The sequence below is a fragment of the Hemitrygon akajei genome, unplaced genomic scaffold (genome assembly GCF_048418815.1).
Source record: "Hemitrygon akajei unplaced genomic scaffold, sHemAka1.3 Scf000123, whole genome shotgun sequence".
NCBI classification, from domain to species: Eukaryota; Metazoa; Chordata; class Chondrichthyes; order Myliobatiformes; family Dasyatidae; genus Hemitrygon; species Hemitrygon akajei.
The window spans coordinates 1,472,593-1,544,681 of record NW_027332009.1 but is presented as its reverse complement, the minus strand read 5'-3'; the positions used below and the strand labels follow the sequence as shown (position 1 = coordinate 1,544,681).

The 72,089-nt window shown below is 45.7% G+C and overlaps 1 protein-coding gene across 1 annotated transcript; it reads right to left on the bottom strand.

The window, feature by feature from the left end:
* Positions 1-33,830: 33,830 nt before the first annotated feature.
* On the bottom strand, positions 33,831-55,580 carry LOC140723657 (zinc-binding protein A33-like). The gene is made up of 7 exons (XM_073038224.1): positions 55,550-55,580; positions 53,519-53,718; positions 52,731-52,826; positions 52,081-52,314; positions 50,400-50,422; positions 50,194-50,312; positions 33,831-34,381 (listed from the first exon to the last, which is right to left on the bottom strand). The coding sequence occupies exons 1-7, from the start codon at positions 55,578-55,580 to the stop codon at positions 33,831-33,833; spliced, it is 1,254 nt and encodes a 417-aa protein (XP_072894325.1).
* Positions 55,581-72,089: the final 16,509 nt, after the last annotated feature.

Sequence of the window (72,089 nt, the reverse complement as noted above, 5' to 3'; positions counted from 1 at the left end):
GGATTTGCGGTGGGGTTCCACTCGGATATCGGTGTTCTGACCGATTTGTGGTGTCTGCGTTTTTGGAGTTGTGACGAATCTCAAAGTTGTTTCGTTTATAGATACTTTAATAGAAGATGCAGTTATGAACTTTGTTCTTGCTATGTTTAAGGTGGACACAGAGATTTTGTTGGAATAATTCTTGTTTGGGATAATCGAATTCGCATGTGGGTGTTTCAGTCATTTCGGGATGTGGATAGATATGGACGTGCATACGGATTTGGAGGTGCGCACGGAATTCGGGTTCCTCACAGTTGTGGGGTCTCTGCAGATTTGGAATGTGACCAATCTCAAATTGCTTTCATTGATAGACACATTAATCGTACTTTTAAACTTTGATCTCAGCTCGTAAATTTTTATGGTTCAGTTTGTGAACTGTTTGAAATTATTCTTACTTTACGATAATCTGATGTGCATGTGGGGTTGTCAGCGGGTTTGGGGTGCTCCCTTATTTGTCGATGTGCGTACACCTGGAGACGGACATTGATTTGGGGATACGCAGAGCTTCAGTGGTGGGTTGTCAGATATGGTGGTGGGCACAAGGGTTGGTGATGTGCACAGTATCAGGGGTGCGTTGTCGAACGTGGGGTCTACGCGGAATTGGGTTTAACACAGATTTGCTTGACTCGGCGTATAAAGATTTGCAGAAGAACGTTAGGCTGCGTGTGGATTTTTAATGCCGAGGCAGACATTTTCTGAAATGTTTGAAAAGATTCTTGCTCAGGGACCATCTAACGTGCATGTGGGTGTGGCACCGTGATTGGGGATAATCTGAGGTGAATGTCGGGATGTCTGTTAGTTTGAACGTGTACGCGGATTTGCGTTCCACAAGGATTTTGACCCTGTGAGGGTTTGTGGATTTGCTGATTTATCAGCGCATCGGCGAATACGGGTGCGTACGGATTTCGAGGTGTCGGTGCATTGTGCGCGGGGAGGGAGAGTGACAAACCTCAAGGAAGTTTCTTTTATAGAAACTTTAATGATAATTGCACCTTGAATGTTGAAAATTGTTCTTGCTATCATTGAAATGTGAGCCAGTTATATTGTGAACTGCTTGAAATATATCTTGCTCTGGGATAATTTAACGAGCATGTGGGAGTGTCAGCAGGCCAAGGGCAGAGGCACACTTGAGGATGAAAGGCCAAATACCACAGGGCATGTGTTCAGGTGAAAGCGGGAATTAGTCCACTAATGAGACTAATGGACTTCCTCATTAGTCCAAAATAACACTGTCCTTCTTTGCAATGTTTATTTCTTTTGTGATTTGGCCTAATTTTGTATATATTTCCTAACTACTGCTGTAAAAAAAAACAAATTATATAATAGAACAATGTTAAACCTAACTCTAATGTTTAAGGGAGACGTGCGTTACATGTTTATTGTTTCCATACACACAATGGTGGGTGTCTGGAATGAATGACTGGGGTGGTTGTGGAGGCAGATGCAATAGAGTCTGTTAGATATCTCATGAAAGTGAGGAGAATAGAGGGATGTGGACCTTGAGTAGTCAGAAGGAATTTTTTAAAGGGATGAAATGCCCAGTTCATTTGTTTCTGAACAACACAGTCAGCAGCAGGGCCAGTTCCCCTGTTGTAGTGTTCCGTGTTGGTGAGACCACAGCCGGAGGACTGTGTGCTTCTCTGGTCGCCCACCTCAGGAGGGATGTGATTAACCTGGGAAGCCGCTGTACTGTTCCGTGTTGGTGAGACCACAGCCGGAGGAATGTGTGCATCTCTGGTCGCCCACCTCAGGAGGGATGTGATTAACCTGGGAAGCCGCTGTACTGTTCCGTGTTGGTGAGACCACAGCCGGAGGACTGTGTGCATCTCTGGTCGCTCGCCTCAGGAGGGATGTGATTAACCTGGGAAGCCGCTGTACTGTTCCGTGTTGGTGAGACCACAGCCGGAGGACTGTGTGCATCTCTGGTCGCCCACCTCAGGAGGGATGTGATTAACCTGGGAAGCCGCTGTACTGTTCCGTGTTGGTGAGACCACAGCCGGAGGACTGTGTGCATCTCTGGTCGCTCGCCTCAGGAGGGATGTGATTAACCTGGAAAGCCGCTGTACTGTTCCGTGTTGGTGAGACCACAGCCGGAGGACTGTGTGCATCTCTGGTCGCCCACCTCAGGAGGGATGTGATTAACCTGGAAAGCCGCTGTACTGTTCCGTGTTGGTGAGGCCAGAGCCGGAGGACTGTGTGCATCTCTGGTCGCTCGTCTCAGGAGGGATGTGATTAACCTGGAAAGCGGCTGTACTGTTCCGTGTTGGTGAGACCACAGCCGGAGGACTGTGTGCATCTCTGGTCGCTCGCCTCAGGAGGGATGTGATTAACCTGGAAAGCCGCTGTACTGTTCCGTGTTGGTGAGACCACAGCCGGAGGACTGTGTGCATCTCTGGTCGCTTGCCTCAGGAGGGATGTGATTAACCTGTAAAGCCGATGTACTGTTCCGTGTTGGTGAGACCACAGCCGGAGGACTGTGTGCATCTCTGGCCGCCCACCTCAGGAGGGATGTGATTAACCTGGAAAGCCGCTGTACTGTTCCGTGTTGGTGAGGCCACAGCCGGAGGACTGTGAGCATCTCTGGTCGCTCGTCTCAGGAGGGATGTGATTAACCAGGAAAGCGGCTGTACTGCTCCGTGTTGGTGAGACCACAGCCGGAGGATTGTGAGCATCTCTGGTCGCCCGCCTCAGGAGGGGTGTGATTAACCTGGAAAACTGCAGTCAGGATTCACGGCTTTTGTAGCCGGGACTGGAGAACTGGAGTCAGAAGGAGACTGGATAATTGCTGTGCACTGATCCCAAACCTGAGGGTGATCCAACACTGATTCTGACCTCCCCCTCCACAGGCTCCACTGTCACGATGCGATTGTAGGTTGGTGCAAAGGGTGACACGTGACACAAATTGTTTGTAACTGAAGCTGTTGTCCGTAACTCAGAAACACGCGATTCGCATCGGAAATACAACTCCCGTTGCTCACCGTACGAGATGGACTCACCTTCACTATGAACTACAACTCTTGTCACCGCGCTCAGTTGGCGGCAGCTGACGAACATTCGGGGCCGCTGGGCCTTATGGAAGTTGTAGTCCAAATGCTTCGACTCCTCACTCGATCACAGATTCAAAACTATTTCTCAACCGGCACAAACATCCGCCGGACCGACTCACCAAGACATCGAAACAGTACCACGCCCGCTATTGGGGACGTCCTGGCCAACAGCACCAAAGACAGCAACTCGCTGAACTCCGCGATGGATGCTGACAGCCAATGAGGAGGGGCCTATCGTAGCTCAGACTAATGTCCATCACTTGCTGTCACTGGCTGAGGTGCCTGTCTGTCAAAAAAGAACCTACACGGTGATTAGTTAATATGAACGTCAGTTATGGAGTGTGGCCTTGAAAAAATTTAGAGTGTTACCAGTCAGAGAAAAGACTGTGCTTTCAGTGGATATTTGTCCACATCACGTTTGCCTTACTAACTATATTTACTTCTGGATTAAATGAAATTAGTGACGGTTATAACCGATGTGCTGGATTGTACTGATCAGACATCGAGTCGGACTGAGGAAATTAAAATTATTGTGAAAGCTGCAGAAAAGTATCTGAGTGTAACTAGTGTTATGTGGGAAGCTATAAATGGAGCTGTGATGATTTGTATCCCAGTTTAGTTATGAAGGTACCTAATGGGATTAAAATAATACAGTGGAATGCCAGAAGCCTGATTTATAAAGCTCATCGCCTTGATATATTGGTGTCACAAAGGAAATATTTGGTCACTCCTGCAAAACCAGCAAAACCTACGTTGTGTTTGAGATGTTTGTACTCATTTCTTTTTGCCGTTTTTAACCTGGAAAAATATTCCTATGTCAAGTGGAGAAGTATACCTGAAACAAGGAAACTGGTGTCAGTTAAAGTGAGCTCGGACACGTACAATTTCCAATGTAACGGTGCAAAATAAGTGAGTACAGTACTGCCTTTTTTCCAGAAAGCGAATGGCCCCTTCCAAAGCGAATGTCGATAACTTCACTCCGCCGCAGTCTGACACATAAATGACCATGTGTAGAGTGTCACTGAGAGGGTGTGGTATGGGAAATATAGCCGTGCAGTGAAAAACAATGCCTCCCATCCCCTCTCGAGTAAGGTTGTCAAAGATCACAGAGAGAATACGTTAGAATGGGGTTGACAGGGACACGATGGAATTATGCAAGGATGCAATACTCTTGACGTGAAGTGATGTCACACCGCTTTATGCATCAGCGATGTGACATCACTTGGAGAATTGTGATCAGGTTTGGACATCTTATGTCAGAAAGAATGTACTGAAACCGGAGAGTTTTCAAAGAAGTCTCGCGCAAATGATTCCAAGATTTATTGGCTCGTCATAGGAAAAGCCTTTGATGGCTCTGGCCTGTATTCACTAGAATTCAGAAGAATGAGGGGTGACCTGTTTGCAACCGATCGACTGGTGAAAGGCCCTGACGGTGGATGTGGAGAGGACGTTTTCTATATTGAGATAGTCTAAGACTAGAGGAGACAGACTCGGAACAGATGGACGCCCTTTTACAACGGGGATGAAGAGGAATTTCTTCAGTAAAAGAATGGTGAATCAATGGAACTCTTTCCCAGAAAAAGCTGTGAAGGCCAAGTTTTACCTGCAGTGTATTTAATACTGAAGGGATACGGCGAGAGGCCAGAAGGTTGATTATGAGAGGAAAAAATAGATCCGTTATGATGAAATGCCGGGCGTAGCCAACTTGATGGGCCAAATGGAATAAATCTACCCATGTATCCTGTGGACATAGGGAATGGCGGAACAGATGATGGATCGCATGGGTCAATTGTGTTCCTGTGTCTTATGGCCTTACGACAGAAATGAAATCAATACTGAAGTGAGGAATGATTGAAGTACTGAATGAAGAGAGGGCAGCGGCTTGTGCAGAATAAGACCGGGTCTATGTCAAAATGGTGGAAGAAGGGAGACAGATTTCACAGGGAAATACATACAGACCATTAGTTTTACATAGGCTGTCGTAGCTCGCAAGAAAAACATAACCTAGAAGTGTTTGCATTTGTGTATGGTAACACGAAACAGTGTCAGAGCGGGAAGCTGTAATCATCCATTCATCAGTTTACCGGGGAAACGATCAGTATGGAATTTCATCCACGATCCAGTTTTGCAAAATAATTTTGCACTTACATGTATGTTCAACACCAATCTGCATTTTCCTTTCGAGTTAATTCTCCTCGTAATTAGAGGGTTCGCTCTGCAGAGGCGTTGAATCTAATATCGTGTTTCTACAACTGTTATGAATTTTAAATTTCGTAAATCGTGATGTTCTCAGAACAGGACCGGACCAACACTGTGTGGATTTCTCTAACGGTAAACGAGAGAAACAATAAACCCTTGCACACTACTTCACTTTTTAAATATATACCATTTCTGTTTTTTTTCAAGATTTAATCTATTCAATATACGTACACTGTCATTCATTTACTTATTTAATATGATTATTATAGTTTTCTTTCTTCTATATTATGCATTGCATTGAGCTTCTGCTGCTAAGTGAACACATTTCACGACACATGTCGTTGATAATAAACCTGATTCCGATTCTGAGAGGACAAAAGATGTTGGCGTTAAGAAGAAGCCGCACTGCATCGTGACGGAGCATCGCGATCCCGGCTGCACTTTCCGTTCCGGCCACTTGATGTCCCCATACCTCCAACCATCCGCAGCTCAATAGCGGCGATTCAGGGAGGAGCCGAGGAATGGACTCAAACATGTCGTGACATTATATATTCGGCTCCGTGGATCAGAAACAAATCCAATTGTAAGTTTTCTTGGTCTTCTCAAATAAATCTCTGTGACATTCTTGTGTCTGCTATATACGCAAGTAATCAAGTAGCCTTGTGGGGGCGAGAGCGAACGTCACTGGCTGAGATTCGGAATCAGGTTTAAGATCACGGGAATATATCGTGTAATATATTGCCTGCCGACGGCAATACTTCCAACGAATAATAATAAAACCATAAATTAATAAGAAGTTAATAATTATATAAGCAAATGAAAATCAAATCGTAGTGCAAAAAGGGATGGAAAATACTGAGGTAGTTTTTATAGAGTCTCTGTCCATTTAGAAATCCGATGGCATCCCTAATTAACCTTTTTCTTTCGGGAGCGGGAGAAGCTGTGTTTTTTTTTCTCATCGATGTTGGTTCTTCTAAGAGTTACCGGGAACCAGAGAAAAGATGCATCTCGAAATTCTTCGCTCATTCCGTCGGCAACTCAATTTCATAGCTCTACCTGATTAACATTTTCCACTTAGTAAAAACCCTGAAACCCATTTTCTAATGGGCATCCTCGGCAAATCTATAGAAGAGTACGTATGATGGATCAATGGAAGCTCAACCAGGGTGCAAATACAACAAACTGTGCAAATGCAAATATAAATAAATAGCAATAAATAAAGAGACATGAGATAATGAGACAAATACACCTTGAACGTGACAGCATTGGTTGCGGAACATTTCAATGATGAGGAAGTGGAGTTCATTGTCGGTATTCCCTTTTAATCAAGAGTCTGATGGTTGATGATAGTAACTGTTCCTGAACCTGGTGGTCTGAGTCCTGAGGTTAGGGATCTCTATTGAACATTTCAGTGATGAAGAAGTGGATTTCATTGTCGGTTTGCCCTTTTAATCAAGAGCCTTATGGTTGAGGAGAGTAAATGTTCCTGAACCTGGTGGTCTGAATCCTGAGGTTAGGGATCTCTATTGAACATTTCAATGATGAGGAAGTGCAGTTCATTGTCGGTATGCCCTTTTAATCAAGAGCCTGATGGTTGAGGATAGTAACCGTTCCTGAACCTGGTGGTCTGAGTCCTGTGGTTAGGGATCTCTATTGAACATTTCAGTGATGAAGAAGTGGATTTCATTGTCGGTTTGCCCTTTTAATCAAGAGCCTGATGGTTGAGGAGAGTAAATGTTCCTGAACCTGGTGGTCTGAATCCTGAGGTTAGGGATCTCTATTGCTCGATGCCGCCTTCCTGCGATAGCGTTTCATATATATGAGTTCGATAGTTGGGACGGCTTTAAGCGTGATATACTAGGCCAATTCCGCTAAGTTTTCAATGATTTTCCCTTCAAAGGCAGCGTTTCCATACCAGGCTCTGTTGCAACCTCTCAATATACCCTCCACTGCACATCTGTAGAAGTTCTTGGTAGCGGGTGAGGTGCCGAAGGATTGGAGGATAGCTAATGTTCTTCTGTTATTTAAAAAAGGCTCCAAAGATAAACCGGTGATACTGACAGTATTGTATTCTAAGGAACCAAATATATAAATAGTGTATTACGCTTAACTGGGCCATTGGTTAATTAGGGTAACTGCTTATTCGGGACAACTCTTAAAGAACAGAATCTAAAAGAGAAAATAGCTGGGCTTTCCTATGCCGCTTCATTGGGACGGAAAGTTTCCAATTAGCGTCAGTTATTTGCACTTATGTGGCCGTTTTAAATCTACACCGTGCATAGATCAAACATTTCTAAAATAGCCTCCGTTGTGTATGCTTGTGTTACGTTGATCATCTGTGTCAAAGGAAGCAGAATTAAAAGAACTGGTCTATTTTGACTTCCTCTACTGGAGTAAGTCGATAAATAGGCAGATAAAAATTTCAGCATGGTATAGATGGGCCGAAGGGTTTGATTCTGTGCTGTTCACTTCTGTGAAGCTATGACTGCAATTCCAATCATTCGACTACCCACCCTCGTCGCAATCTCACTAATCGCTGAATCTACTTGTATAACAGCTGTCATATCTTTTGTCCGAACTCGCTGCTTCCCGTTCCCCTGCTAAGTTAGCCTGAGCTCTTGCCAACAGCTCCAGGAAAATTGCACGCAAAGATATTGGACTCCCTCGAGTTCAAGGGTAACCCATCTTTTTTGTACATGTCATAGTCATTCCCAGAAGAAATTCCAATGACCTAGAACCGTGAAACCCTGCCCCTTGCCACCAAATCGTCAGCCACATATTCATCTGCCAAGTCACCCTATTCGTCCCCTCAGTGGAGCGTGGCATACACAGCCACCCAGCGATTACTCGCCCTGTGGTCCTGCGTTTCAAGTTGCTGCATTCAATGCCTCATTGGCTCGACCATTTGTTTCCAAACCACAGAGCCAGACTCAGTTCCAGAGACCTGGTTCATACAGACGGTATTAGGGAACGGAAGCTGCAGAGAGATAATGCCTTCCTCCACCCCCTCACTATCAGTTCCAATATTGTGTTGATGCCACAGGTTGATGTCAAGAGCGACTGAGGTTTCTCATAGTAAGTTCCGGCTATCCAGCCATTACAGTTAAAATGCTCAGGGATCTTGACAAGATGAATTTGGAAACGCGGTTTGCTCTTTTGTGTGAAAAGTCTCGCAGGATCTTGGGAGATATCACAATGGTCCATGCACCCATGAACAATACATCATTATTCATTTTTTCAATATATTTCTGTGTAATTTATGGTAATTTTATGTATTTGCACACTAATCCTGCCGCAAATCAGCAAATTTCTATCATATAAGTCAGCGGTAATAAAACTGATTCTGATTTAGAAATGGAGGTATGAAGGGTGGCAACGTGCTTCTTCAAAGGACAGAGGAGGAAGTATTTGAGTACATTTAGAGATGGATGAATTAATGATCGGCTCAAAGATGAACAACAACAATGGGAGAACGGAATGCATATTTCAGGCGGCAATTCGATCATTCGTGAGCGTATTAAACAGGTCATAGACTCTTAGAAAAGAACAGCAAGGAAATAGACCCTTTGGCCTTTCAAATCTTTGCTGAACCATTTAACCTAACTACACGCATTGACTTGCACTGAGAACATAGCCGTCCAGATCCCCACCATCCATATACCAATCCAAACTTCTCTTAAACGTTGAAATGATATTCGCATGTACCATTTGTGCTGACCACTCACTGAGTGAAAAAGGTTCCCCTTATACTTTTCATCAGTCACCCTTATCCCATGACTTCCGTTTGTAGTCCCAGCCAACCGGAGTGGAAAAGGCCTGCTTGCATTGGCCATATCTATACTTCTCATTCAGTGTACCTCTATCAAATCTCCTCTCAATTATCTACGTTCCCAGGTACTAGTTCCCAGGAACTATTCAATCTGTCATTATAAATCCGGTCCCCTAGACCCAACAACATCCTTGTAAATCTATACGGCACTTTTGTAACCTTATTTTTATCTATCCTTACATAGATGACCAAATGTGCACACAATACCCCAGATTAAGCCTCAACGATGTCTTATACAAGTTCAACGTAGCATCCCGTCTCCTGTAATCTACACTTTGATTTATGATGCGCAATGTGTCAAAAGCTTTCTTTCCCGTTTCTACCTGTGATTGAATATCGAACTGTATTCTCGAAGCGGAAAAACATAGGCTATCATGTAATCCTCTGGCATCTCACCTGTCGCTTAGGATGATTGAAATATCTCTGCTAATTTCCTAGCAACTTGACTCTATTGGGTCCGATGGCTCCTTGTCAGACCAGGGGATTTTATCCACCCTAATTTAGCACAGGACAAGCACCTCCTCCTCATAAATCTATGTAGGGTCCATGAATTTAATATCACTTTGTCTTACTTCTATAGACTCTGTGTCGGACTCCCGAATATATAAAGACGCAAACAATATTTTAAATATCGTCAATCACTTTTGGCTCCATGAACGAATTATCATCCTGTTTTTCCAGAGGACGTCTTTTGTCCTCTGGACGTTTCTTAAATATTCTCCTGCATTTCTTATAACACACAAGCACATCGCTTGTTCCTATCTGCTATGGACCTCCTTTTTTTTTCTTAACCATGGCCACAATATCTCTTGAAAACCAGGGATCCCTAAAGCCGTTTAGTTTAGTTTACCTTTCATTATGAGAGATACCTACAAGGTTTGAACTATCAGAATATCACTTTTAAAGGATTCTCACTTGCAAACCGCACCTTTGCTATAGAACAGTCTATCCGAAAGCACAGATCGTTTCTGATATCATCAAAATTGGACTTTGATGGTCAACACGTCCTACTTTTTTTCATATTGACTTTGAAACTAACTGCATTGTGGTCACTCGATGCAAAGTGTTGTCCTACAGAAAACACCTGTCACCTGTCCTGTTTCATCTCCTAACAGCAGATCAAGTATCGTTCTTTCAGCAGCTGCAGTTATTTCTATATCCGTCACAACATTGAATCTAATTCAGTTCCGCATTTGCCCGGCAGATGTCAGTCAAAGAAATGCTTCGGAATGCCACGCACAAGTTACTCGTTGCATATGTCCATCTATTCCCATTTCGCACTCTGACCTTCCCAAACCTGGCCACAAAGCCAAAAAGTCTGTGATCCAACTCACTGACATAGAGGTACAGGACCCGGTCCCGAGTCAGACCCCTGTAGAAATCCACGAGAGATTATCAGACAGCCAGAAAAGACTCCCTTCGTTCCCACTTTTTGTGACAGATGGCAGGTGACAGATGTGTGCAAGGGAACACTTTGGGATCTGAACACATGAGACGATTTTCAGCTGAACTACAAGGGAATTAATGCCCAGTTTGTATGTGATAGTTTCCCTCACGAGTCACACCATACCTTCTCCTTCAATCCTGATTTTAGAGGGATATTGAGGAGCTGGTTAAGAAGAGGAAAGCGGAGCATATCAGAAATCAGCCATTAGGATCTAATGAGTCACTTCGGAAGTGTAAGCAATACATGCAATACTTAAGAGAAAATTTGGGATGGCTAAAAGAAGGCATAAGCTTTCTCAAGTAGATAAGGTGAGGAGCATCCTTAGTGTGTCCAGAGATATGTGAAGAGTAAAAAGGACTGCAATGGACAAATGCGGTGCTTTTGACGATCAGAATAGTCATCTACGGATCGAAGTAAAAGAGATGGAAAAGGTAGTAAAATGTTTTGCATCTGTATTTGTTTGTAAGACAGACACATGAACAGAGGAATTGGGCCAAAACGGTAGTAAGGTCATTGAAAATATACAGATTACACAGGAATAGATGTTTGATGACTTTAGGTAAATTAAAGCGGGTGAATGCTCAGGTCCTGTAATTATTGCAGTTGGGGAGTGCAGAAATTGCAGACACCTTGACAAAGGCACTTAAAATGTACTTAGCCAGGGGTGCGGTGATACAGGTTAGATTTCGTTATTCAAGAAAGGCTCAAAGAATACGACGGAAAATTAAGAGTAGATAAGGAGTCCTGGTTCAATTATACGAAGATCTTCTTAGGGACAGGATATGTAGGTACGGTAAGCAGTAATACGGTAAACTGGATTTGCAGATGACACCTGGATGCAGAGCGGTGTGGACAAGAAAGAGACTTGCACAAACTTGTGGCGTGAGTGGAGTAGATCTATAAGTGCCTGACAAATGGAATTTAATTCAGACAAATGTGCGGTGATGCAGATTTAAGTCATAGACCCATCGAGTCCTCTTCAAAATTTCATCACGACCCATCTCTCTCAGCCTCAGCAAGGAAATCTGCAGATGCTGGAAATTCAAACAGCACACACAAAATGCTGGCGGAACACAGCAGGCCAGGCAGCATCTATAAGGAGATGCACTGTCGACGTTTCGGGCCGAGACCCTTCTCTCAGCCTCCATTTCCTGCCTGCTCCCGTAACTCTTCATGCCCTGACTAATCGAGAATCTGTCAAACGCCATATAATAAGTCTTCCAATTCCAGAATCATTTTTGTGACCCGCCTTTGAACCCATCCCAATGTCAACACATTCTTTCTTAGATTGGGGGCCCACATCCGCTGACAATACACCAAGTGAGGCCTCGGCAGTGGTTTATAAAAGTTGCTTATCACTGATACAACCTGTAAAATTTACCTTTGAAGAAATTTCCCCGAAGAGTGCCAAGTCCCGTTCCACCGCAGATTCTTGTTTGATTGTTCTATCCACTTATGAAACAATCTACTCTTTTATTTATTCCAGCAAAGAATATGCCAATGCAATTCGTGGCGCTGCATTTCTTCTGCCACTTCTTCACCCGTTCTCCTTATCTACCTAAATCCTTCTGTAGCCTTTCTAGTTCCTCAAACTACTTGCCCCTCCACCTATCTTACAAACCTGCCTACAAAGCTATCAATCCTGTCATCTATGTCATTAACATATAACGTAGAAAGAGGAGATCCCAGCACAGACCTCTTTGAAACACCTCTGCTCATCGGCAGTGAACCAGAAGAGGATCCCTTTGCTTCTTGCCAGTCATACACTGCTTTATCCTTGCTGGAATATTTCCTGTAACACCATGGCTGGTAACTTGTAAAGCAGCCTCATGTGTGAAACCTTGTCTAAGGCCTTCTGAAAATCTAACATATACAACATCGAAAAATTCTCCTTTCTCTGTCCAGCTTATTATCTCTTAAACGAATTCCAACAAAGCTGCCAGGCAAGATTTTCTCTGAAAATCTTGAGTTCTCTGAAACCAGCTCCTTTACGATTGACTCCAACATTGTTCCAACCACTAAGTCAGACTTTCTTCTGGCTCTCTTCCTTCTTCAACAGTCACGTGACATTTGAAATTTTCCGTTCCTCTGGAACTATGCAGTATAAATTAATTAGTGAATTGTCATTACTAATGCCTCGACAATATCTCCACCAACTCTTTCAGAGCCCCAGCGTGTTTCCAATCTGGACAAGTGACGTAGCTATCGTCAAACCTTTTATTTTCCCAAGAACCCTGTCCCTAGTAATGTCCACTTCACACACTTCTTCCCGCTGAAACTCCCGAACTTCTGGCATACTGGTCGTGCCATTCGCATTGAAGAATTTTGCAAAATTCTTATTCAGTTCGTCTACTATTTCCTTGTCTCCCCCAAAAAATATCCAGCTTTATTTTCCAGAGTTCCGATATCCACTCCCGTCTCTCTTTTAGTCAGATTATTGAGCGCGTGAAATATCTTGTAATGTTGAAGTTGTAAAGGGCGTTATTCTGGACATACTGGGAGTATTGTGTGCAGTTCTCGGCACTAATCTACAGGAAAGCTATCAATAATCTTGAAAGTGTTACAGATAAAATTTATAACGTTATTGCTAGGACGTGAGCTACAGGGAAATATTTAGTAGGTTTGGAGCGCTTCCCCTCAATTTGGATGAGACTCAAATAAGGGGTAATATATTAAGGATGAAAGGTGAAATGTTTAAGGGGGACATGAGAGGGAAGTTCTTCCATCAGAGGGCGGTTAGAGTGAAATTATTTGCCAGAGGAAATGGGGAACGCAGGCTCAATTGCAACATTTAGAAGACGCTGGATATGTACATGGTTGGGAGGGATATGACAATCTATGGCCCTGGTGCAGGTCGATGAGACAAGGCCAGAAAACAGATCACAGGTTGGAAGAGGAAGGCGGTCTGTTTATGTGTGTGGTGTTCGATAAGAATCCTCTCCAGTAACTTCGCATTTTAAGAAAGTCTAAGAATTCGGTTATGCCTGATTATGTTCTGTTATGCCTGTTATGCAGTTTTCTATTAATTCTGTTGGTTCAACAGTATATTACGGAAATTTATAATGATATGTTAACCATTGTTGCAGAAGTGTCAGAAGACAATTTAACTGGGATGTTGGTGTGGATGTTTTTGTTTCTTAATAAACGGTAACATTAAAGAAACAATTTACCAACCATTTATCAGAAAAATACAGTAGAGTTGGTTGCCATCATTTTCGGCTTACAATGTGTGCAGGAAATTTATCCATGTAAAGTCGAAATTTCTTCATATTCTTTTTCGGTTTTGATGAACCTTCAAACAGGTTAGTCTCGCAGTTGGTCAGATTTCCTGTTGGAAACTCACCTGACATTATTTCATATTCAATGTATTGGCTTATATGTCTGCATCTAATTGGCCCCTGCACACAGATGTGTTCAGGGGAATGTGCAGGTTGTCGGTTTCGTTAGAAAAGTGTTGAAACTTCAAATGTAGATGAAGACGGGCCACTTAGCAAATCAGAAGCTAAGGTATTCAGAAGGTTAACAATTAAGCTCTTTTGGCAAGACTGGTGGGATATGGGCATAAGGGGAGACACATTTAGAGAACACTTGTAAGTGTTGGGTTTATCGGAGAAGGGGGTAAAAACAAGAAGGGAAGTAATTATATTGACATGACTTACAATAGACCACACTCTGCTTAATTATTCATTCTGTCGTGTTGGGAAGCATCATTATTGGTCGTGCAGATAAACGAATCAAATGAAGGCTTCATTGCTATCTTTGGGGCTGAAAGCATTCATTTACAAACTTTTTCTTTAAGTTACAGGAGTGCCATTAATTTAATTTACAGTTTTGTTTCGTTATATCCAATTTATAGGACGTTTTGGAGTAATTTAGCTTTCATTTGAAAACAAAAAGAAGCTGTGAGGATTTTATTTCCAAATTCTCTGCACCACATTCCAGTTCAGTTCGTAGCGGGAATGTGCCTTTAAATCCCGCGTCAACCGCCGTTTATCGAAACCCAACCCGATTTCTTCATGTTAGCCAGTCATTCAAGCGAAAGGCGGAGACTGATGTGATTGACATTGGATTGGCTAAAGAGCATCAGACTTGAGTCCGTACATCTCATGCGAAAGTCAGGCCCTGAGGATGGTGGGCTGGAATGGGAACAGATGGAGCAATTGATGTGCGGTATACCGGAGTAGTTCTTTGCTGTAATCTGTGGTAGCCAATGAGGTAATGATTCTTAAGGACGGTGCTGGGCCCCTCCCCCCCACACATAATTCTGATGTCAGGACCTGCCAGTCGATGGAACACTCGCCCGAGAACAATGCTTGGAAGATCGGGCGGTGAATATGAGGGGCTGCAGAACGGTCTGGGGTGGCGACAACCGCTTCTGGCTTTTGATCAGGTCGCGGCTTTATTAATGAACTGAAGCACCGAGGTGGCCGGATATTTCACCGCGCCGATCACCTGATCCCTGAATTTCGACTGAGTCACCGCGTAAATAAATGTGTTCGTGCAGCAGCTTAAATTCCTCAGCAAAAACCCAACAGAAATAAAGATCCCCTCAGATTCATTGAAATCAAATCCTGTCCCTGAGACTTGGTAATATATGACATTTATAAACTGTGTCATCCACAGGAGGATGAAGCTGCCGGAGATGGTGAAGAGTAAAACCACAGACCTCCTCCTGCTCTCCATCTCCGGGTCACTGCGGTTCTCCCCCTTGCTCTGACCCTTCAGCCCCTTACGGACCCGACTGGCCACTAAAATGTGCCTGACTGTCAGAGCGTTGAGCAGCAGGATCGCAGCGAAAGGGAGGAATGGAGTTAAAACTGTATCCAGCCAGTCATATCCTACCCACCCGGGGTCAGTGAAGTAACTGCCTTTGATCACACAGAACCACGGTACATTGTCGATGATCACCCAGGGTTTCCATGTGAAGTATCGGGGAACGTTTCTCAGACAAGACAGTACACCAGTTGTTGTTAGAACCACAGCAGCGGTTTTCCCGGTGCAATATTTTGTTTTCAGCTTCTGGCAGCAAATGGCGACAAACCGGTCAAAGGTGAAAGCGACGGTGAACCAGACAGAACAGTGTGTGGCTGGGTACGTCAGTACTTCGATAACACTGCACACAGGGGTGATGCTCAGAAAACTCCACCGGAAGTAATACCGTTTGATTTGGTACAAAATGACTTCGATGACAATGGTCAGTAGATCCGCCGCTGCCATGGCCACCAGGTAGCGAGTGGTGCAGGTAGAGAGGCCGCACTTTCCCCGGGACAGGATCACCAACGCGACTAAATTCACTAAAGAGTGAGAGCGAGAGAGAGAGAGAGAGAGAGAGAGAGAGAGAGAGAGAGAGAGAGAGAGTAGACACTGGCCATTATTGATAACATTCTCCGAGAGTTAACAAGGAATGGGGTTTCAGCTCTATATCACACTGTTTCTGCCCTGCCTCCTTCAGTGTGGAAATACAACGGTGAGCGGTAAGTCGTCGGCGATAAAAACGAGCTGCATTAACAACAACGATTTTTGCTGATCCCGATTCCAGGGGCCAGTTTCACTAATTTATCCGTGACTGAGCAGGCCTCTAGAATGATGCGGCCGGGAAGGGATACAGAGCGGGGTGGCAACACACACAGAATACTGTAGGAATTCATCTGATCAGGCTGAAACCCTCATTCAGGAGAAGCTGTGCCCCAATTTACAACGGGACTCAGAGGGAAAACAAAAACAGTTTAGCAATCCGAGATTGCGTGGCTCCGTTAATGGATTACAGCGCAGCTCAATTCGATAACACTAGTCAGCAGATCCGTGCACACCGCTTCAGTTGATCAGACCCATTTACTGACGAAGAGGCAGTGGGACTCTGCGATTCCACAGGGATACGTGAAAACCGGGACCAAGGGATCGATAACGTAGAAAGTGATCTTCAAAATGTAACCACCACCCCCGGTCACACCTTCTTGGACAGTAGCCTGTTCCTGGAACTGGGACAACTCAGGACCAGGTGTAATTGAAACTCTCCCTGTTTCACCTACTTCCAGCACTGGGACAACTCTGGGTAAGGTCAGATTGAAACCCAGCCAATGACACCTTTCGGGAGAACTGCCCGTCCCCAGCACTGGGACAAATCTGGACCAAGTCTCATTAAAACGCTTCCAATCACCTCTCCCCGGAGAGTTGTCCGTGCCCAGCACTGGGACAAATCTGGACAAAACTTCAATAAAACCATTCCAATTACCTATCCCCGGAGAGTTGTCTGTGCCCAGCACCGGGACAAATCTTGACAAAACTTCAATAAAACATTTCCAAACACATCTCCCCGGAGAGCTCCCGGTGCTCAGCACTGGGACAAATCTGGACGAAGCTTCAATAAAGCCCCTTCAGTCATCTCTCCCCTGAGATCCCTGTGTGCCCAGCACCGGGACAAATCTGAACAAGGTGTCATTAAATGTAAGAACCACGTTCGGACCTATCCAGTCAGTTAGATAGGAGACTGAGGTTCAGTTCTGCTTGTCATTAAAGATGAAACATTTGAATGTTATATTGACCGGATCTATAGCTCTGACAGATATTTCTACGATATTCATCAAGCTGGAAGCTTGTAAAATGGTCGTAAATAGGTTAACACCGGTTAACACACAGAAATAACAAACATGAATTGCTCTGCTCGCTCACCAGGAATTCCGATAACGGCGATGAACACGTACAATATTGTCTCCACACTCCTGTATCGATCCCACATTGCAGACATGGTCTCTGTCCAGTGACCTGTCCGCCTGATCTCTCGGAATGAAATGTCGAGGCGGCTCATGCCTGGGGTTTTTAATAACACTTCGCTACTCCACAGGGAGAGATTACAACAGATTTAAAATAAAGGCTTTTAAATTATGTACAAACCGATTACATCACACAAGTGCAATCCCCACGGTGACAGAATGTGAGTACTTTACTCAATTAATATTTCAATCATTTGTCTTAGCTGGTTTGCCCGAACAAAGGTGATTGAACCTCCTCATTTACATTATCAATTAAATGTGATTCCACTGTAAATACGGTGCTTCAAAGGAACCATTGGTCAGACACAGGATACTGAACTAAATCTTGCAATTGTTGCTTGTGAAATTGTATTGAATCACCCGCTGTTCCCATTCTCCTTAAAAGTATGAACTCTTGATGCAGTTTGATTTTTGGGGGACTTTACCGAGAGCATCTCAAGAAAATGTCAGTTTGTGATGATGAACGAACACTTGTATATCCATTAAATCCTCCAAATTCTTCCGTGACTGTTCTCAGCCAGAACATTTGGCGGCTCGTACAGGACCTACCATAACTGTAACATCAAACTCAGTAGTCTCGTAGGGGTGGGGGGGGGGAGGGTTGCGTATGTTTTAAACGTGTCACCCCGTAATGTGATGTGTCACAGAGCACGGCTAAGAGTTGTGAAGACGGATAAGAAAGTGTAGGGGGGTGTGTGTGTGTGTGTGTGTGTGTGTGTGTGTGTGTGTGTGTGTGTGTGTGTGTGTGTGTGTGTGTGTGTGTGTGTGTGTGTGTGTGTGTGTGTTTGTCTTTTTCTCTGTCTCTGCAACTTAGTGTGTGTCAGTGTGTTTCTGGGTAGACCCATTGTTTCTGCCTGATCCTGTCTGAATATACACGTGTAGGTATACCTCGAATTCAGTTTATCCCCTTTTGTTCAGTCCCTTCCTATCTGTCTCTGCAAATTGCACGTCCTCTCGATCTCTCATATCAAACACTTCACAAAACTGCTGCCTGAACCATTATAACAAATCAAGAGCAGACGTCAAACTTAGAATTGCATTTATGATTAATGTCTGTACATATGAAACAACCTAGAGATTCGTCATTGTTCCAAATCGGCAGACGCCTTACAGGCACATTGGGTTATCACAGAGCAAGAATCAGTTCAAATAGTTTAGAAAACGGTTGACTCCACCTGAGAAAATGGCAACAACAAATTTCAACGTTCAAAGTGCATTTATTATTAAAATATCTCTTAATAATACAACTTTGAGAATCGTCACACCTCCAAATCCCGAGAAGACTGAAATACATGCGCACCCCCGCATTCAAAACCATAGACTTGCATGCTCCAAAACTATATTCCACACAATCCATGTGCACCGTCTTCCCCAAACTCTGCACACACCGAAATCCTCATGCTCTCACTAATAAGTGTGCAACCCGAATTCCCTGTGCGCACCGAAGTCATAAACGCCAATTCATTCTCCACCGCCCGCAAATCTGGATGCACCCGAATAATCCCAGACAACCACCCATTTCTGTGCACATCCCCAAATCCCGGTGCAACTCCATATCCCCCAAAACACCCCAGCTCACCCGTAAACCCGCACTGAACCTTTGAATCAGCCACCCAACTCTGTACATATCTGCACATCAGCGGGAACCAACAAAGGGGTGCTCAGCAGCAAACCCGCGTTGAACCCTCAAGTCAGTGTGTACCATAAATCAGCTGACACCACAAAATGCCAGTGCACCCACACATTCGCTGACAGTAAATGTTCGCACGTCCGTTAAGCCACATGTGCGACACAATCCGTCTGCAGCCGCAGATTCACCACAAACTCCGAAATCTGCGCATATCTCCAAATCCGTGCGCAGCCCAATCCCTTCATACACCGACACATGAGACTATCCCAGAGCGGGAATCACCTCAAACACTTCACAAAATAGATGCCTTGACATTAGGAAAAACAAAGCAACAACAGTTCAATATCCAAACACACGTCCACGTGCGTACTTACCCACATATCCGTTGTCGTCGCCGTAAATTAGGGCATATCCCAAATCTGTAAGCATCGGCATTCCGTGTGCACACGAGAATCAATGCACAATCCCAATTCAGTGTCACCCCAATTCCGTGCGCACCCTAAACCAGCTGACACCACCACATGCACATCAGATTATCCCAGAGGAGGAATCACTTTCAGCAGTTCCACGTTAATAATATAACAAAAACAAGCAACAAATTTCAAACTGCATTTACTATTAAAATGTCTATAAATGGAGCATCTTGTAGATTTCCCACAGCTCCACATCCCGAGACGGCGAAATACCGGCCAAATCCATGAATACCTCCAAATCCGCTGACATTTCCAAATCTGTGCACCTCCTCAAACCCATATTCACCACCGCGTCAGTGGATAGTGGATGCCCCGAAATCCAGCGATACCTCCAGATTCGTTGACAAACCCCTATTTCTGAGCACATCCTCCAATCCCTGTACATCCCCAAATTCACCAAAACACTGGTAAATCGGCGCAAATCTCAAATTTGTCTGCACTCACAAATCCGCGTAACCCCGATCTTGCCGACCCCTCCACATGCAAGTTAGATTATTTCAGAGCAAGAAACATTTGGCTCCGTTCACAAAATATCAGTCTCCACCTCAAAAGAAGGAAGAACGGAGATCAAGGTTCAAGTTGCATTTGGTATCAAATTCTGTATAAATAAACCGACATTGAAATTCGACAGACCTCAGAATCCACTGATATTCCCAAATATGTGTACATCCGCAGAGTCGAATGCAACCCCCAACGCAGTCTTCACCCCAAATCAATCTATACGCAGCCCCAAAACAGCCGACACCCCCAAATCCCATATCCGTGTGCACCCCAAACCTGTTGACTCCCCTTTACGCACTTTAGATTACCCAGAGTAAGAATCATTTCAAACAATTCAGAAAATAGCTGCCTCCACCTTAAACCAAATAGCAAGAACCAAGTTCCAAGTTGAAAATGCAATTATTATTAAAGTATCAATAAATGAAACAACCTTGAGATTTATCCACGGACACGCCTTATCGGTCTGCATCCCCAAATCCGCCGACACATCCAAATCTGTGCGCAGCCCCAAATCCATATGAACTCCCAAATGCCCGTGCAAACTCCAAACGGGCGTTCACCCCTCCCAAAGCATTGTGCACCCACACATTAACCAACACTCAGAAATCCCTGTGCACTTCCGTATTCGCCAACACAAAGCGCTGCCCGAGATTTCCCACGGTCCCGGGACCGTGCTTACTTGCGGGTGTTGGTGGACGAATGGTATGACGAATCTGAAAGTTGTTTCCTTCTTCAGTGAGCTGATTGAAATAATTCTTGCTCTGAGAATAATTAATGTGCATTTGGGGTATCAGCGGGTTTGGGCTCAGCACGAATATTGGTTTGCACATTTCCACATCCACCTCAAACATCTGCTGGACGCACTTACCCAGACGTCGAAAGGGAACCGCGTCCATCCTCTGAAAGTTATCCCGGATTTGTGAAATCCTCCCGATGTTATGTGTATTCAGAAAGCCTGGTAATTCGTACATTTAAGTTATTCTGCGAATGATTATACTGTTACGTGGCGTGATAGGTTATCTGGTAGAGGGGTGGTGTGAACTGATTCTTGCTATGGGATACAATACTGTGCATATGGCGGTTTGAGCAGGTTTAGGGTGCACATGGATTTGTAGGTGCACACTTACTTGGGGTGTCGGTGGATTTTGTAGTGTGATGAATCTGAAAGGGTACTTTTTCCAGTTTTATATGTGTGTGGGGTAAACTACGGCGGGACTGGCACGTGACCTCGGGATAGACTGGAGCAGCGTTTACCATATTACTGTTGAAGTTCGAATACTTACATATCCTGTTCTTTAGAATGTGCTTCAGTAAGTTTGGAGTGCAGACAGATTTGCTGCTGCACACGGGGTTGGGGCGGCGAGTTGATTTGGGTGCGTGCTGGTCGAAATAGATGCACGAGGAAGGCAGTATGTCGGTTGACTTGGAGTTGTGAGAAATCCCAATGATGCTTCTCTCATAGATACTGTGACGAGATCTTCAGGTTTATTCAATATGGACTGTGCCTTTAAACAGAGAGCGGGAGAGCGTGTGTGTACTGATTCAGAGGGAGACCACCGAACAGCCCGTGAGTTGCCAAAGTTACGGCGGAGCTGAGCTATATGATAGACAGCTGGCGTTCAGCATATTTGGGATATATACAAGGTCAGCTGGCTTTTCAGACAGACACACGGAAGGCACAGACAGAAATAGACACTGGATGAGCTTTGCATGCCCACGAAGGGTGGGTTTCGCTCGCAGTGTGGAAAAGGGATGACCAGTTGAAAGCTATCTGTGTTCAGCCCTTGCATGGGTTGATAGCTTTACCGCGTGAAGACGGTACCCTTTTGTTTGGTCACAGTCGGTGACTTTAACAGGACTTCGGAGTAAAACGTGGGAAGAATCGACGGCATCGGCTTACTCGGAGAACAAATCACCTCTCTCTCTCTCTCTCTCTACAATTCTATTCAACTCAATATCACGAACTGAACTGACTTCATTCCTACAACATCGTAAGACTGTATCATTTACCACCTTGAGCTTGAAGAGGTTTAGGGTTTTATGTTTACACACATATATATGTATAAACTCTGGTAACCTGTTTGATTTATCTTGTTTTATATTATTTTATTGCATAGTTACTAATAAATTCTGTTTATTAACAGAAGACTCAGACTCCAGGTGTGTTCCATTGCTGTTTTTCCTTTTAACCCGTTACGGGGTACGTAACAATACCCAATTGAGAGCGCACCCCAAAATCCACCTGCAGCCCAAACCCGCTGACAACTCCATATTTACCCACAAACCACTGAATCTGCGCATTCCACAAATCAGTGTACACCCACATTTTCGAGAACACACTCCTAAATCCGTGCACATCCCCAAATCTGTGTGTACCTACAAAACCATGTGCACACCCATATTCGCTGTCATGTCAATAACTCCTCACTATTACCAATTTGGTGCGCACTTCAAACCCTCTGACACGCGCTGACATGTGCAATAGATTATCTCAGAACAAGAATTGTGTCAAGCAGTTGAGAAAATGGCAACTTCGTCACTAGTAATGCCAACGTAGCCCAAAAGTTGTGTACCAATCTTGATACGCCGACTCACCAATATCTGTGTGTAACTCGAAATAGCTCCTTCAAGTACATGAGAGAACTCCACCATAAATAGGCGCACACCACCATATTTGACAATTCAGCCCTAAATCGCCCCTAAATTTGCGTACATCAATAAATTCGGTGAGTACCCCCAAACATGTACCCATCAACAAATAAGAGCGCGCCCAAAATCTATGTACACTCCAAACCCTCTGACAAGCTCACAGGCCCATAAGGTCAGATCAAAGCAAGAATCGTTTCAAACAGTACACAAAATAGCGGCTTCAACCTACAAAAAAAAATCAAAGTCCGAGGTACATTTATTATAAAAGTATCTATAAATGGAACAACCTTCAGGTTCGTCACAGACTCCAGTCCACCGACACCCCTACATCAGTTTGCACCCACGCTATCCATGCACGTACCCAAATCTGGGTGCACCTCAAAGCCGAGTGCACCGCTCCATTCACAATAGTTTCTCCCAGAACAGTAATCATTTCAGACAGTTGACAAAATAGTTTCCACCATATTTAAATGGCAAGAACGAAGTTCAGCTTGCAAAACGCATTTATTATTAAAGTATAAATAAACGAAACAAACCAGATATTTATCATTACTCAAAATCCACCAGCACGCACAAATCCCTGTGCACCTCCAAATCCACCAACATTCCCCACATACACAGTAGATTATCCCAGTGAAGAATAATTGCAAACAATTCACAAATAGGTGTCTCCACCTGAAAGACATAGCAAGGGCCATGGTTTAAATTTGAAATTGCATTTATTAATAACGTATCGATAAAAGAATTGTCACGCCCTGGTAAAGGTTTCCGTTCTGAGTGATTGGATTATTATTAGAGGTAAAGGGTGCTAAGGAGAGTGGGCCATCTAATCAGGAGATTGGGTTGGTCTTCTGCCTGACAGAGGTGGGAGAGGAAGAGAGGAGGCTGTGGCGAGAAGCGGCTGTAGGTTTCGATCTGGAGGGGACCCTGATTCGATGGGGACAAGGTGTCGGAGGCTCCAGAGGATCGATGAATATGATTTTTAGGAAATTCGAGCTCCAACACGTGCATATTTGGCTGTTTGATAATAATTGGCCCTTTTTGCTGTTTCCGTTTTTCTTCTCTACTAACTATTTAGTTGAAATAATATTCACAAATATTATCTCTTACTATCTTTTCTTTCGATTAGTCCTGACGAAGGGTCTCGGCCCGAAACGTCGACAGTGCTTCTTCCTATAGATGCTGCCTGGCCTGTTGTGTTCCACCAGCGTTTTGTGTGTGTTGTTGTTTGAATTTCCAGCATCCGCAGATTTCCTCGTGTTTGCTCTTTAAATTCACTACTGCGAAGCCTCTGGCAGTGATGCCTACACTGAAGAAGTTTAAATCTTCTCTTCGACGGGAGTTCAGTGAAACCCTCTCTCGCTGCTCCCCATCAATAATTCCTTCGGCCCTTCAACTTTTCGATCATATTTCGACCCAGACCCGCTATTACAGCCATATATCCTTCCTTGGAACGTGTCTCCGCCGCCAAATGACTCCAGTTGGCTTCAGGATCCGTTTTCGAGCTTCTCAATTTGGACCTTCCGAGGATCCCAGGTACTCACATTTAATTGACTCTGCCTCCCGTTGTTTCTGTGAGGGCGACACTCTCCGCCGTGAGAAGGTACCTGGTGTCCCTGTCACAATCCCTTCCACGCCTCCGGGACACCTTTTTCTCCATTTGCAATGGACCTGTCCATTATTTCATCCTCCGTCGGATCCATGCGTGCAATCGCCGTTTCTTTGACTTTATCACGTCCTGCAAGGATCACAAGATCGTCCACCTGCAACCCAGGGCATATTCAAAACCCGGACTCTACACATTCAACGCGTGTTGCAACCACAATGGACAGCTTCAAAGCGATTGCACAGCCACCGACTGCGACTCCAGCCTTGAACTCCAAGGCCGGGTTTTCACGGGATACAATTGTGACTCCCGTCTCCCCTTTCCCCACCACCACTCTGCAATCCCCTCTCCCTCAGATCCCATCGTCAGCTCCTGGGCCCTCAGAGGCTCCATCTTCCTCTCACCCTAACCCTTCCCTCTCCACCGACACCACCAGCATCCCCCCTCCCCCTTCTGATCCTAGCTCTCATCCGCGCCGGGTCTTTACCATTCCCTCCGCCCCTCAACTCTCTGAGGCACAGCGCTCTGTCCTCAGTAAGGGCCTCAGCTTTATCCCTCTTCGCCCACACCTCAGCGAGTTCTGCGTACGCCATGACGCTGAACTCATCTTCCGCCGGCTCCGTCTCCGAGCTTACTTCTTTGGCAAGGACTCTCCTACCCCCACCGATGAACCCTTCTCCCGTCTTCAAACCTCTTCCTCTTCATGGACACCCCGCTCTGGTCTTCTGCCTGCTCTGAATCTCTTTGTTGCTAACTGCCGACGGGAATCAAGCGCCTCGACTTCACCACACCCTGTTCCTATTCCAACCTCACTCCTTCCGAACGCTCTGCTCTCCGCTCCCTCTGCACCAATCCCAATCTCACTATAAAATCCGCTGATAGGCGGGGGGGGGGGCGCTGTTGTCGTCCGGCCTACTGACCTCTACCTGGCCGAGGGACAGCGACAACTCTGATACCTCCTCTCATTTACCCCTTGATCTTGACCCCACTAAGTAGCACCAGGCTATTTTCTCCTATACCATCACCAACCTTATAAACTCTGGGTATCTCCCATCCACTACCAGCAACCTCATAGTTCCCACACCCCGCACTTCCCGTTTCTACCTCCTACCCAAGATCCACAAACCTGACTGTCCAGGTAGACCTATTGTCTCAGCTTGCTCCTGCCCCACCGAACTCATTTCTGCATACCTTGACACTGCCTTATCCCCCCTTGTTCAATCTCTTCCCACCTATGTTCGTAAAACTTCTCACGCTTTGAATTTTTTCAGTGATTTTAAATTCCCTGGCCCCCCACCGCCTTATTTTACCATGGATGTCCAGTCCCTATATACCTCCATCCCCCAACAGGAAGTTCTTAAAGCTCTCCGCTTCTTTTTGGATTCCAGACCTAACCAATTCCCCTCTACCACCACTCTCCTCCGTCTGGCGGAATTAGTTCTTACTCTCAATAATTTCTCCTTTGGCTCCTCCCACTTTCTCCAATCCAAAGGTGCAGTCATGGGCACTCGCACGAGTCCCAGCTATGCCTGCCTTTTTGTTGGCTTTGTGGATTAGTCCATGTTCCAAGCTTATACGGGCATCCGTCTCCCTCTTTTCCTTCGCTACATCGACGACTGCATTGGCGCTGCCTCAACTATCAACTCTGCTCTCAAACGCATCTCTCCCATTTTCCGCACATCCGCCCTCACCCCATCCGCCTGCCATCCCACTCGGGATATGGTTCCCCTGGTCCTCACCTACCACCCCACCAGCCTCCGGGTCCAACGTGTAATTCAATGTAACTTCCGCCACCTCCAACTGGATCCCACTATCAAACACATCTTTCCCTCCCCACTCCCCCATTTCTGCTTTCTGCAGGGATCGCTCCCTACGCAACTCCCTTGTCCATTCGTTTCGTCCCCCTCCACATCCGTTCCCACCGGCATCCTTCCCAGCACTTATCTTTGTAAGTGGAACAAGTGCAACACCTGCCCTTACACTTCCTCCCTCACCACCATTCAGGAGCACAGGGGCGCCGCAGGGAACCGTACTCTCTCCGGTCCTGTTCACCCTGTACACATCAGACTTCCAATATAACTCAGAGTCCTGCCATGTGCAGAAGTTCGCTGATGACACGGCCATAGTGGGGTGTGTCAGGAATGGACAGCAGGAGGAGTATAGGAAACTGATACAGGACTTTGTGATATGGTGCAACTCAAACTACCTGCGTCTCAATATCACCAAGACCAAGGAGATGGTGGTGGACTTTAGGAGATCTAGGCCTCATATGGAGCCAGTGATCATTAATGGAGAATGTGTGGAGCAGGTTAAGACCTACAAGTATCTGGGAGTACAGTTAGACGAGAAGCTAGACTGGACTGCCAACACAGATGCCTTGTGCAGGAAGGCACAGAGTCGAATGTACTTCCTAAGAAGGTTGGCGTCATTCAATGTCTGTAGTGAGATGCTGAAGATGTTCTATAGGTCAGTTGTGGAGAGCGCCCTCTTCTTTGTGGTGGCGTGTTGGGGAGGAAGCATTAAGAAGAGGGACGCCTCACGTCTTAATAAGCTGGTAAGGAAGGCAGGCTCTGTCGTGGGCAAAGTACTGGAGAGTTTAACATCGGTAGCTGAGCGAAGGGCGCTGAGTAGGCTACGGTCAATTATGGATAACTCTGAACATCCTCTACATAGCACCATCCAGAGACAGAGAAGCAGTTTCAGCGACAGGTTACTATCGATGCAATGCTCCTCAGACAAGATGAAGAGATCAATACTCCCCAATCCCATTAGGCTTTACAATTCTACCGCCAGGACTTAAGAACTTTTTAAAAGCTATTATTAATGCTTTTTGAGATAGTGATTTAGATGCATATCATATATTTTTTTTTACTGAGTTAAGAATTGTATGTAACAGTTTTGCTACAAGTGTATGGGACATTGGAAAAAAGTTGAATTTCCCCATGGGGATGAATAAAGTATCTATCTATCTATCTAGACAGTCCATCCAGGTGAGGTGACACTTCACCTGTGAGTCGGCAGGTGTGGTATACTGCGTCCGGTGCTCCCGGTGTGGCCTTTTATATATTGGTGAGACCCGACACAGACTGAGAGACCATTTCACTGAACACCTATGCTCTGTCTGCCAGAGAAAGCAGGATCTCCCAGTGGCCGCACATTTTAATTCCACGCCCCATTCCCCTTCTGATATGTCTATCCATGGCCTCCTCGACTGCCAAGATGAAGCCATACTCAGGTTGGAGGAACAACACCTTATATACCGGCTGGGTAGCCTCCGACCTGATGGCATGAACATTGACTTCTGTAACTTCCGTTTATGCCCCTCTCCCCCTTCTTACCCAATCCTTGATTTATTTATTCCCCCCACCCTTATTCTCTCTCTATCTCTCTGCCCACCACTCTTTGCCTGTTCTCCATCTCCCTCTGGTGCTTCCCTCCCCCGTTCTTTCTCCCTGGGCCTCCCTTCCCATGATCCTTTCCCTTCTCCAGCTCTGTATCCCTTTTGCCAATCACCTTTCCAGCTCTTGGATTCACCCCACCCCCTCCGGTCTTCTCCTATCATTTCGGATTTTCCCCTCCCCCTCCTACTTTCAAATCTCTTACTATTTTTTATTTCACTTAGTCCTGACGAAGGGTCTCGGCTCGAAACGTCGACAGCGCTTCTTCCTACAGATGCTGCCTGGCTGCTGTGTTCCACCAGCATTTTGTGTGTGTTGCTCGAATTTCCAGCATCTGCAAATTTCCTCGTGTTTGGCAGTATATGTAGCCCTTCATTATTTAATACTATGATCAATGATATTTTCTCTGAGTTGGCAAAATCGGATACCCTGGGTAAATCACAATAAACAGATGTTGTAGTTTTATAGATTATTTTTATAGATAGTTTTATTGCAATTTACAAAAAATAGGACAAACTGTGGGCAAATTGATAAGAAGTTTAAGCTTTCAGTCGCTAAAACACATTTTGTGTATTACAAACAGGATTAATAGACTTGCACTTGATTTTAAATTATATGATTAATATCTTGAGGAAGTGTCAGTGGTAAGATTTCTCAGTATGTGGATGGATAATAATCTGACATGGAAGCACCTGTCAGTAAAGTAATTGATAAATGTAAAGGAGCTTTAAATCACCTCAGGCATCTATGCGGGTACTCTTGGATGCACGTGAAAATCTTTGTTGACCAATTATATTTGTTTAATTTGATCTGTTCTTGATTATGTCTGTGTGGCTTATGGATCCGCTTCATCTTCAAATTAAAAATGTTTGTATGTGGTAAAATTACAGACTTTAAGATTGTGTTCTGGTGCAGTAATGTCGTCTCCTGTTTTGGATAAACTGAGTGCAATGGGACAATTGCCCTCACAATTACAGAGGTTGAAGGTGATGTTAACATACTGGATTAATTTGCGGGGACAAAGAAATGATCATCCTGTTAAAGGTGTGCTAGAAGACGGTTGGGGACATCACAAGAAGAGTGTTTTTTGTTTTGGGTGGCTGGGTTCTTACCACGCTGGGAATATGGGTGTATTTGATGAAACAATATGTCCCACTGTAGCTTTATCTGTAACCCCAACTTGTTTTTTCGAATGACTTCAGTTGATTTTAGGTTACACGATCGGATTCGGTTTTGCCTGAGAGTCTGTTGGTTCATCAGTACATTAATGAAAGTTATTATCATACGGTAACCATTTTTACAGATGAATCAAAAGATATTTTAACTGAGGATGTCGGTGTGGCTGTTCTTGTGTGCCTGAATTGCACGTAAATGATAAATAAATGACTTACAGCCATTTATCAGCATAGGAAGCAGAATTATTTGCCAAAAGTTTAGGCTGACACAGGGTGGAGGAAATTGGTCCTTATAATTTGTTCAGAATACATTTCGGTTTTGACGAGTCTTAAACAGGTCATTCTGACAGTAGGTCAGATTGACTATTGGAAACGCGTCAAACGGTATTTCATATATCAAATTTGAATTATATGTCTGCACATTATGGGCCCTGAACATCACACTGTTGAGGAAAATGATGGGGTTGACTGTTTAGCACCAAAAGCTGTTAAATGTTAAGCTGTGGATATAGACCTTCCACTTAGCAAATCAGAAGCTAAAGGGTTGGTTGTGTTAAGAGTTAGGGGCTGACGGCAAGACTTGTAGGATAATGGACATAAGGACAGACACCTGTACAGAATACATAAACCTGTTGGGTTTATAGAAGAAGGTCTTAAAACAAGGGAAGGAATGATATTGACACGACTTAGAAATGCCCACACTATGCTTAATTATGCCTTGTATCTAATTGGAAAACTTCATTCTGTGTTGTGTACATTTTGTCATTATGAACCTGTCGCAACAAATACTATTTCAATGTGAAGCATATAAGGCTGAAGAAAAATCAAGTGCAGACTTTAGTACAATCTTTGCGAGGGTAGATAGTTTTCAGATAAAAACTTTATTAAATTATGGGAGTGACTTTAAATTAATTCACAGTTTGAGGTGGAAAAGGCAAGTAATAATTGCAATGTCACAATTGTATCGGGGGACTTCAATATGCAAGAGGATTGGGAAAATCAGATGTTGTCAGATCACAAGAGGGCATTTGCTGAATGCCTACGAAACGGCTTGTTAGAGCAGCTTGTGTGTGGGCCTACTCAGGGAAAGGCAAGAGTAGATTGGGTGTTGTGTAATAACCCTGATCTTATTCGGGAGTTTAAAGTTAAGGAACCCATAGGAGGCAGTGATCATAATATAATTGAATTCATACTGCACTTTGAGAGGGAGAAGCCCAAGTCACATGTATCAGTCTCGCAATGGAATAAAGGGAATTACAGAGGCATCAGAGAGGAACTTGCCGAGTGAATTGGAGGAGGATTCTGCAGGGATGATGGCTGAACTGAGGTGGCTGAAGTATCTGGGAATAGTTTACAAGGCGCAGGACAGAAATGTCCACAGAAAAAAGTTCTCAAATGGTAGGGGTAGACATCCGTGGCTGACAAGGGAAATTAAGGATTGTGTTAAACCTAAGAAAATGGCACAAATGTAGCAAAGGTGAGTGAGACGTTGGACTTTTGGGATGCTCTTAAAATCCAACAAAAGGTAACGAAAAAAGCCATAAGAATGGTCAATACGAAATATGAGGGCAAACTGGCCAATAATATAAATCAGCATACTAAAAGTTTAGTTTTCAGTTACATGCAGAGTGAAAGAGAGATGAGAGTTGATACTGGACCACTGGAAAATGATGATGGTGAAGTAGTAATGGGGGCTAAAGAAATGGCCGATGAACTTAATGTTCAATCTTCACTGTCTTTTCTAGTCAGCACTGCTCCCATTTGTCCCATTTAATCTGTCTCATTGAGGGTGAACTTTAGGACCCGAGGGAGCTCAGGACCCACCTCCCCCAGCTGCTGCTGAATCCCCGGTGTTTCTGTTCGGTTGACGGAAGCGGTGAACGAGTTAAAATTAATCGATCGACAATTCTCATGTCGTGTTTATTTCACTCCATAGTGAAATACACTATGAACACATACACATAGAACACTACAGCACACCTCTCCCATCCATGTATCTATCCAATTTATTCTTAAAACTTAAGAATGAGCCCGCATTTACCACGTCAGATGGCAGCTCATTCCACACTCTCACCACGCTCTGAGTGAAGAAGTCCCTCCTAATGTTCCCCCTAAACCTTTCCCATTTCACTCTAAAGCCATGTCCTCTCGCATTTATCTTTCCTAATCTAAGTGGAAAGAACCTGCTCGCATTTACTGTCTGTACCCCTCATAATTTTATAAACCTCTATCAAATCTCCTCTCATTCTTCTACGCTCCAAGGTATAATGTCCTAAACTGTTCAATCTTTCCCTGTAACTCATCTCCTGAAGACCTGGCAACATCCTAGTAAATCTCTGCACTCTTTCAATCTTACTGATATCCTTCCTAAAGTTAGGTGACCAGAACTACAGATAATACTCCAAATTTGTCCTCACCAATGCCGTTTTCAACCTCACCATAACATCCCAACTCCTGTACTCAGTACTTTGATTTATGAATGCCAGGATGCCAAAGGCCTTCTTTACAACCCTGTCTACCTGTGACGCCACTTTCAGGGAATGATGTACCTGAACTTCCAGATCTCTTTGTTTCTCCGCACTCCTCAGTGCCCTATCATTTACTGTGTATGTCCTACCTTCGTTTGTCCTTCCAAAATGCAACGCTCACATTTGTCTGCATTAAATCCCATCTGTCATTTTCTGGCCCATTTTTACAGTTGGTCCAGATCCCTCTGGAAGCTTTGAAAGCCTTCCTCGCTGTCCACAACGCTTCCAATCTTGGTGTCAACAGCAAAATTGCTGATCCAATTGACCACATCTATATCATTGATACAGACAAACAACACAGATCCCTGAGGCACACCACTAGTCACAGGCCTCCAGTCTGAGAAGCAACCATCCACTACCACTCTCTTTCTTCTCCCACACAGACAACTTCGAATCCAGTTTACAACCTCTCCATGGATACCTAGTGTCTGAACCTTCAGAGCTAGCTTCCAATGTGGGACCTGGTGAAAGACCTTAAAAAAGTTAATGTAGAAAACATGCACAGCCTTTCCTTCATCTACTTTCTTTGCTGGTAATCTCCTCGGAAAACTCTACAAGATTCATTAAACTTGATCTACCACGCACAAAGACATACTGACTATCCTTAATCAGCCCTTGGTTGTCCAAATACTTGTATATTCGATCTCTCAGAACACTTTCCAATAATTTACCTATTACTGATGTCAGGCTCACTGGCCTGTAATTACCCGGTTTACTATTGGAGCCTTATTTAGACACCGGAGTAACAAGAGCTACCCTCCAATCCTCCGGCACTGCACCTATGGCTGAGGACATTTTAAATATTTCTGCCTGGGCCCCTGCAAATTCTACACTAGTCTCTCTCAAGGTCCGAGGAAATATCAAGTCAGGTCCGGGGGATTTATTTACCTTTATTCGCTGTAAGGCAGCAAGCACCTCCTCCTCTTTAATCTACAAATGTTCCATGACACTACTGCTTGTTTCCCTTCCTTCCATATACACTATGCCAGTTTCCTGAGTAAATACTGATGCAAAAAAAACCTGTTTAAGATCTCCCCCATCTCGTGAGGCTCGACACTCTGATCTTCTAGGGGACTAATTTTGTCCCTTACTCTCAATATATTTGTAGAAATCCTTTGGGGTTACCTTCACATCATCTGCCAAAGCAACTTTATGTCTTCCTTTTGCCTTCCTGATTTCCTTCTTTAGTATTTTCTTACATTTTCTATATTCTTCAAGTACCTCATTTGTTCTTTGTTGCCTATACCTGCTATACACTTCTCCCTTTTTCTTAACCAGATCGCCAATATCCCTTGAAGACCAAGGTACCCTATGCCTGTTAACTTTGCCTTTAATCCTGGCAGGAACATGCAAACTCTGCACTCTCAAAATTTCGCCTTTGAACTTACTGAACACATCCTTGCCAGAAAAAAAACATCCCAATCCACTCTTCCTAGATCCTTTTTTATTTCCACAAAATTGGCCCTTCTCCAATTTAGAACCTCAACTCAAGGACCAGACCTATCCTGATCCATAATTAACTTGAAACTAATGACATTATGGTGACTGGACACAGAATGTTCACATACACATACTTCTGTCACCTGACCTGTCTGGTTTCCAAATAGGAGATCAAGTATTGCATCCTCTCTCATAGGTACCTCTATATATTGATTTAGAAAACTTCCCTGAACACATTTGACAAACTCCAAGCCATCTAGCCCTATTACAGTTTGGGAGTCCCAGTCAAGTTAAAATCCCCTACTATTAAAACGTCCTGTTTCTTACACCCGTCTGCCATCTCTCTACAGATCTGCACCTCCAATTCTCTCTGACTACTGGGCGGTCTGTAATACACCCCTATTAGTGCGGTCAAACCTTTCCCGCTCCTCAGCTCCACCCATATGGCCTCTGTAGACAAGCCCTCCGGGCTGTCCTGTCTACGCACAGCTGTGATATTTTCCCTGACTAGTAATGCCTCTCCTCCCTCTTTCACCCCTCCTCCTCTGTCAGGTCTGAAACAACGGAACCCAAGAACATTAACCTGCCAGTTCTGCCCCTCCTGCTACCAAGTCCCACCAATACCAATAATGTCGTATTCCCACGTGTCAATCCACACCCTAAACTCATCTGCCTTACCTACAATACTCCGTGCATTGAAATAGATACACCTGAGAATATTTATATCACGTATAATTTTATATTTTTTATATCTGTCTATACATGCAGTCCTGGCATGTCCTTTATCCTCCTCCACCTCACTATCTGCTCTAACACCACAAAGCCCCCCCCCCCCACACCACCCCCGGAGCAGCACTGGCAAATCTACCCGCAAGGATGTTAGTCCCCCTCCAGTTCAGGGGCAAACCGTCCCGTCGGAACAGGTCCCACCTTCCCGGGAACAAAGCCCAATTGTCTAGAAACATGAAACTCTCCCTCCTGCACCATCTCCTTATCCACATATTTAGCTGCACTCTCCGCACATTTATATTTACAGCGACTTTACTCCTGACGCCGGTCCCGGGACCCGACCCGTTTACAGACCCGGAGCGGAACCGGATCAGACTTTCAGCCACTGGTTTCCATACCATGTCGCGAAGAGAGGATAAAGTTTCCCCGTGAATTTATTCCCAGTGAAGGTGCAGAGATGGGACTTGGTCTCCGCGTTGTAAAATGAAACTGTCCCGGACTCGTAAATGAGATAAACTCCCACCCTCCCGGGGATGGGACCGGCAGGGAGAGCGGACTTGGGGGAGGTAAGAACACGGAACACGAGATAACTCCGATGTAACACGTCACAATCCCGATATAACACGTCATTAACCCGCCCGATGACCCAGAATCCGGTCTCCGGACTCAGACTGAACCATCCCGTCCTCTTCACAGACTCTGCGGCAACTCCCAGAAACCAGACCCGATTCCCCGTCACCTCCACTTCCCAGTAATGTCTCCCCGATGTGAATCCCTCTGATCCCATCACACATTCCCAGTCTGTGAATCTCTTCCCGGTGTTAGGGAGATTCCTCCAGGTCCCGGTGTATCTCACACTCTTCCGATCCTCAGACACCTCGAGTCGCCAATGCGCCGTTTCCACATCCAGGGTGACAAAGACTGGAGGCAGAAGCAGAGAATTAGAGAGTCCCCCGGGATCGGGGGTAGACTCGGGCAACGCGGCCCCGGGGATCGGGGGACATCGGGCAGCGCGGCCCCGGGGAACGGGGGGAGACTTAGGCATCGCGGCCCCGGTGACTGGGGAAAGGCGGCTGGGCTTCAGGCGCAGTCAGGTAGCCGACGTGAACCTTTCCCGTGGTTTGCCCCGACGAAAGCGGATGGACAACTAATGTCTCCCCAAGGGTTTTCCGCTGGACGGAGAGCAGAGATTTCCCGATCAAACAGACACAAAATGCTGGAGGAACCGAGCGGATCAGGCAGCATGTGTGGAGAGAGATGGACAGTCTACATTTCAGGTCGTCATCTCACTTAAGAACAGAAATAAATAGGGGAGATAGACAGCAGAAACGAGTGCATGTGAGTGAATGGATTTAAACAGGAGGTCACAGAGGCTCTTCGGCCCCACTTGTTCGTGCCGACCAGCTTTAATAAGCTGGTCCCATTTGCCCATTATTCCTTTTCCCCTTTCTTATCCACGTCCCTGGCAAGATGTATTTTAAAACGTTGTTACTGTACCCACCTCTACAGTTGATCAAGGGCCTATTGTAAACTTAGATAATCCACTTCCCTCTCCACTACACCATGAATTTTAGTGTTTCTCAGAAACCAACTAACTTTGTCACTTACATTCTCATCCAAATCATTAATATGAATGACAAACAACCCGGCCCCAGCAGCGACCTCTGCAGGTCACTGGCCTCCAGTCCTCTGTGTGTAGGAGACACTCTGACAGACACTTCAATAGGCAAGGCACAGAGGGAGACTGACCTAATGCCGGCCAATGGGATGAATGTAGATGGGTAAATAGGTCAGTACAGAGGTGATGGGTCGAAGGGCACATTTCGATTCTGTACGGCTATGGTTCTGTGAACTGAATGGCGAAGAACCCCAACCCATCCCCCCCCCCCACGGGTGCTGAGAATTCCAAACAGTGACTTCTGACCCTTGACTCCTCAGACACAGGAAACATCCTCCCTGTATCCTGCCTGTTGACCCCGGAAAGAATTTCGTGTTTCTCTGAGATCTGCTCCCATTCTTCTAACCAGGGAACAGAGAACATGGAACAGTACAGTACAGGAACAGGCCCTTCAGTCAATGTTCACATTCATTTGTGTGTGTGAAGTGGGGGAGCGTGGAGGGTCCGAGACAGAAAATGTGCTAATGAGAACCAGTAGGGGAGAGATGAATGGCAGACTGAACCAGAACCAGGTGGTAGATTGGACAGGAAAGGAATGGAGGGTTATGGGCTGAGTGCAGGTCGATGGGACTAGGTGAGAGTAAGCCTTCGGCACGGACAAGAAGAACCGAGATGGCCTGTTTCCGTGCTGTTGTTATATGGTTATTGGTGGAAAGCCTGTTGGTGAACTGTGTGTGTAGATGTAATGAGATGGTGGAGGGGGATAAAGGTGGGACATGAGGATTCCTTTGTCCCCTTTCCCACAACCCCATCCCCCACAGCCCGTCATTAGGACAGGAAGAATTTGTAGGGACCCTTAAGCAACACAGATCTTGATGAAGTGTTTCAGCCCGAACTGTCAACAGTTGCTTCCTGTCCTGCTGAGTTCATCCAGCAGTTTGTGTGCGTGGCTCCACTTTAAATATACTCAATTACTTGGCCTCCACAGCTGCCTGTGGCAGACTGACTATCCTGTGGCTAAAGGAATTCCTCCTCATCTCTGTCCTAAATGGACGTTCTGTAGTCGGACGCTGTGCCTTCTGGTCCTCGACCCACCCACTACAGGAAATATCCTCCCGACATCAACTCTCTCCAGATAGGTTTCAGTGAGATCAGGCCGGGACCTTCACCAGGATCTGTGTCGCTTGAATTACCAGCATCTGCAGATTCTTAAAGCAGAAGTTGATAGGTAACCCTCTTGATTAGTCAGAGTCTCAAAATTTATGGGAAGGAGGCGGGATTATAGGGTTGAGGAGGCTAATAAATCAGCCAATTTTCTGAACTCCTATGAGTACAGGCCCAGAACCATTAAACACTCCTCATATGTTAACTCTTTCATTCCCGGAATCATTCTTGTGAACCCCCTGGACTTTCTCCAATGCCAGCACATCTTTTCCGATAGAAGCTACCCAAAACTGGTCACAATACTCCAAGTGTGGTCTGACCAATGCCTTATAAAACCTCAGCATTACATCCTTGCTCTTGTATTCTATTCCTCTCGAAATGAATTCTGATATTGAGTTTGCCGATCTTACTACTGACACAAACTGCAGTTTGACATGTAGGGAATCCTGAACAACGACATCCAAGTCCCTTTGCGCTTCTGATTTTTGAATTTTCTCTTTATTTTCAAAATTGTCTATGCCTTTATTCCTTCTACCAAAGTGCATGCACGACTTCCCTACTCGATAATCCATCTATCACTTATTTGCCCATTTCCTGATCTGTCTCTGTCCTTCCCCAGATTCCGAGCTTCTGCAGCACTACTTGCTCCTTCACCTATCTTCATATCATCTGCAAGCTTGGCCACAAAGGCAACAATTCTGTCATCCAAATCATTCTTTGTCTATCTTGGCTTTGTGTTCCTCAAAGAATTCCAACAGATTCGTCAGGCAAGATTTCCCCTTAAGGGAAGGCTTTGCCCTATTTTATCATGAACTTCCATGTACCCAAAAGCTCGTCCTTAATAGTGGACTCCAACATCTTCCCAAGCAGACCACATCCAGACTAACTCACGTATAATTTTCTTTCCTCAGCTGCTCTCCCTTCTTAAAGTCTGAGGTGACCTTTCCAATTTCTAACAATCTTGAATGACCAAGTATCAAGTGATTCTTTAAAGATCTTTACTAATGACCCCATATTCTCTTCAGCTAACTCTTTCTGAATACCGGGGTGTGGTCCATCTGGTCCAGGTACCTTCAGTCCTTCAATCGTCCCACGCACTTTCTCCTCAGTAACAGCAACAACAATCATTTCTGTCCCCTAACACTCTCACATTTCTGACATACAGTTGGTATCTTCAAAAGTGACACATAATACTAAATAGGTACCTCTGCCATGTCTTTATCTCACATTTCTCCTCTCCATGTCATTTTCTAGGGGTCCAATATCCACTCTCACCTCTCTTTTACTCTTTACATTTTCTGTCCTCTTGAGTATTGTTGGCGAGCTTTCCCTCATATCTCATTTTCACTCCTTATGGCTTTGTCATTCCTTTCTGTTAATGAACAGAATTTTCTTGATACTCCAACATCCGGCTGATTTTTGCTCTGTTGTATGCCCTCTCTTCTGCTTTTATGCTGTTTTTGACTTCCATTTATCATTCACAGTGAGGATTGACACAAAATATTAAATAAGTACCTCTGCCATGGCTTTTATCGCATTTCTCCTCTCCGGTGTCATTTTCCTGGGATCTAATATCCATTCTCGACTCTCTTTTACTCTACATTTTTGCGTCCTCTTGAATATTGTTGGTAAGCTTTCCCTCATATCTCATTGTCACTTCTTATGGCTTTGTAATTGCTTTCTGTTGATGATCAAAACCTTCTCAATACTCCAACATCCGGCTAATTTTTGCCCTCTCTTTCTCTTTTATGCTATCTTTGACTTCCCTTGTCAAACACGGTTACCTCATCCTCACTGTATAATACTCCATCATCTTTGGGATTTATCTATCCGAATTGCGCCTGGAACACCAGTCTTTGTTGTTCTGCAATCATCCCTGCTCATGTCCCTTCCTATCTACTTTGGTCAGTTCCTCCCTCATGTCCCTGTAACTAACTTTACTTCTCTCTAATACTGAAGCATCTGAATTTATCTACTTCTCAAACTCTGCTGTGAATTCTGTCATTTTATGATCACTGCTTCCAAAGGTTTTTTTTTTAACTGAATCTCCCAATCTGGTTCATTATACATACCCCTCTCTAGAATTGTCTTTCTCCCATTGGGCTCAACCACAACCTGTTCTAAAAAATCATCTCGGGGCATTCTACAAATTCCCTATCCTCAAATGTAGCACCAACATAATTTTCCCAATCTACCTGCATGTTAAAATCCCCCATTCTGACCGTCACCTTGTCCTTTTTTTCCATCTGATGGTGTAATTTGTATCCCATTTCTATCCTGGCTACTATTTGAAAGTTTGTATATATCTCCCATCAGTTCTTTTTACCCTTGCAGTTTGTTAACTCTACCCAGAATGATTCTGCATCTTCCAATCCTATGTTACCTCTCTTGACGGATTTCATTTCATATTTTACCAACAGACCCTCCCCAGCCTCTCTGCCTACCTGCCTGTCCTTTGAATACAAGGTGTATCCTTGAATGTTGAGCTTCAAGCCAGGATCTCCTTTCCACCACAACTCAGTGACGCCAACGTTGTATCTGCCAATCTCTACCTGTGCCACAACATCATCTACCTTATTCCGTATACTGGTGCATTCAAATACAACACCTTCAGTCCTGTATTCATCAGACTATTCGACACGCCCACATGAACTTAACCAGGGCCTTTGATGTTGATGATAGACCACACGTGGGGTATTGTCTACATTTCTGGTTCCCCGAATATGGGGTGGATGCCATTACACTGGACAGGAAGCTTCATGAGGATGTTACCCGGACTGGGGGGCTTAGGTTAAAAACAGAAAGTGTATAAGATTGAGCTATTTAGCTGTAGTGTAGGAGGTTGAGGGGTGACCCCTTATTGAGGTAAATACATTCATAAGGGGCTCATATAAAGTGAGCCTTTTTCCGAGAAATGGGAGTACAGAACCAGAGGGATCAGATTGAATGTGAAAAGGGAAATTTTATGAGGGATCTATAGGGCAACATTCTCACAGAGAGTGAGGTAGGTGAATGGAATTTGCCAGCAGACGCTGTAGAAACAGGTATAAATAAAATATTTTAAAATAAATTTCTTCAGGTACATAGATAGGAAATGGTTAGGGTAATATGGGGCAAACACACACAAATGGACATGCTCAAGAAGACATCTTAGTCTTGCAGATTGATGAAGTGGGCCGTGAGTTCAACATCTGGCAAACCCTCCCAAATCATCCTCCTGAGGAATCTCACCCCGGAGTCTGTCTGTGAAGTGTTGAAGTGACGTCACGTCAGAGGGCAGCTCAATCCCTCAGAACAGACAGACTGGGTAAAGACAGCATATTTCAATCCTAAATCGGAATGTGTGTGTGTGTGTGTGTGTGTGTGTGTGTGTGTGTGTGTGTGTGTGTGTGTGTGTGTGTGTGTGTGTGTGTGTGTGTGTGTGTGTGTGTGTGTGTGTGTGTGTGTGTGTGTGTGTGTGTGTGTGTGGTAAATGTCAGTGGGTGTGTGTACACATGGAAGGAGAGTTTGCACATTGAAGTATTTTTATGTCACAGTGTGTCATCACATGTCTGGTGTGTATTGACAATGTGTGACATGTGTGAGTTGTTTAAATAAATAAATTACTGTCTCTGCAGAGATTGGTTTCCAGGTTATTGAGGGGAAAAACAACGTAAATTGCTGAGGCTCTGACTAAAATCTGCCAATCCTTCCTGTGTGTGTGTGTGAGGGAGCTTTGCCAGGCCGGTTATGCTGTGTGTGCTTCTCCCGAGATGAAATCTTGACCCATTTCAATGCTTGTTGGTGTGTCCGAGCTCATTCTCACAATGCTTCAATGTAGTGGTCTGATCACCATAAGACATAGGAGCTGAATTAGGCCATTTGCCTATCTAGTCTGCTCCGCCATTCAATCATGGCTGATCCTTTTTTTCCCTCCTCAGCCCCACTACCTGGCCTTCTCCCCGTAACCTTTGATGCTGTGTCCAATCTAGAACCTATCAAGCTCTGCCGTAAATACACACAACAAGTTCCACAAATTCACCAGCCGCTGGCTCAAATTTCTTCGCAACTGTTTTACATAGACCCCCCTCTATCTTGAGGTTGTGCCCTCTTGTCCTAGACTCCCAACCATGGGTAACATCCTTTCCATATCGACTCTGTCTAGGACTTTCAATATTCCGGGTTTCTTTGAGATCCACCCTCATCTTTCTAAATTCCAGTAAGTACAGACCCAGAGCTATCAAAGTTCCTCGTATGATAACACTTTCATCCCTGGAATCATCCTTAAGAAATGAACCTTCTGCAATGCCAGCACATTTTTTCTTAGATGAAGAGCCCAAAATTGGTCACAATACTCAAGGTGAGGCTTCACCAGTGCCTTATACAGCCTCAGCATCACATCCCTGCTCTTGAATTGAATGCTGTCTAAACCCCTTGAATTGAATGCGAACGTTGGATTTGCCTTCCTCACCACTGACTCTACCTGCAATTGAACATTTAGGTTGTTCTGCAGAATGACTGCTAAGTCCATTTTCATCTCAGCTTTTTGGGTTTTCTCCCCATTTAAAAAATAATATGTACATTACTTCTGCTACCAAAGTGCATGACGATGCATTTTCCAACATTGTATATAATTTTCAGCTTTCTTGCCTATTCTCCTCATCCAAGCCCTTGTGCAGCCTACCTGTTTCCTCAACACTACCGGCCCTTCCACCAATCTCCGTATCATCTGCAAACCTGGAAACAACGCCATCTATTCTAGGACAAGAGGGCGTGATTTCAGGATCGAAGGACGTCCTTTTAGAACTGAGATTCGGAGAAATTACTTTCGTGACTGGGTGGAAAATCTGTGGAATTTACTGTCACAAGCGGCTGTGGAGGCCAAGTCATATTTAAGGCAGAGATATATAGGTTATTGATTAGCCAGGGCATCAAAGGGAATGGGGTGAAAGCAGGGGAGTGGGAATAACCGGAAGAATTGGATCAGACCATGATTGAATAGTGGAGCAGACTCGATGGGCCGAATGGCCTACTTCTGCTCCTATAGAGGTCTATTCCATCAGTAAATCTTGATATACAGCATAAAATGAAGGTGTCCTAACACAGACCCCTGTGGAACAATAGTATCTGGTAGCCAACCAGAAAGGGATCCCTTTACTCTCATTCGCTGTTTCCTACAAATCACCCGATGTTCTAACCATGCCTGTAACTTTTCTGTAATACCATGAGCTCTTAACTTGCTTCATGTGTGGCACCTTGTCAAAGGCCTTCTGAGATTCCATATATACAACATCCACTGCATCCCCTTTATCTATCCTACTTGCAATCTCCTCAAAGAATCCCAACAGGTTTGTCAGGCAGGATATCCCCTTAACAAAGCCATGCTGACTTGTCATATCTTGTCCAGGGTCACCAGGTATTGCATAACCTCATACTTAACAATTGACACTAGCTTCTTCACAACCACAGGGGTGATGTTAACTGGTCTATAGTTTCCTTTCTGCTGCCTTCCTCCTTAATAAAAGAGTTGAGTGAAATTTGCAATTTTCCAGTCCTCTGGCATCATGCCAGGGTCCAATGATTTTTGAAAGATCATTTGAAATGCCTCCACAATGTCTACCACAACCGCTTTCAGAACCCTAGGGTGTAGTTCATCTGGTCCGGGTGACTTATGTACCTTCAGGTCTTTCAGCTTTTTGAGAACCTTCTCCCTTGTAACGGTAACTGCACTCACTTCCCTTCCCTCACACTCTTCACCATCTGGCACAGCGCTAGTGTCTTCCACAGTGAGGACTGATGCAAAGTACTTATTTAGTTCATCTGTCATCTCTTTACCCCGTTATTATATATATGTCCTCATTTTCTAGCGGGCCTATATCCACTTTTAGTAGACAATAGACTATAGGTGCAGAAGTAGACCATTCGGCTCTTCGAGCCTGCACCGCCATTCTGAGATCATGGCTAATCATCTACTATCAATACCCGGTTCCTGCCTTGTCCCCATATCCCTTGATTCCCCTATTCATAAGATACCTATCTAGCTCCTTCTTGAAAGCATTCAGAGAATTGGCCTCCACTGACTTCCGAGGCAGTGCATTGCAGACCCCCACAACTCTCTGGGAGAAGAAGTTTTGCCTTAACTCCGTCCTAAATGACCTATCCCTTATTCTTAACCATGCCCTCTGGTACTGGAGACTCCCAGCATCTGGAACATATTTCCTGCCTCTATCTTGTCCAATCCCTTAATAATCTTATATGTTGCAATCAGATCCCCTCTCAATCTCCTTAATTCCAGCGTGTAAAAGCCCAGTCTCTCTAACCTCTCTGCGTAAGACAGTCCGGACTTCCCAAGAATTAACCTCGTGAATCTACTTTGCACTTCCTCTACAGCCAGGATATCCTTCCTTAACCCTGGAGACCAAAACTGTACACAATACTCCAGGTGTGGTCTCACCAGGGCCCTGTACAAATGCAAAAGGATTTCCTTGCTCTTGTACTCAATTCCCTTTGTAATAAAGGCCAACATTCCATTAGCCTTCTTCACTGCCTGCTGCACTTGCTCATTCACCTTCAGTGACTGATGAACAAGGACTCCGAGATCTCTTTGTATTTCTCCCTTAACTAACTCTACACCATTCAGATAATAATCTGCCTTCCTGTTCTTACTCCCAAAGTGGATAACCTCACATTTATTCACATTAAACGTCATCTGCCAAGTTTCTGCCCACTCACTCAGCCTATCCAAGTCACCCTGAATTCTCCTAACATCCTCATCACATGTCACACTGCCACCCAGCTTAGTATCATCAGCAAACTTGCTGATGTTATTCTCAATGCCTTCATCTAAATCGTTGATGTAAATCGTAAACAGTTGTGGTCCCAATACCGAGCCCTGTGGCACCCCACTGGTCACCACCCACCATTCCGATAAACACCCATTCACCGTTACCCTTTGCTTTCTAACTGCCAACCAGTTTTCTATCCATGTCAATGCCCTGAACTCTGAGTTTACCCACCAATCTCCTATGTGGGACCTTATCAAATGCCTTCTGAAAATCGAGGTACACTACATCCACTGGATTTCCCTTGTCTAACTTCCTGGTTACATCCTCGAAAAACTCCAAAAGATTAGTCAAACATGATTTGCCCTTGGTAAATCCATGCTGGCTCGGCCCAATCCTATCACTGCTATCTAGATATGCCCCTATTTCACGTTTAATAACGGACTCTAGCATCTTCCCCACTACTGATGTTAGGCTGACAGGACGATAGTTCTCTGTTTTTTCCCTCCCTCCTTTCTTAAAAAGTGGGATAACATTAGCCATTCTCCAATCCTCAGGAACTGATCCTGAATCCAAGGAACATTGGAAAATGATTACCAATGCATCCGCAATTTCCAGAGCCACCTCCTTTACTACCCTGGGATGCAGACCGTCTGGACCTGGGGATTTGTCAGCCTTCAGTCCCATTTCCTTCCTAATGTCAATCTGTTTCATTTCCTCTGTTACCCTATGTCCTTGGCCCATCCAAGGGAGATTGCTTGTGTCTTCCCTAGTGAAGACAGATCTAAAGTACTTATTAAATTCTTCTGCCATTTCTCTGTTTCCCATAACAATTTCACCCAATTCATTCTTCAAGGGCCCAACATTATTCTTAACTATCTTCTTTCTCTTCACATACCTAAAAAAGCTTTTGCTATCCTCCTTTATATTCCTGGCTAGCTTGCGTTCGTACCTCATTTTTTCTTCCCGTATTGCCTTTTTAGTTAAGTTCAGTTGTTCCTTAAAAATTTCCCAATCATCTGTCCTCCCACTCACCTTAGCTCAGTCATACATCCTTTTTTTTAATGCTATGCAATCTCTGACTTCCTTTGTCAACCACTGTGGCCCCTTTCTCCCTTTGAATCCTTCCTTCTCCGGGGGATGAACTGATATTGCACCTTGTGCATTCTTCCCAATAATACCTGCCATTGCTGTTCCACTGTCTTTTCTGCTAGGCTATCCGCCCAGTCAACTTTGGCCAGCTCCTCCCACTTGACTCCTTTGTCTCCTTTGTTCAACTGCAACACTGACACCTCCGATCTGCCCTTATCCTTCTCAAATTGCAGATAAATACTGATCATATTATGGTCACTACTTCCTAATGGCTCCTTTACTTCAAGATCGCTTATCAAATCCTGTTCATTACACAAGACTAAATCCAGAATAGCATTGTCCCTGGTCGGCTCTTGTAAAAGCTGTTCCAAGAATGCATCCCGTAGGCACTCTACAAACACCCTATCCTGGGGTCCAGCATCAACCTGATTCTCCCAGTTCACCTGCATGTTGAAATCCCCTATAACTACTGCGATATTACCTTTGCCACATGCCAATGTTAACTCCCTATTCAACTTGCACCCAATATCCATGCTGCTGTTTGGTGGCCTGTAGACAACACCTATTAGGGTCTTTTTGCCCTTACTGTTCCTCAGTTCTATCCACACAGACTCTACTTCTGCTGATCCAATGTCCCCCCTTGCAAAGGGCTGAATCTCATTCCTCACCAACAGGGCCACCCCACCCCCTCTGCCCACATTTCTGTCCCTTCGATAGCACGTATACCCTTGTACATTCATTTCCAAGGTCTGATCTCCCTGTAGCCATGTCTCCGTTATCCCAACAACATCATAGTTACCCATTCGCACCTGAGCTTCAAGCTCATCCGCCTTATTTCTGACACTTCGTGCATTCAGATATAGAATTTTTAGCCCATTTCCCCTCTCTCTGTTTAAATCGCTGCCTATTGTGCTTAACCCAGCTCTCCGAACTCCCATCGGGCTATATGCTCCTTGAATTTTGTTGTCCTTCCTAAATTTACTTATTCTTTCTGCACATTTAACTCCATGTTCCGTCAGACCATCCCTCTGTACATGTGTCCTCCTTATCACTTGTTCCGCCTCACCTTTCTCTACTACAGACTTAATATTCCGGAACCGTGTAGATAGATAGATAGATAGATAGATAGATACTTTATTCATCCCCATGGGGAAATTCAACTTTTTTTCCAATGTCCCATACACTTGTTGTAGCAAAACTAATTACATACAATACTTAACTCAGTAAAAAAATATGATATGCATCTAAATCACTATCTCAAAAAGCATTAATAATAGCTTTTAAAGAGTTCTTAAGTCCTGGCGGTAGAATTGTAAAGCCTAATGACATTGGGGAGTATTGACCTCTTCATCCTGTCTGAGGAGCATTGCATCGATAGTAACCTGTCGCTGAAACTGCTTCTCTGTCTCTGGATGGTGCTATGTAGAGGATGTTCAGAGTTATCCATAATTGACCGTAGTCTACTCAGCGCCCTTCGCTCAGCTACCGATGTTAAACTCTCCAGTACTTTGCCCACGACAGAGCCCGCCTTCCTTACCAGCTTATTAAGACGTGAGGCGTCCCTCTTCTTAATGCTTCCTCCCCAACACGCCACCACAAAGAAGAGGGCGCTCTCCACAACTGACCTATAGAACATCTTCAGCATCTCACTACAGACATTGAATGACGCCAACCTTCTAAGGAAGTACAGTCGACTCTGTGCCTTCCTGCACAAGGCATCTGTGTTGGCAGTCCAGTCTAGCTTCTCGTCTAACTGTACTCCCAGATACTTGTAGGTCTTAACCTGCTCCACACATTCTCCATTAATGATCACTGGCTCCATATGAGGCCTAGATCTCCTAAAGTCCACCACCATCTCCTTGGTCTTGGTGATATTGAGACGCAGGTAGTTTGAGTTGCACCATATCACAAAGTCCTGTATCAGTTTCCTATACTCCTCCTCCTGTCCATTCCTGACACACCCCACTATGGCCGTGTCATCAGCGAACTTCTGCACATGGCAGGACTCCGAGTTATATTGGAAGTCTGATGTGTACAGGGTGAACAGGACCGGAGAGAGTACTGTTCCCTGCGGCGCTCCTGTGCTGCTGACCACCGTGTCAGACCTACAGTCTCCCAACCGCACATACTGTCCCCACCTGTCCTTTATTCTTCATCACGCTATCCTCTCTCACATTCTGGATTCCTGCCCCCTGCAAATTTAGTTTAAACCACCCCGAGAAGCACTTACAAACTTTCCTGCAAGAATGTTAGTACCGCTCCAGTTCAGCTGTAAACCGTCCCGTCGCAACAGATCCCACCTTCCCTGGAACAAAGCCCAATTATCTAAAAACCTGAAGCCCTCCCTCCTGCACCATCCTCTCAGCCACGTATTAATCTGTATAATCCTTCTGTTCCTTGCCTCACTCGCACGTGGCACAGGTAGCAATCCTGAGATTGTTACCCTGGAGGTCCTGCTCTTCCGCTTTGCACCTAACTCCCTGAACTCCCTACGCAGGACCCCCTCACTCATCCTACCCACGTCGTTGTTCCCTACAAGGACCACAACATCAGGGTTCTTGCCCTCCCTCTCGAGAATAACCATCACCCGATCTGAGATGTCCCGGACCCAGGCACCAGGGAAGCAACATACCATCCAAGACTCCCGATCTTCCCCAAAAAATCTCCTATCTGCCCCCCCCCCCCGAGTACAGAACCCCTATCACCACCGCTCTCTTCTCTACCCTCCTCCCCTTCCTAGCCGAGGGTCCAACCTCAGTGCCAGAGACAGGACCACTGCAACTTGTTCCTGGTAGGTCATCCCCACCAACAGTATCCAAAACGGAATACTTATTATTGATGGGAACGGCCACAGGGGTGCTCTGCTCTCTCTGTCTGCTCCCCCTGCCTCTCTTGACTGTCACCCATTTGCCTACCTCCTGTCTTTTCAGTGTGACTACCTCCCGATAACTCTTATCTATCTCTGTCTCTGCCTCCCGATTGATCCGTAGTTCATCCAGCTCCTGCACCAATTCCCTGACTCGGTCTGATAGGAGCTGCAGCTGGATGCACCTTTTGCAGGTGTGGCCATCAGGGACAACTGTGTTGACCCTGACCTCGCACATACTGCATACGGAGCACACCACTGCTCTAACTGTCTCCCCCATTATCTGATTCCAGATTAGTCCGAATAAATGAAAAAAGTACCTACCGACCTTACCTTTTTCACCTCAGCAAGCACGTACTCAGGCTCACTGATTTCCTCTCACCGAAGTCCTCTTGCGCCGAAGCCCGCTGAGCCAAAGCCCAGCACTCTGCTCCCACGCACTCCGCTGCCCGCTCCTAAAAGTGGGCCACTTTTTAAACCCCGCGCTCGCCGCTGACGTCACCCGCGCCTACACAGTTTTACCTTCCTCCTCAGGTACTGTCCAGGTAGGTCCGACAGTCTCGGCCTACCTACAACGGCTGATCCTCCGATCTCCAGTCGTCTGTCGATCACGAGCACTCCTTGCTCCCACTCCGCTGCCCGCACCGACACTATACTCACCTTTCATCTCTATTTCATTTTTTTACAATACTTGAAACACAATTTGATACTGTTTGCTAGCTTGTTTTACAAAGACAGGTGTGTAAAAGGGGCCTTAAGGATTATTAAAGTCCTGGGTCACCCCAACCACAAAGTGTACCAGTTGCGACCATCCGGGAAACGGTACCACAACATAAAAGGCAGGACCAACAGGCTCCCGGGACAGCTTCCTCAACCAGGCCATCAGACTGCTTAACTTGTGCTGACACAACTGTATTTCTATGTTATATTGTCCAGCATGTTATACATATTATTTATCATAAATTACTATAAATTGCACATTGCACATTTAGACGGAGAGTAACGTAAAGATATTTACACCTGATGTATACAAAAGATATAAGTAATAAAGTCAATTCAATTCAAATCAATTCACGTGTAATTCCCCCCTCCCCAATCATTCTTTTAGTTCCTCACTGTAGGTAGTTAAAAGCTTCCCAATTCTCTGTCTTCCTACTAATTTTTGCTTTATTGTATTCCATCTCTTTTGGTTTTACATTAACTTGACTTCTCTTGTCAGCCACGTTTATACTATTTTGCCATTTGAGTATTTGTTTATTTTTGGAATACATCTATCCTTCACCTTTCTCATTTTTTCAGAAACTGACACCATTTCTGCTCTGCTCTCATCCCTGCCAGCATCTCCTTCCAATTTGCTTTGGCCAACTCCTCTCTCAGACCACTGTAATTTCTTTCACTTCTCTGAAATACTACAATGACAGACTTTACTTTCTCCTCATCAAATTTCAAGTTGAACTCAGTCATGTTGTGAGCACTGCTTCCTAAGGTTTCTTTTAACTACTCACCTCTGGTTCAATACATAACACCCAATCCAGTAGAGCTGTTCCCCGAGTAGGCTCAATGACAAACTGCTCTAGAAAGCCATCACACTGCATTCAACAAACTCACTCTCTTGAGATCCTTTACCAACCTGATTTTCCCAATTGACCTGCATGTTGAAATCTCCCATGATTATCATAACATTGTCCTTTTCATCAGCCTTTTCTATTTCCAGTTGTAATTTGTGGGCCTCAACCCCTGACTGTTGGGAGGCCTGTATATGACTGGTGTCAGTGTCATTTTTACTTTTGCAGTTCCTTACCTCAACCCACAAGATTCAACATCTTCCAATCCTATGTCACATCTAGCTGCTGATTTACCAGCAGAGCCGCGCCACCCCATTGGCCTTCCTTCCTTCCTTCCTCCGATACATTGTGTAACCTTGAACATTCCGATCCCAACTACAACCATCCTTCAGCCACGATTCCGTGATGGCCACAACATCACATCTGACAATCGGTAATAGTGCAACAAGATCATCCACCTTATTTCTCATACTCCATGCATTGAGATATAACACTTTGTATACTGTATCTGCTACCCTTTTTAATTCTGCATCTCTAATGAATTGATACTCACCCTGCTGGCTGCCATTTTGTCCTCTCATCTGTCCGCCCTATCTGACAGTCTGACTGCACGCTATTTTGCATTTTCACCAGAAGTCCTATCCCTTCACTCCAATTTCCAACCCCACCCCCACCAGATTAGTTTAAACCCTCCCCAACAGATCTATCAAACCTCTTTGTGAGAATATTGTTCTCCCTCGGGTCGAGGTGCGACCCATTCCTTTTGGGCAGGTCATTCCTCCACCAGAACAGATCCCGATGATCCAAGAACCTGAATCCCTGTCCCTAGCACCATCTTCTCAGCCATGTTTATCTGTCAAATTATCCTGTTTCTACCCTCACCAGCACGTGGCACAGGTAGCAATCCAGAAATTACAACCCTGGGGGTGCTGCTTCTGAGCTTTCTACCAAGCTCTCCAAATTCTATTTTCAGGACCTCTTTGCTTTTACTTCCAATGTCATTGTCCCAAAATTTACCAAGGTATCTGGCTCTTTTCCCTCCCTCTCTAAATTGCTGCAGACACGATCCGAGACATCCCTGACCCTGGCACCCAGGAGGCAACATAACATTCAGGTATCGCCTTCACATCCACAGATTCTACTGTCTGTTCCCCTGACGATTGAGTCCCCTGTCAGTACAGCTCCCCGCTTCTCCATCTAACATCAGTGAGAGTTGCGGGTTCAGGAGGGGGTGGGGTGAAGACCTGTGTCAGTCAGAGTCTGCACTCACAGCGCACGAAGGACATGTGTATTTTCCTGACAATCCTGGTAACCACACTGATGCCCGCTTTTATTCCCTACAATATCATTAAGTCAGTATTAAATTCCCAGCTCTTGTGGAAGGACTCAAGCTCATGTTTTGGCGTGTTAGTGCAGTGTGCCTGGTATCAGGACACAATGGTTCATCTACCAGTCCCGTGTATTGGTTGTATTGTGACCCTGTGCTGGTGCGTCCAGGGGTCTGACATCTCCAGCTGACCATGTGACAGTGATTGCCCCCACTCGGTGCAGTTGATGTGGAATAAACTTTAGTTCCCTTTCACCCCATTATTACAGCCAATGCTTGCCTCAGATGTAACTTAATTGTGTCTCATAAACAAGAAAAAATGAATCTCTGTAAGTTTTACCTCGGTTAATGGCATCAAGTGTTTCTCTCAGCACTGTGTTCAACAAATAGAGGTGATCGAATTTTTCAACCGGTAGGGCCTCATCTGTCACTGACAATTCCTGGACATCGTCACTGATTCTGTAAATATTAAACTGCTGGTGATAAACTAGAATTTTGAACTATTTCACAAATCCATACAGGGTTTCAGTAAAGACCATGTCCTACCTCCTGTTTCGACAAGCTTCCTCCTGAAATAATAAAGCACAAATCTGATTAGACTTGGACCTACTATCCACATCATGAATTTCATCCAACTCATTACAAGCTGTTGGAAATTCCCATTCCTACTGTCACAAACACACACCAGCAATACAGAACCACGGGGTAAATTACAGGAAAAGTTTCTGAATGTCAGACCATTACTGAGCGGATGAAACTTACAGGAAAGGCAGGACAGGCTGTGCATTACCATCTGGAAAAGATGTCAGAATGATTAAATGGAACAATTTAAGATTAGTGATGGATTTGATTGCGCTAAGGTGGAAAAAGTACCTCATTATGGCTCACACGAGAGGACACAGGTGCTTGGAAGTAGTACGGAGGAGATGTCGGGTAAGTGTTTTGGAATGGGTGGAATGAGCTGTCGGCAACGAAGGTGGAGGCGGATGCGATAGGGTCTTTCACAAGACTCCTACACAGGTACATGGAGCTTGGAAAAATAGAGAGCTATGTGTATCTCGAGGTAATTTCTAAAGTAAGTAGATGTTCGGCACAACATTGTGGGCCAAAGAGACTGTATTGTGCTGTAGGTTTTCTTTGTTTCTATGTTTCTATTTATGGGGAGACCTTCAGTCCAAGATAAAATGCCAGGAGGTTTTTAGTAAATCCCACAAGAAATTTAGTGAAGAGGATGTGGAACTCAACGCCACAGTGGTGGTTGAAATGGATGAGCAGAGATTGAATGTAATGGGGAGGCTGGATAAACACGTGAGGGACCAGGGTGTTCAGGGCACTGTTGCTGGTTGTGGTGAGTAGGTGGCAGGAGGCTTGTACAGAGGGGAAATTGATAGAAGATGGACCGAATGGCCTGCTCATGACAGAGAATGGGACACAATCCCATGTAAAACTTATCTGAAAAGGTAGAAACAGTGTAAGTTTCCGTAATCTGATGGAATCCGGATGTGGAGGTTAAGTCTGATGTGTGGGTCACATTCTTTGTTCTCACTGATTGACAGAGAGACTCTCACACCCACCGCACCGGACATACTCACAGCCTATGACTGGAACTGGGTGTTAATGTGAGTTTTAGAGGATATTTAATGAGGTAATTAAAGACACAATCAGCACCTCTCTGTTATGATCAGAGTAAATCATTTCAGAAAAAATTACATTCTGTCCTGGGATGTACAGAAGTTGTGGAAGCCCAGTTTTGGGGAAACAACAACCCTGAATAGTTGTCGGTGAGAAACAGTTTATTGACATTTGTAAATGCTGTGTGTAGGAGCAACACATCTGTTTTCTGTCTGCATTGTATTCTGTGTTACGTGTTTATTACGATAATCAGTCACGTGAGTGGGGACCTGGTGAAAGTGAAGGGAATAAGTTACATATTTGTACTTTGCTCTGGGCTGTTTTGAGCCTGCGACTGGCAGATGCCATATCTTATGTTGACCGATTCATTGCAGTTTAATTTACGATGTATTATGCTGAAATTTCATTGCTTAAATATTGTATGTTGCTGATAAAGAATCGAATATCTGTCTCCGATCTGTCTAACACTCTGTGTGAGGACACCAGCAGCGGCAATTGATTTGGTAGAATTGGCCGCTGTGCTGTGTTTATTTCAAATATACCACTGTTCATTTAGTTCAATTTTAAATTAACAAATTGAAATGTAATCCCTCACCTTGAGAAATATCACACCGTCTTTTTGATCTATCTGTTCCTTTAACTCTGAGATTTCCTCCTGAATAATCCTGATATTCTCTTGAATCTTAAGAAGATTTTTCTCCATTGGGTTGAGAATCCTCTTCTCTTCTTCCCTGAGATCCCTGAGTAAACTCTGCTCTTTCTCAGTGATAATCTGGCGCAGTTCAGCAAACTGGGATGTGATGTGGGATTGAAGGCTGTGTGACTGTTTCTGTCAAATGAAAGGTGAAGATTAGTTTACTGTATTGCTGTGTTGTATTTCCTTATGACATCAAGGTGACCATTCGGTCCATTTGGGTCTATACTACTTCTGAGACATTCCCATCAACCCCATTCCCTCACGTTTTCCTGAAACCTATTCTCCCCATTGACCCATTAACTCCCACCTGATTCACATACACCCTTCCCCACCCTCACAGGGATAACTTTAATTAACCATTTATCCAGCTTGTCCTTGGAAAGTGTCTGAAACTGTCATGGCCACAGGGAGAGCATGCAAACTCCACACAGACAGCAGCAGAGGGCAGGATCGAACCTAGGTCACTGGAGCTGCGATACTCGGCTATTCTGCATTAAATGGAGCAAAACTCGACAGTAATATCAGAAATTCCGCTCAGGAAGCCTCACCCGAACTCCGGATATCTTCTCTTTCTGTTGCTGCTCCTTTTCCTGGAAGTCTGATTTCTTTTTTGTGAGAGAGTCTAAGGAAGATTTTAGCTGATCCTGGAAGTCAGAGAGTGAAGGAAATAGAAACAAAGATGCATCAAAAGAAACAGGTGATCAAACCCGATTTTCACACAAAATGCCGGAGGAACTCAGTGAGTCAGGTAGCATCTATGCAGGGGAAATAAACAGTCGGTGTTTCGGGATGAGACCCTTCATTAGGACTGGGAAGGAATGGGACAGAAGCCAGAATATAAAGGTTGGGGATGAGAACCAGCTGACAGGTGACGGGTGAGACAACGTGAGGGGGAACGTGGGGGAGGGTGATGAAGTGAGAAGCTGAGAGGGGACAGGTGGAAGAGGTAAAGGGCTGGAGAAGAAGGAATCTGATACGAGAGGATAATCGATCATGTTAGAAACGGGAGGAATGCGACTGATTGGGTCCTGCGTGATGACGAGGGAGGAGGTGTAGGAATCAGATGTTGCAATTGTCCCGCTCGCAGGCATCAGTGACAGGAGGGAGATCAGTGGAGAGGATCTGGTGGATAAGGGAGTTATGTAGACAGCGATCCCTACAGAGCCTGGAGACTTGTGGGGAGGGAGTGGAGGGGGGTTGTTGGAGGGAAAGATGTGCTTGGTGGTGGAATCCCTTTGGGGATGGGGAACGATATGTTGCGAAGAACGATATGTTGGTTATGGAGGCTCGTGCGGTGTTGAGGATGGAGTGAGTATCGATTCAGGGTTAGTTTTACCTTGCAGATTTTAACAGCTTCTTTAATCGGCTTGAAGCGGTGCGCCCTGTGTTCCTGCGCGTCTCTACAGACCAGACAGATCAGTGTCTTGTCCGTTTCACAAAACAGCTTCAGTTCTTCCTCATGTTCCTCGCAGTGACGTTTACTTTCCTTCCCTTTCGGATTCAGGTTTAGGTTTCGAGCTTTTTCGGCCAGATTTGCTAAGGCCCGATTGACCTTGAGGGTGCGGTCAGCAAACTCCTCTCTACAATCCGGGCAGGAGTTTCTCTCCCCCCTTTCCCAACACCGTGTGATACAAGAGCGACAGAAGTTGTGTCCGCACTCCAGTATAACCGGATCGGTGAAGAAGTCCAGGCAGACGGGACAAATTGTCTCCTCGGTCCAACTCTCGGCCTGTCCTTTCGAAGCCATGTTAACTCCCAGCACTCGCTGATTCGGAATGCTTTCACTTTCGGGGAGCTGCTGATCCCCTGCAGTACCGCGATTGTCCACTACGCGCGCTGCAGTCTCAGGGAGTGAACATTATGTTGCTGGATGTGTTCAATGGGAAGTAATAGTGGTAATTTCCATCGCAGCGTGGGATTAGCAACATAGTAAACAGATCAGAACATAAATGAAAACTCGGTAATGGACTGTCTACGCCCGGCTGCGAAAGAAGAGGAGTTGGGCCTGGGTTTGCAACCTCATCCCGAAAAGTTGCAGTGCACAGAACTCGAACTCAAAGGCCTCATCCCTGAGATCGGACAGACCTTCCCCTGGAAGACGATTGAAGTCGTGTAGTGAAAGGAGAAGCCACAGGGCCAGAACCCTTCGCCCTGGACAGGGGGACTCTGACGAGCTGCTGTTGACGGCCTGTGCTCCATAACAGAAATGAAGCCGGACAGAAGAGCCTAGTTCAGTCTGAGGCAGGACTGAAAGGGACAAGTTCTGAAAAGAAAGGCACAAGAAACTGCAGATGCTGGAATCTCGAGTAAGAAACTCGAGGGACTGAGCGGTTCAGGCAGCATCTTTGGAGAGAAATGTAAAATCGACTTTCAGGTCGAGATCCTTCAGCTGGACTGTCTCAACCCGAAATCTCGATTGCCATTTCCCTCAGATGTTGCCTGATCCATTGAGTTCCTCCAGCAGCTAGTTTTTTATTTTTTTTTTCTCGCGGTGTAAAGAGAGTCAGACTGGGGTATAAAACCGGGTTTAATTAACTATTTAAACAACTATTAAATTACTTCATGCCATGAAAGTGGGGATGTCGAGAGAATATTGTGCTGTGACAAGACGGATGCTGTGGCTGCAGGGAAAGGACAGGACTGGACATTCCACGTCACAGGGTTGAAAAGATTATTTTGGTCGGTGAAGTACTGAGGAAACTTTTTGACTTTACCCATGTCTGTCCCAGCTCCAGTGAAAGGCCAGTTTCCACAATTCTGGACAGAGCCCAGACGTTGATGTTTTTAAAAATCAAAAATAAGCATTATTTGCCATGAAATATTCACAGGGATAAACCGTGCAATGTCTTTACCCGAGGATCAGTGAGACTTCTGTCACGCAGCTGCTGTGGCACAGGCCCTTGCATCTTTCTCCACAGATCTTCGGCAGCCCACAGTCCGCAAAGAGGTGAGTGACCGTCTCGTCTCCACTGCAGTAATCTCGGGGCAGCGCGCTGTGGGAGTGATCTCCGGGCATGCAGCAAGGATCAGACTGGGAGGGACCCTCTCGCCGCCAGACAGGCGAAGATTGGCACGATGATCAGACTATTTCATCGCCCTCCTGATGAACCGACACAAGGTGTTGGATTCGGCCCGGTACATCCCGGGTGGATCCTCCCAACCACTGAGCACATCGACATAAAACGCTGTCGGAGTAGAGCAGCATCCACCATCGGAGATGCTCACCACCCAGGCCAGGCTCTTTTCTCGCTGCTGCAATCAGGGAGAAGGTACAAGAGCCTCAGTTCCCGCACACCAGGTTCAGGAACAGTTACTACCCCTCAACCATCAGGCTCGGGAACAACAGAGGGTAACAACACACACTTACCGTCCATTGAGATGCTCCCAGAACCAAACATCATATCAAAATGAGTGAAATCGGAGGTGGTTTGAATGAGACTGATCGCATTGGGCCTGTCTCAGAATTAGAGAAGTAAAAGGGACAGGCTCAATCTCACAGGATATTGACAGGGTCGGAGCAGGAATGATGTTTCCCCTGGCTGGACTGTGGAACCAGGGTTCACAGACTGAATATCACAGTTCACCTCAGCAGGACTGAGATGAGGAGAAATTTCCTCAACAGTGGAAATTTGGAATTTTCTCCACATTTTGGGGCTCAGCGCTGATGGGGACATTGCAGGAAAGTGGTGTTGAGGTTAAAGGTCCGACATGGAGAGGGTACAGATGAATTTCACAAGGATGATTCCAGGAATGAAAGGGTTATTATACGAGGAATATTTGATGTCTGTGTGTCTGTACTCGGTTGAATTCAAAATGGTGAGGGGAATCTGATTGAAACCTTTTGAATGTTAACAGGTAGACAGAGTAGATGTGGAAAGGATATTTCCCATGGTGTGAGAGTCTCGGACAAGAGGCACAGCCTCAGGATAGGAGGGGCGCCCTTTGAAAACTGAGAATCGGAGAAATGTCTTCAGACAAAGCGTGATGAATTTGTGGAATTTGTTGCCACATGCAGCTGTGGAGGCTACCTCGTTGGGTGTTTTTAAGGCAGAGATTGATAGGTTATTGACTGGACATGACATCAAAGGTCACGGGGAGAAGGCCAGGAACTGGGGGTGAGGAGGGAAAAAAGGATCAGCCATGAATGAACGGCGGAGCAAACTCGATGGGCCAGATGGCCTAATTCTGCCCCTATGTCTTATGGTCTTATAGTGTTACGTTCCGTGGGGCAGAACAGGCACAAGGGGCCGAATAGTCACACCTCCTCCTGTTTCTTATTTTCTAATTCACGAGTTTACCTTTGCGCCTTGTTCTCCCTTGGCCTTCAGCCTGTCGGATTGCACAGGGGAGCGGTGAGAGCTCCGGAGATCCATCGGCAGCCGCTGCGGTTATTTCATGTTCCTGTTATTTATCGCTATTTATTTGTTTGCATTTGCACAGTTTGTTGTCGTCTGCACTCTGGCTGGTCTTTCACTGATCCAGTTATAGTTACTATCCTGCAGATTTTCTCCTTATTTCCGCAGCAAAGTGCTTCTCGGGGTTGTATGTATGTGGTGACTTATCTGAACTCTGATAATAAAATCGACTTTGAACTTTGAGCCTCGGGGAACTTGCTCTGTTACTGAGAACAAACTGTGACTGACATCTCCAGCTCCCGGTAGCAGCCCGTCCTCAGACACACTCACAGCCAATCAGCGGCACTGGTAGGAGAGTCTTGCTCCTATTGGTTGAGGAGTGCCAGTGGGCGGGATGCTGAATGTTCGGAGCGGTCCGAGGTTTGGAGCTGAGATCGAGTGGACTCGGGGAGAGGCCGGAGATTGGGAGCTAAATTTCGGGTAAAGGTTGCAACACCGGCCGGGTGAATCCTTCCCATGGCGGAGATTCCGTGAGATGTTTCAGCTGCACGGAAGGTGCCCGGTCTTTTCCCGCCGTGGATCGGGGCCTGTTGCCGGGAGTTACCTCCCAGACCTGTCTCCAGCTGCTGGGAGCCCGGATCTGACCCGCAGCGGCTGCCGATGGATCTCCGGTGCTCTCACCGCTCCCCGGTGCAATCGGACAGGCTGAAGGCAGAACAAGGCGCAAAGGTAAGTTCGTGTTTTGGAAAATAGTAAACCGGAGTAGGCGTGGCCATTCGGCCCCTTGCGCATGTTCCGCCTTTCACTCCGATCATGGCTGATGTTTGACCTCAGTGACACTTTCCTGCAACGTTCCCATCTTCGCTCAGCCCTTCAATATTCCTTCTGAATTTAGAAAACTTGCGGGAAAAATCCAAAGATTCTCCGCACTCCTCATCTAAGTCCTGTCAGCTGACATCGGATTCTGATTCTGTGACCCCTTATTCAACACCCAGTGAGGAAAAACGTCATCACTGCCCCCACCCTGTCAATACCCTGTGAGACTGTGTCTGTCTCAGTCAGACCACTTGTTATTTTGCTAATTTTGAGACAGGCCCGGTCAGTATAATCTCTCCGAGGACACTACCTCACTTCCTAAATCAATCTGGGAAATCTCTTCATTCCCTTCATCCCACAGGGTGACTCCGGGAGGGAGACCAGACCTGTGCACAGTGTTCCATGTACACTCTCACCAGGACCCCATATACCTTCAGAGGAGATCTTTATTCTTCTATTCAAACCTTCCTTCCCATTCAATGCTCTTCATTTAATATCGAACTCAAACAGTGAACAGACACAACACAGCCTCAGCCATGAATTTAAAGGGCAGGTGTTGCAACAGTTTGAGCTTCATACCGGGGGCCACGGAGCAAGCAGGGTGTCACAAAGGGAGGAATGTGGGAGTGTTGTATGTCTGAGCCCAGCTGTGTGTGTTTGTGTATCAGAATCAGGTTTACTGCATCTGTGGTGAAATTTGTTGTTTTGTGACGGCAATGCATAGTAATAAAAAGTATAAATTACAATAAGTATTTATAAAATTAAATTTGAAATATAGTGCAAAACGAGAGGAAAAATCCTGAGGGGGTGTTCATGGGTTCTTTGTCCATTCAGAAATCTGATGGTGGGGATGAAGCTGTTCCTGAACCGCTGAATGTGTCTCCAGGGTCCTGTACATCCTCCTTGATGGTAGCAATGAGATGAAGGCATATCCTGGGTGATGGGGGTCCTTAATGATGGATGCCACCTTTTGTGGCATCATCTTTTGAATGTGTCCTGGATGCTGTGGAGTCCAGTGCCCATGAAGGAGCTGGCTGAGTTTACAACTTTCTGCAGCATTTTCCGATCCTGTGCAGTGGCCTCTCCACACCAGGCAGTGATGCAACCAGTTAGAATGCTCTCCACAGTACATCTGTAGAAATTTGCAAGTGTCTTTAGTGACAGACCGATTACCCTCAATCTCCGAATGAAATATAGCCGATGTTGTGCCTTCATTTTAACTACATCAATATGTTGGGCCCAGGATAGTTCCTCAGAGATGTTGACAGGCAGGAAATGGAAACTGCTCACCCTTTTCACTTCTGATCCCACGATGAGGACTGGTGTGTGTTCCCTCGACTTCCCCTTCCTGAATCCACAATCAACTCCTTTGTCTTCATGACGTTGAGGGCAAGGTTGTTGCTGTGACACCACTCAACTTGCTGATCTATCTCACTCCTGTACTCCTCCTCGTCACCATCTGAAATTCCAGCAACAATAGTTGTGTCATCAGCAAGTTTATAGATGAGCCCAGACACACAGACGTGGGTGTAGAGAGAGTAGAGCAGTGGGCTGAGCACACATCGTTGAGGTGTGTAGTGTTGATTGTCAGCAAGGAGGAGATGTTATTTCTGATCCACACAGACTGTGGTCTCCTGGTGAGGATCCAGGTGCAGAAGGAGGTACAGAGGCCTAGGTTTTGTAGCTTGTTGATTACAGTTGAGGGTCTGATTGTGTTGAACGCTGAGCTGATATCAGCAGCCTGACTTGTGTATGGCTATTGTCCAGGTGATCTAATGCTGAGTGGAGAGCCAGTGCGATTGCATCTGCTGTAGATATATTGTGGCGATCGGCAAATTGCAGTGGGTCCAGGTCCATGCACAGACAAGAGTTGAGTCTAGTCATGACCAACCCGTCAAAGCTCTTCATCACAGTAGCTGTGAGCACCACTGGGTGATAGTCATGAAGGCAGCTCACCCTGTTCTTTTTGGATGTCCATGTAGATGTTTGTCAAAGTTTTCGATGTCATGCTGCAGCTTTGCAAACTTCAAAGGAAGGAGAGGCACTGCCTTGCTTTCTTCGTAATTGCACTTACAGTGCTTATAAAAAGTATGCGGCCACCTTGGAAGTTTTCATCTTTTATTGTTTTACAACATTGAGACAGAGTGGATTTAGGCTTGTTTCATTCACACTGATTAGCAGAAATAAAAACTGTCTTGTGTCAATGTGAAAATAGATCACCAAAAAGTGAGAAGAAAATAATTACAAATAGAAAATAGAAAATATTTGAGTGCATCAGTATTCACCCCTACATGTCAGTATTCTAAAACTTGCAATCCCATTTCACCAGTTAGAAGATTTGATTTCATTTTTACATACAGAACCTCCCCACCCCTCTGCCTACCTGCCTGTCCATTCAGTACAATCTGTATCCTTGGACATGAAGCTCCCAGCTATAATCTTCCTTCAGCCATCATTCAGTGATGCCCACAATGCCAATCTGTAACTGTGACACAAGTTCATCTCCCTTACTCCATGTATTGCACACATTCAAATATAAAACCTTCAGTTCCGTGTTCATCACCTTTTTCATTTTCTCACCCTTTTGCATTGCAACTCATCCCGCCCACTGAAATGTTGCCCTATCGTCAGCCTCTCGATGGTGGCAGTCTCACTACACACTGCCGCTGTTTGAAAACTAACAACATTCTCCTCAGCCCTATCACTCCAGTTCAGATCTGCTGCCAAATTAGTTTAAATCCTCGCGAACAGCTCTGGCAATCCTACCCGCATGGATATCAGCAGACACTGACCCTCCCCACCCCCCCACCGAGTTCAGGTGTAAACAGTCCCTGTTGTACAGGTCCTATGTTCACTAATGATCCCGGACCCTGCCCCTCCGCACCAGTTTCACAGCCACACTGTCATCTGTCAATCATCCTGTTCTCACCTTCACTGGCACGTGGCTCAGGCAGAATCGAGGCATCACTACGCTTAAGGTCTCTTTTCAGTGTTCTACGTCACTCCCTAATACATTTGTATATCTATTGAGGACCTCGCCTTTCCTACCTATGCTATTGGTCCAATATGCACCAATATTTCTGGTGGCCACAGTTGCCGGCTCCTTCTGCTCCCCTCCCCTGTGTGATCAATTGGAGACCCCTCAGAGGTCATTGAAGTAGCTGCAGACGTCCAACAGCGGCCTCGATAACCACCTGCCGAGGCTCCCTCTGCATCGGCTGTTGTTTCCACGCCCGGAGGGGCCGAGACGGAACGGCTCCCCGAATTAACACCTGTTAGCCGGGAACAGACACGGCAGATAACAAAATCAAAGGGAATAAGATCTGAGCCAGCAGACAGATATTTCGGGGAAATTTCAGACAGTTTCCCCGAATAATGGTGGGAGATATTCCAATTTCAAAGCCCTGGACCCCAGTGGGATGTGGAGTATGATTAGTGATGCTTCTGATCCGCCGGAAAAACCAATGACGTTCCATAATTGGCTCACACAGACTCTCCAGACCCTGCTCGGGAACTTGTGCCACTCCTCAGGGTTATATATGGAACCTCTCGGACAGGGACAGGGAGTGGGTTCCCCTTTCCAGGCCCTGCCCGGGGACTTGTGCCACTCCTCAGGGTTATATATGGAACCTCTCGGACAGGGACAGGGAGTGGGTTCCCCTTTCCAGACCCTGCCCGGGGACTTGTGCCACTCCTCAGGGTTATATATGGAACCTCTCGGACAGGGACAGGGAGTGGGTTCCCCTTTCCAGACCCTGACCGGGGACTTGTGCCACTCCTCAGGGTTATATATGGAACCTCTCGGACAGGGACAGGGAGTGGGTTCCCCTTTCCAGACCCTGCCCGGGGACTTGTGCCACTCCTCAGGGTTATATGTGGAACCACCCGGACTGGGACAGGGAGTGGGTTCCCCTTTCCAGACCCTGCCCGGGGACTTGTGCCACTCCTCAGGGATATATATGGAACCTCTCGGACAGGGACAAGGAGTGGGTTCCCCTTTCCAGACCCAGCCCGGAGACTTGTGCCACAACTCAGGGTTATATATGGAACCTCTCAGGCAGGGACAGGGAGTCGGTTCCCCTTTCCAGACCCTGCCCGGGGACTTTTGCCACTGCTCAGGGTTATATATGGAACCTCTCGGGCAGGGACAGGGGGTGGGTTCCCCTTTCCCAGGCAGACGCCCGAAGGTGACCGGGAGCCACCAGAGGGGTTGATGTAATACAAGCCATGGCACGGTGGGTCACTGAGGTAAGGGAACCCATTTGAATGACAGCCCGATTGCAGGCGGGGTTTGGTGAATTTACCCGATAACTACAGAAAAAAGGAGAATCCCTTGCATACTTTTAGCTCGTTTTAAGGATAGTCCAATGCCGGCAAACCCCGTGGACAGATCAATATGTCCAGCTGGCAGTGCAGACTTTTCTAAACTGTCTCAGACCCAAGCCTGCCCACTCCTTTAAGTTAACTAATCTCAATTCGCTGTGTCAGACCTGGCCTCGGGTGTCATAAATTTTGATGAATAGGGAGCGCAATTGACTCTTTAAAGGGACTGGGGAAAAGCGAGAGTGTGCACAGAGAACCGGTAGTGAGGAGATGGAGTTCGGGTCCCGACGATGAACCCAGAACGGGTGGCAGGATCGTGTGGACGGTGCAGATGAAGGGGACACTTAGCTAAGGACAGAAACGGGGTTTGTAGAAAGAGGGGACATTGGGTCAGAGATTGTCGCACTGCAATCACAGTCAAGAATAATAAGGGGCAGGAAGAGAGCCCAGATCACAGTAATACTCGACAGAGTACCACATTTACTGTCCACAATCCCTTTGGTCCCGTATCGGGCAGGCCAGAGGGGACGGATCACAGTGATACTCGACAGAGTACCACATTTACTCTCCACAATCCCTTTGGCCCCGGATAGGGCAGGCCAGAGGGGACGGATCACAGTGATACTCGACAGAGCACCACATTTACTCTCCACAATCCCTTTGGTCCCTAATAGGGTAGGCCAGAGGGGACGGTGATACAGGCGGCTGTGATCAGGCTCACCACACAGGCAGGCTCTTTTCTCACTGCTGCAATCAGGTAGAAGGCACGAGAGCCTCAGGACTCGCTCCACCAGGGTCAGGAACAATTAACACCACTCAACCATCAGGCTGTGCAACAGTACGGGATAACTGAGCTCACCTGCTGTCCATAGAGATGCTCCCACAACAAATCATCGTACTGGGACTGTCTCAAAATGAGTGAAATAAGAGGTGATTTGACTGAGACAGATCACATTCCTGTCTCAGAATGAGAGAAATACAATCACACAGGATATTTACAGCGGAAGGGCTGGAATGATGTTTCCCATAAGGTGTGGAACCAGCGCTCACAGACTCAAAATCCGAGGACAACTCAGCAGGACTGAGATGAGGAGAAATTTCCTCACCCAGAGTGCAGTGAATCATTGCAATTATCTCCACAAGGTTTCTAAATTGAATAGACATATCCTGGGGCTCAGCGGTGATTGAAAGTTGCAGGAAAGTGGTGCTGAAGTCAAAAGTCAAGCATGTTCTGAGTGAAGGGCAGAAATGGCACAAGGGGCCGAATGGCCACGCCTTCTCTATTTCTTATTTCCTGAAACACGAGTTTACCTTTGCGCCTCACTGTTTCTTGTCCTGTCAGATTGAACAGGGGACAACTGAGTGCACCGGACATCTATCGGCAGCCGCTGCGGTTATTTCATGTTCTCTTTGTTTATTTGCATTGGCGAAGTTTGTTGTCTTCTGCACTCTGGTTGATCTTTCAGTGATTCCGATATAGTTACCGTTCTGTAGCTTTGCTCTGTATGTTTGTAGGAGTTGTATGTGGCGACTTATCTGTCCTCTGATAATAAAATTTACTTTGAACTTTGCACCTCCTGGAACTTGCTTTGTTTCTGAGATCAAACTGTGACTGACATCTCCAGCTGCCGGCAGCAGCCCGCCCTCGGACACAGTGATAGCCAATCAGCGACCACTACTGGGAGACCCTTGCCTCCATTGGCTGAGGAGTGTCAGTGGGCGGGACGCTGAGCGGACCGAAGTTTGGAATCGGGAACGAGTGGACCCGGTGAGAGACCCGAGATTGGGAGCAGCTCCCCGGTTAAAGGCTGCAACAGCGGCCGGAGTTTTGAATCCTTCCGATGGCGGAGGTGAAGAGACGGGCGGAGATTCCGTGAGATGTTTCAGCCTCACAGAGGGTGCCCGGTCTTTCCCCGCCGTGGATCGGGGCCTATTGTCCGGAGTTCCCTCCCAGTCCTGTCTCCTGCTGCTGGGATACGGGAGCTGTCCCGCAGCGGCTGCCGATGGAACTCCGGTGCTGTGAGCGCTCCCCTGTGCAAAAGGACAGGCTGAAGGTAAAGGGAGAACCAGACGCAAGGTAAACTCGGACTTTAGAAAATAAGAAACTGGAGCAGGCCATTCGGCCTCTTGCGCCAGTTCTGCCTTTCACTCAGAACATGTCTGATCTTTGACCTCCGCGCCCCTTTCGCGCAACGTTAGCATCGCAAATCCCCAAAATTCGTCCTTCGAATTTAAATACCTTGTGGAGATAATTCCAAAGATTCACTGCCCTCTGGGTGAGGAAATTTCTCCTCATCTCAGTTCTGCTGAGATGAACTCGGATTCTGTGACCCCCATTCCTCACCACAGCCAAAGGAAACATCATTCCTGCCTCTACCCTGTCAATACCCTGTGAGACTGCGTCTGTCTCAGTCAGACGACCTTTTATTTCTCTAATTTTGAGACAGTCCCGGTCAGTATAATCTCTCCGAGGACACTACCTCACCTCCTAAATCAATCTGGGAAATCTCTTCATTCCCTTTATCCCACAGGCTGATTCCGGGAGGGAGACCAGACCTGTGTACAGTGTTCCATGTACGCTCTCACCAGAACCCCATATACCTTCAGAGGAGATCTTTATTCTTCTAATCAAACCTTCCTTCCCATTCAATGCTCTTCATTTAATATCGAACTCAAACAGTGAACAGATACAACACAGCCTCAGCCATGAATTTAAAGGGCAGGTGTTGCAACAGTTTGAGCTTCATACCGGGGGCCACGGAGCAAGCAGGGTGTCACAAAGGGAGGAATGTGGGAGTGTTGTATGTCTGAGCCCAGCTGTGTGTGTTTGTGTATCAGAATCAGGTTTAATATCACCAACATATGTATGAAATTTGTTGTTTTGTGACAAGAGGTGTTGTATGTCTGAGCCCAGCTTCAAAACCGGAGGGAAAATCCTGAGGAAATGTTCTTGAGTTGATTGTCCATTCAGAAATCTGACAGTGGGGAAGAAGCTGTACCTGAGATATTGAGTGTCTCCAGGGCCCGGTACATCCTCCCTGATGGTAGCAATGAGAAGAGGTTATGTCCTGGGTGATGGGGTCCTTAACGATGGATGCCACCTTTTTGTGGCATCATCTTTTGAATGTGTCCTGGATGCTGTGGAGTCCAGTGCCCATGAAGGAGCTGGCTGAGTTTTCAACTTTCTGCAGCAATTTCCGATCCTGTGCAGTGGCCTCTCCACACCAGGCAGTGATGCAACCAGTTAGAATGCTCTCCACAGTACATCTGTAGAAATTTTCAAGTGTCTTTAGTGACAGACCGATTCCCCTCAATCTCCGAATGAATTATAGCCGATGTTGTGCCTTCATTGTAACAATATGTTGGGCCCAGGATAGTTCCTCAGAGATGTTGACAGGCAGGAAATGGAAACTGCTCACCCTTTTCACTTCTGATCCCACGATGAGGACTGGTGTATGTTCCCTCGACTTCCCCTTCCTGAATCCACAATCAATTCCTTTGTCTTCATGATGTTGAGTGCAAGGTTGTTGCTGTGACACCATTCAACTTGCTGATCTATCTCACTCCTGTACTCCTCCTCGTCACCGTCTGAAATTCCACCAACAGTAGTTGTGTCATCGGCAAGTTTATAGATGAGCCTAGGCACACAGACGTGGGTGTAGAGAGAGTAGAGCAGTGAGCTGAGCACCCATCGTTGAGGTGTGCCAGTGTTAATTGTCAGCAAGGAGGAGATGTTATTTCTGATCCACACAGACTGTGGTCTCCTGGTGAGGATCCAGTTGCAGAAGGAGGTACAGAGGCCCAGGTTTTGGAGCTTGTTGATTACAATTGAGGGTCAGATTGTGTTGAATTCTGAGCTGTAATCAGCAGCCTGACTTGTATATTGCTATTGTCCAGGTGATCTAATGCTGAGTGGAGAGCCAGTGAGATTGCATCTGCTGTAGACATATTGCGGCAATCGGCAAATTGCAGTGTGTCCAGGTCCATGCACAGGCAGTTGATTCTATACATGACCAAACCCTCAAAGCACTTCATCACAGCTGTGTGTCTGTGTGTGTGCGTGCACGCTTGAAACAGTGATCCCACTTTGATTCAGGAATCTGTCCTGCAGCTGGGGAACCTCAGAAGAGGGTTCATAGTGATGGGACGATCATTCTGATCAGAACCAAATAACTTAGCCAGTAAATGCTGAACCTTTAGAAATTACAAATCACATGTGTGTTTGGGAGAGTATCTACAGATTTAATTGTAGAATTCAAAATATACCAAGTAAATTTATTCTCGAAGTACACGCATGTCATCATGTTCAATCCTGAGATTGTTTTTTTCGGACAAACTCAGTAAATCCAAGAATCATGATTGAATCAATGAAAGCCCGAACCCAACATCGTAGATAAAATACAATGAGCAAAAGACAACAGACTTTGTAAATATGTGCAAATATTAAATAGAAAACAATAAGTAAGAAATAATTATCATGAACAGGAGATGAAGAATCCGTGAATGTGTCCATGGGTTATAGGAACAGTTCAGTGATGGGGCAATTGAATTTGAGTAAGATTATCCTCTCTGGTTGAAGAACTTGATGATTGAAGGGTGATAACAGTTCCTGAACCTGGTGGTGTTGGTTCTGAGACTCCTGCACTTTCTTCCTGATGGCATCAGTGAGAAGAGATCATGTGCCACTTGGTGGGTTCCTTGATGATAGATGTAGCTTTCCTATGACAGCGCACCAGAGAAATGTGCGCAGTGGTGGGGAGGTTTTTACCCGTGATGTACTGGGCCATATCCACTACTTTCTCTAGGATTTTCCTTTCAAGGACTTTGTTGTTTCCATACCAGGCCATGATGTAACCACTGAACATATTCTCCACTCACATCTATAGAAGTTTGGCAAGCTTTTAGATGTCATGCTGAATCTTTGCAGGCTTCTAAGGAAATGGAGATGTTGCTGTGCTTTCTTCGTAATTGCACTTCCATGCTGGGCTCAAGACAGATCCTGGAAAGTGATGACATTGAGGAATTTAAGGTTGCTGACCCTCTCCGCCTTTGATCTCTGATGAGGACTGGCTCACGGATCTCCTGTTTCCTCCTCCTGAAGTCAATAATCAGCTTCTGGCTCTTGCTGACGTTAAATGAGAGGTTGCCACAAGACCATAAGATAAAGGAGCAGAATTAGGCCATTTGGCCCATCGAGTCTGCTCCGCCATTTCATTTTAGCTGATCCAATTTTCCTCTTGGCCCCAATCTCCTGCATTCTCCTGGTAGCCCATCATGCCCTGACCAATCAAGAAACTATCAACCTTTGCCTGAAATGTACATGAAGATTTGGCCTCCACAGCTGCCAATGATTCACTGTCCATAGAGTCCATAGATTCATTACTCTCTGGCTAAAGAAATCCCTCCTCATCTCCATTCTAAAGACACCTCTCTATTCTGAGGCTGTGTCCTTTGGTCTTAGACTCTCCCAAAATAGGAAACATCCTCTCCGTATCCACTCTATTAATCCTTTCACCATTTGATATATTTCAATTAGGTCTCCTCTCATTCTTTTGAATTCCACTCAATACAGACCCAGAGCCATCAAATACTCTTCATATGACAACATATTGAATTTGGGAATCATTTACATGAACCTCTTTTGGATACTCTCCAGTTTCAGCACATCTTTTTCTAAGATAAGGGGTCCAAAACTACTCACAGTACTCCCAGTGAGGCCTCATCAGTGCTTACAAAATTTTCAACATTACATCCCTGCGTTTATATTCTATTCCTCTTGAAATGAATGCTGACATTACATTTGCCTTCTTCACCACAGACTCAATCTGCAAATTGACCTTTAGGGACTATTTAGAAAATAGTCAGCCCTTCCATTTCTTCTGCCAAAGTGCATGGTGATACCCTCTGCTGGTACTATATTCGATCTCCTACTTCTTTGTCAATTCTCCACATCTGTTGAAGACCTTCCACAGCCTCTCTATTTCCTCAAACGACCTGACCGTCAACCATCTTCAAATTGTCTGAAAACATTGCAGCAAGGTAATCAATTTCATCATGCACATCACTGACATTTAACATAAAGAGTATCAGTCCCAACACAGACGACTGTGGAACCCACTCGTCAAGAGGCTCCCTTTATACCCACTCTTTGCTTCCTCTCAATCAGCCACGGCTTTGTCCATGCTGGAATCTTTCCGGTAATACCATGGGCTCGTGGGTTGTTGAAGCAGCTTCATGTGTGGCATCATGTCAGAAGCCCTCTCAAAATCCAGGTGAACAACATCAATTGATTCTACTTTGTCTGTCCTGCTTGTTATTTCTTAAAATAATTTCAACAGGTTTGTCAGGCAAGATTTTCCCTTCAGGAAACCATGCTGACTATGGCCTATTTTATCTTGTGACACGGTACTCGCAGACCTCATCATTAATAATCATCTGTAACATCTTTCCAATCACTGAGGACAGATTAACTGGCCTATAGTTTCCTTTCTTCTGCCTCTCTCCCTTCTTGAAGAGTGGAGTGACATTTGCAATTTTCCATTCTTGCTGAACCATTCCAGAATCTTGTGATTCGTGAATGTTCCTTACTAATGGGTCCACAATCTTTTTAGCCACCTCTTTCAGAACGCTGGGGTGTACACCATCTGGGTCACGTGACTTATCTAACTTGAACTTTCAGTTTCTCAAGAACCTTCACTCTGGTTCTGGTAACTTTGCACACTTCTGACTCCTGACACCTGGAAGTTCCACCATTATGCTGGTGTCTTCCTCAGTGAAGACAGACACAACATACTTATTCAGTCTGTCTGCCATTTCTTTGTCTCCCGTCACTGCCTCTCCAGCATCTTTTTCCAGCTGTCCGATATCAACTCTCACCTCTCTTGTACACTTTATGTATCTGAAAGATCCACACCAATATGGGATGGGAAAAGTGACTCGGAATTGAGTAACATGACTTCGCCCTTGGGAAACTGCCAAACAGCAAGGCTGACTTCCTTGATGAGGCACAACAGGCAACTTCTGAAATATTGGCAGAGTTACTGGCAGTTCAAAATGTACCTCTGCAGATCCAAATGGCCCTAGACTTTAGATCACCTAAAAAGTGGGGTACGCATGCTTTAATTGGACAAGAATGTTGCAGCAACGTACCAGACAAATCTAAAAATATAACTCACGTGATGGATAATATTTGAGAGGCAGCAGATAGAATCAGAGAAGGGGGGGAGCAGATCCACCATTATTAACCCTTAAGAAGCTGGTGGCCATTTGGACTCTGGGAGGATGGTGGGATACTGGTTTACATTGTACAGTTCCACAATGATAACCCCTCAGGAATCCCGTGGCCATTTGGGACTCTGGGAGGATGGTGGGATACTGGTTTACATTGTACAGTTCCACAATGATAACCCCTCAGGAATCCCGTGGCCATTTGGGACTCTGGGAGGATGGTGGGATACTGGTTTACATTGTACAGTTTCACAATGATAACCCCTCAGGAAGCCGGTGGCCATTTGGGACTCTGGGAGGATGGTGGGATACTGGTTTACATTGTACAGATCCACAATGAAAACCCTTCAGGAATCCCGTGGCCATTTGGGACTCTGGGAGGATGGTGGGATACTGGTTTACATTGTACAGTTCCATAGTGATAACCCCTCAGGAAGCCGGTGGCCATTTGGGACTCTGGGAGGATGGTGGGATACTGGTTTACATTGTACAGTTCCACAATGATAACCCCTCAGGAAGCCGGTAGCCATTTGGGACTCTGGGAGGATGGTGGGATACTGGTTTACATTGTACAGCTCCAGAATGATAACCCCTCAGGAAGCTGGTGGCCATTTGGAACTCTGGGAGGATGGTGGGATACTGGTTTACATTGTACAGTTCCACAATGATAACCCGTCAGGAAGCCGGTGGCCATTTGGAACTCTGGGAGTATGGTGGGATACTGGTTTACATTGTACAGTTCCACAATGATAACCCCTCAGGAATCCTGTGGCCATTTGGGACTCTGGGAGGATGGTGGGATACTGGTTGACATTGTACAGTTCCACAATGATAACCCCTCAGGAATCCCGTGGCCATTTGGGACTCTGGGAGGATGGTGGGATACTGGTTTACATTGTACAGTTCCACAATGATAACCCGTCAGGAAGCCGGTGGCCATTTGGGACTCTGGGAGGATGGTGGAATACTGGTTTACATTGTACAGTTCCACAATGATAACCCGTCAGGAAGCTGGTGGCTATTTGGAACTCTGGGAGGATGGTGGGATACTGGTTTACATGATGGAATAACCATTGGAGCAATAATAATACCAACAATCTGATTACGATTTTTGTGCTCAGTCGTGAACCAGAAAAGGAGGGGATATCAGGATTCCGGGTCCTCAAAGGGGAAAGAAAGCCCTGAGATCTGAAGCATTATCGCCATAAAGACATCATTCACTTCGTAAGTCCTGATAATATTGGATGTCTGTTGTCATGGAGAAATGAGGAGAGAAGAGAGGAGGGAATGGGAAATATGTACTGAACTTTGCATTTTATTGTGAGTATCTGATGAGACAAAATGGAGCTGTACAAACCCCGGAGTGCTGAGCTAGTAAATGCAATATATGTAGGTGACTAAAGTCGCCGGAGGAAACGACAAGAAATGTGCTTACTAAAGGAACTCGTGACTGCAAACACTGAACGCTGTGCAGAAATGAGGAAGTAGGGGAGACGACTCAACCAGAGATGGCAGCAACAACTAATGTATCGGGAACATGGAGCTCGCTGGAAACAGTAACCTCGTCTCGTTCTTATGTACAGAAGGAATATTTTGTAAACGCTGTGTTTGAAGTACCTCCCCCCCCCCCTTCCCTGGTGAGAATGGAGGTGAACGTACCCTCTGCAGGTAATAAAGAATAAAGCTGCTTGATGAAGAAACACTCAGTGTTGGGATTGTGTTCTGAGAGTCTCAGCAGAGAGATACTTGACAGGGGGTTACGGGTGAAAGGTGGGGAGCTTATGGGGCACATGAGGGGATACCTCTTCACTCAGAGGGTCACTGGAATGTGAAATGAGCTTCACCCACCCACAAAACTTCTGCCCGCGAATGGGGTGGTGCCCAAATGGCGGGTCCCTCAAATGAGCTGCTGCCAACCGGAGACCGGGGTCTTCGGGCTGGTTTGGTGCCACCAGAGAACATGATGTGTGCCCCTGGTGATGGACACACTGACGGTATGTGTCGGCACTTGGGGGGGGGCAGTGTTGTACTTGTACGGGTGGGCAGAGATATCTCAGAGCCAGTAGATGTCAGACAAGGGCTCGTCCTTTATTCAGGGAGGTCCTGGTACCAGTTGTAACGGGGTTTACCCGACTGTGCAGTCTGGGAGGTCAGGGACTGGGCCCTGTCAGTGCCAGTACAGTCATTCTCAGCTGAGCCTGGACTGGGAGCAGGGACGGTTCCTGTTCAGATACGGACTTGAAGGTCCAAACCCAGGGAGAAGCCATTATCAAATTTCACCAAGAAACAATCAGGCCAAACAACTTCAGGCAGAACTGGTCAGGATAACAAACAGACATCAGTACACAGAAATGACAATTTTTAAAATCAGAAATAAACCACGATGTAAAAACATCAGGATGGGTGGAATGGAAATGGTCCCGAGGCAAATGAGGTGGTTTCACACCGTCTGCACGACTCAGTCGCCCCATTGAAGGAGTGGCAGTGGCGATTGAGTTCGCACTGAGAGGGGAATTGGACACAGAGGGACAGGCCTGATGAGGATCGGTTTGATTGCCGAAGGGATCTGCTGTCTTGTCTTGTGGACTGGCCACTCACGGCTTCCTCACCGACTCAGACACTGAAAGCCCGTGTTTACCTGCTCCCCCCCCCCCCCGGTTCCAGCCAGTCTCGTCCCCCGGGGAGATGAAAGAGAAAGTAAATTCACCCGCTTACAACTGGACAATGATGTGTGTTAATTATTTGGAGAATGCAGATCAAACAATTAGTGAGGTTGTGGATGTCACCAAAACCGGTGTGTGGAGAAAGTGAGGGTTGTCTAAGGTTACAGTGGGATCGAGACCAGTTGGGAAAGTGGGCCGAGGAATTGCAGGTGGATCTTAGCTGTCACTCAGAAACAGTTCTTCAGGGGGTCAAAGACGACTGAGACACGAAAGAGAGCTTTTCTTGGGCTCTGGATTCAAACAGACAAGACTGGTACACTCGTTCATCTCGTTTGAAGGCACCACGGCAGAATATAAGTTGTTGCTCCGCCACCCTGAGGGTGCAGTCATCAATTAGGAGCAACTTCGCACCATCCTCCACAAGTGTGACTTACCAGTCAGCAATCATTTTAATTCTTCATTCCCAGTCCTGTTCCGCCGTGTCGATCCATGGATTCCTCTTGTGCCAAGATGAGCTCCCAGT

What these genes read in the sequence shown, in the direction of transcription:
- LOC140723657 (XM_073038224.1), bottom strand. Translation starts at nt 55,580, where the DNA reads ATGTTTGGTTCTGGGAGCATCTCAATGGACG. An exon ending in AAGCTGTTAAAATCTGCAAG is followed by an intron (nt 52,827 to 53,518) that starts GTAAAACTAACC and finishes TCTGACTTCCAG; the next exon opens with GATCAGCTAAAATCTTCCTT. An exon ending in ACGGTGTGATATTTCTCAAG is followed by an intron (nt 50,423 to 52,080) that starts GTGAGGGATTAC and finishes TTATTATTTCAG; the next exon opens with GAGGAAGCTTGTCGAAACAG.